At 43.1% G+C, this 72,089-nt stretch overlaps 1 protein-coding gene and 4 pseudogenes across 1 annotated transcript; 2 read left to right on the plus strand and 3 right to left on the minus strand.

Annotated features, from left to right (window-relative positions):
• The window catches only part of LOC120363153 (C2 domain-containing protein 2 pseudogene), a 7,451-nt pseudogene extending 6,903 nt beyond the window's left edge, over positions 1–548 (minus strand).
• Positions 549–633: 85 nt separating this feature from the next.
• LOC141583870 (ras-related protein Rap-1A-like) lies at positions 634–4,189 on the plus strand (annotated as a pseudogene).
• Positions 4,190–8,830: 4,641 nt separating this feature from the next.
• On the minus strand, positions 8,831–20,100 carry LOC141583871 (tripartite motif-containing protein 60-like). The gene is given in 3 exon segments (XM_074395683.1): positions 8,831–8,880; positions 8,883–10,146; positions 19,741–20,100. Coding segments are annotated over 3 exon segments (1,674 nt in total).
• A 17,584-nt stretch (positions 20,101–37,684) lies between these two features.
• On the minus strand, positions 37,685–42,833 carry LOC141583872 (C2 domain-containing protein 2 pseudogene; annotated as a pseudogene).
• Positions 42,834–42,918: 85 nt separating this feature from the next.
• On the plus strand, positions 42,919–46,561 carry LOC120363043 (ras-related protein Rap-1A-like; annotated as a pseudogene).
• The last annotated feature ends 25,528 nt before the right edge of the window (positions 46,562–72,089 follow it).

Consider the following 72,089-nt stretch of genomic DNA (forward strand, 5'->3'; position numbering starts at 1 on the left):
GAGAGCAGCGCGACCGACCCAGCGCGCGGCCCCTCGCCAGGCTCCAGCGCCCCCCGCCGGGGCTGGGGTCGCGCCCTGGCCAGCGCTCACTGCGCCAGATACAGGCCCACCTTGGCCAGGGCCGCGACGAAAAGGGACACCAGCGCGAGCCACTGCACCTCCTCGAACCACGAGGCCAGCCAGGCCGAGGCTTTGGCGCATCCCCGGCCTGCCTCGCCCCAACTTCCCCGGCAGCGCCGGGCGCAGGCAGCTAGCTTAGGATAGGCGCTGGCTGCGACCCGGCGCGCGGGGCACGTGGAAGGGGAGCGGCTGGGCCAGAGCCCCGCGAGGAGCGCGCCACGGGACTTCGGGCTGGGCGGAAACGCGCGGCGGCCGGGGCTGGGCGCAAGCCCCCGCACACCTGCGGAACAGCGGCGCGAACGGACCCCGCGGCCGGCGCTCCCGACTCGGAGTCTGGGAAGTTCCGGGGCTGCGGCCGGGCGCCCTACCTCCTGTGCGCGCCGCCCTGGGAGTCTGGCCTGTGGCCCAGCGGTGGCCTGAGGAGGCATGGGCCGGGGGACAGGCCATTGGTGTTTATCTTTACACAAAACTTAAAGAGAAATTGAGGTTGATTTTTCTTGGTTTCATGTGACCATGAAAGAGTGGGGGGCGGGGGGATCAAGGAACCAGCCCCAGACGACTCAGGTAATCTGAGAGCAGGCCTGGGATCCACACACAGGTCACACACCCAGACGGAACCACAATGCCTGGCCTTCCTCTTTCCTCAATCCCTATTTAAATTAATCTGGAAGATTTATGAGATTAAAAAAAGTGGTGACAGGAAAGGAGAGAGTATTGGTAGAGGAAGGAAAGTCCATTAAGATTAGGGACAGTTGTAAGGGAGAAGAGAAAAAAGAGACAGAATCTGAGAGCCCTGAGATGGATTGAAAGGGGAGCAGTAGCTCAAAGAAAAGAGAAGGGATCATCAGTATTTAAACAGAACACATCCTGTGTGAGTACAAGCTAGTGATCCTTAGTTCAGGAGAAATTGGGAAGTCTGCTCTGACAGTTCAGTTTGTTCAGGGCATTTTTTAAAAAATATGACCCAATGATAGAAATTTCCTAAAGAATGTAAGTTGGCCCTGTAGCCGCAGCTCCGGATCTCGTTTCCACTGCTCTGTGTCCTGTTCGCCTAGACGCCTGGCTTGTGTGGCCCTGTGACCTGCAGGTATTGGAGATCTACAGCTACGACGCCAGGATCCCCTAGAAGCCTAGAAATGGAACCATTGACATTTAGGGATGTGGCCATAGAATTCTCTCTGGGGGAGTGGCAATGCCTGGACCCTGCACAGTGGAATTTATCTAGGAATGTGATGTTAGAGAACTACAGAAACCTGGCCTTCCTGGGCAGACAAGCAACCTCATCAAGCAGCTCCCTGACACCACAGCCAGGTAAATCCACAAAGATGGGGAAAAAACCAGCACAAAAAAGATGAAACCGTCATCAAAGACCAGAACACCTCTTCTCCTTCAAGGCATCACAACTCCTCAACAGCGCAGAACCACAACTTGACCGAGGAGTGTGACAAATTGACAGAAAAAGGCTTCAGAAGGTGGCTAGTGAGAAACATTTCTGAGCTAAAGGAACATGTTCTAACTCAAAGCAAAGCAATCAAAAACCTTGAAAAAAGTTAGACAAAATGCTAATTGGAATAACCAGCATAGAGAAGAACATAGACGACTTGATGGAGTTGAAAAACACAGCACAAGAACTATCTGAAGTAAACACAAGTTCTAATAGCCAGATCGATCAAGGGGAAGAAAGGATATCAGAGATTGAAGATCAACTCAATGAAATAAAAAGAGAAGGCAAGACAAGAGAAAAAGGAGTGAAAAGAAATGAACAAAGCCTCCAAGTAATATGGGATTATGTGAAAAGACCTAATCTACGCTCGATCGGTATACCTGAATATGATGGGGAGAATGAATCCAAGCTGGAAAACATGTTCCAGGATATTATCCAGGAGAACTTCCCAAGTCTAGCAAGGCAGTCCAAATTTCAAATTCAAGAAATACAGAGAACTCCCCAAAGATATTCCTCAAGAAGAGCAACCCCAAGGCACATAATCGTCAGATTCACCGGGGTTGAAATGAAGGAAAAAATGCTAAGGGCAGCCAGAGAGAAAGGCCAGGTCACCCACAGAGGGAAGCCCATCAGACTCACAGCAGATCTCTCTGCAGAAACCCTACAAGCCAGAAGAGAGTGGAGGCCAATATTCAACATCCTAAAAGAAAAGAACTTTCAACCCAGAATCTCATATCCAGCCAAACTAAGCTTTGTAAGTGAAGGAGAAATAAAATCCTTTATGGACAAGGAATTATTGAGAGATTTTGTCACCACCAGACCTGCCCTACGAGAGCTCCTGAGAGAAACACTAAGCATGGAAAGGAACAAGTGCCAGTCACTGCAAAAGCAAACCAGTTGGTAAAGACCAAAAATGCAATGAATGAAATGAGGCAACTAATGGGAAAGAAAACCAGTCAGTAACAAAATGGCAGCATCAAATCACATATAGCAATATTAACATTGAAAGTAAATGGCCTAAATGCTCCAATCAAAAGACACAGACTGGCAAACTGGATAAAAAGTCAGAACCCATGGGTGTGCTGTATTCAGGAAACTCATCTCACATACAAAGACACACATCGACTCAAAATAAAGGGATAGAAGAAGATTTACGAAGCAAATGGAGAACAAAAAAAGAGCAGGGGTTGTAATCCTAGTCTCTGATAAAATGGACTTCAACAAAGATCAAAAGAGACAAAGAAGGACACTACATTATGGTCAAAGAATCAATCCAACAGGAAGAGTTAAGTACCCTAAATACATACATCCCCAGCACAGGAGCACCCAGATACATGAAGCAAGTTCTTAATGACCTAAAACAAGATTTAGACTCCCACACAATAATAGTGGGAGACTTCAACACTCCACTGTCAATATTCGATAAATGAGCAGAAAATTAGCAAGGATATCCAGGACTTGAATGCAGAGCTGGACCAAGTGGACCTAATACACATATATAGAACACTCCACCCCAAATCCACAGAATATACATTTTTCTCAGCACCAAATTGCACATACTCTAAAATTGACCATATCATTGGAAGCAAATCACCCCTCAGCAAATGCAAAAGAACAGAAATCATAACAAACAGTCTATCAGACCACAGCGCAGTCAGAATAGGACTCAGGATCAAGAAACACACACAAACCCGCATAACCACTTGGAAACTGAATAACCTGTTTCTGAGTGTCAAGTGGAAACTGTCTCAAAAAAAAAAAAAAAAAAAGAAAAATACTAGACTGCCATAGAATCAACCCAAACGTCCATAAATGATAGATTGGACAAAGAAAATGTGGTACATGTACACCATGGAATACTACGCAGCCATAAAAAACAGGTTTGTGTCCTTTGTAGGGACTTGGATGAATCTGGAAACCATCATTCTCAGCGAACTAATATAAGAACAGAAAGCCAAACACCGTATGTTCTCATTCATAGGTAGGTGTTGAACAACGAGAACATGTGGACTCAGGGAGAGGAGCATCATACACTGGGGCAGTTGAGGGGGGTAGGGAGAGACAGCAGGGGATGGGAAGGGAGAGGAGGATGGTGAGGGCTAACATGGGGAGAAATACCAGATATAGTGTGCACCTAAAGTAAATAAATTAATTTTAAAAAATAGCCCGAAGGAAAAAAAAAAAAAAGAAAGAAAGCAAGTTGAAGTGGATTAACAACAGTGTATGCTAGAAATCTTGGATACTGCAGGGACAGAGCAATTTACAGCGATTAGGAATTTGTATATGAAGAATGGACAAGGTTTAACGCTAGTATATTCTATTATAGCTCAATCCACATTTAATGACTTACAGGACCTGAGGGAACAGATTTTATGGGTTAAGGGCACAGAAGACGTTCCAATGATTTTGGTTGACAATAAATGTGACCCGGAAGATGAGCGAGTAGTTGGCAAAGAACAGGGCCGGAATTAGGCAAGACAGTGGTGTAACTGTGCCTTTGTAGAAACTTCTGCAAAGTGAAAGATCAATGCTAATGAGATGTTTCATGACCTGGTCAGACAGATAAATAGAACACTACCAGTGGAAAAGAAGAATCCTAAAAAGAAATTAGGTCTGCTACTCTAAGCCTGTAGTCAACAGCAGCTCTGAGCTAGATTACAGGAATGAAGAACTGTTGCCTGATTCGAAAGTGCCAGCATTTCAGACTTCAAAAAATAAATCTGAAGAGGCTTCTCGCACTGTATACATTATGTGAAGAATTTAGATCTTATATTAGTTTGCACAAGTTCCCTGGAGAAAAAAAATTGCTGTGTATGTATATCTCTTGGAAAATAAGACAATAGTGTTTCTCCTTTGCAATAGCAGTTATAACAGGTGCAAAAATATACTTGACTCTCTTATGATTATACAAAAGAGCATGGATACATTTCAAATGTAAGATATTGGTACTATGATCAAATGATTTTGTATTGACCTTTTGATCATGATTCCTCCCTATCAAGCCCTAAACAGTTGAACCGTTCTATTTCATATGTGTAATATTATGAAATGCCCCCCAACCTCATTGCAGTAGATAATGTTCTTGAGTCATTGACTTCATTTTATATTTTTAAAAATATGGAATATCATTTATCATTATATTCTGATTAAAATCCTTGTGCAGCCAGGCGCGGTGGCTCACGCCTGTAATCCCAGCACTTTGGGAGGCTGAGGCGGGTGGATCATGAGGTCAAGAGATCGAGACCATCCTGGTCAACGTGGTGAAACCCCTTCTTTACTAATAATACAAAAAACTAGCTGGGAATGGTAGTGCATGCCTGTAATCTCAGCTACTCAGGAGGCTGAGGCAGGAGAATTGCCTGAACCCAGGAGGCGGAGGTTGCGGTGAGCTGAGATCGCGCCATTGCACTCCAGCCTGGGTAACAAGAGCGAAATTCCGTCTCAAAAAAAAAGAACCAGCTATATGTAATTTATGCTAACCACACATGTATAGATACAAAAATATCTCTGGATGAGGGAACTGTGAATGATTTAATTTTATTCATGACTAATTTATATATTTTAAAGTGTTTGCCTAACGGTCATGTAACAAAAAAAATTTGTAGTATTTATTTGGTGCAAAAGTAATCACGGTTCTTTTCATTAAATTAATGGCAGAAACTTCCATTACCTTTGCACTCACCTAATAATATTAACAAATATTTGTGTGTTTAGGAAACACTTTCCTTGCATTCTGAGTTAAAGGTTGTTATAGCTCGTGTTATACATGAAACCAGTATTCAAGGATGTAGGTTTTTCAGTGTTGCTGAGCTGGTACATAAAATCTGTTGGGATTAAATATAAAATCTATTGGCATTAAACAAAAGCCACACGTACAAGTCTCTGCAAGACAAGCTCTTCTCTACTTTAGAATTTTTTGGGGCCAGGTGTGGTGGCTCATGCCTGCAATCCCAGCACTTTGGGAGGCCAAAATGGGTGGATTGCCTGAGATCACGAATTCAAGACCAGCCCAGACAACATGGTGAAACCAGGTTAGTATTAAAAATAAAAAAATTCGGCCGGGTGTGGTGGCGCACGCCTGTAGTCCCAGCTACTCGGGAGGCTGAGGCAGGAGAATAGCTTGTAAACGCAGCACTTTGGGAGGCCAAGGCGGATGGATCATGAGGTCAAGAGATCGAGACCATTCTGGTCAATATGGTGAAACCCCATCTCTACTAAAAATACAAAAATTAGCTGGGCATGGTGGCGCATGCCTGTAGTCCCACCTACTCGGGAGGCTGAGGCAGGAGAATAGCTTGAACCAGGAGGCAGAAGTTGCAGTGAGCGGAGATCGTGCTATTGCACTCCAGCCTGGGTAACAAGAGCAAAACTCCGTCTCAAAAAAAAGAGATATTTGTAATTTAAATAAATGTTGTAAATAATAATTGAAACTTTAAATCCAGATTTTAAAAAATTGTCGTTTTGGGCTGGGCACAGTGGCTCGTCTGTAATCCCAGCACTTTGGTCAGGCAGGCAGAACACTTGAGGTCAGGAGTTTGAGACCACACTGGCCAACATGGTGAAACTCCATCTCTACTAAGAACACAAAAATTAGCCAGGTGTAGTGGTGAGTACCTGTAATCCCAGGTACACGGGAGACTGAGGCCAGATAATCCTTTGAACCCGAGAAGTGGAGGCTGCAATGATCCAAGATTGCACCATTAAACTCCAACCTGGGTGACAGAGTGGAATGGAGACAGAGACATTTAAAAAAGAGAGAGAGAGAGAGAGAGAAGGAAAGAAAGAAGGAAGGAAGAAGGAAGGAAGGACGACCAAGGTTACACAAGAAGTACAGATGTCTTTCCTTACTCATGACATGATTACCTATCTAGAAAATCCAATGGAATCTACATAGGAGCTCCTAGAAATGCGTTTAACAAGCTTATAGGAAATAACACACAAAAATCAGTTTTCTATATACTAGTAGTAAACAATTAGAATTGAAATAATCGACATAAAAATATCAAATACTTGCCAGGCGCGGTGGTTCAACCCTGTAATCCCAGCACTTTGGGAGGCTCAGGCAGGTGGATCACAAGGTCAAGAGATCAAGACTATCCTGGTGAACAGGGTGACACCCCGTCTCTATTAAAAATATAAAAAATTAGCTGGGCATGGTAGTGCGTGCCTGTAATCCCAGCTACTCAGGAGGCTTAGGCAGGAGAATTGCCTGAACCCAGGACACGGAGGTTGCGGTGAGCCGAGATCGTGCCACTGCACTCCAGCCTGGGTAACAAGAGCGAAACTCTGTCTCAAAAAAAATAATAATAAAATTAAAAAAATAAAAAAAATAAATACTTAAGGACAAATTTGACAAAAGATGTTAAACACATGTACACTAAAAGTTACAAATTTTAGACAATTAGATAAAAATTCATGGAATAGACTAGACTCACTCTCAGTTATGTCTACTAGCTGATACGTTAAGATGTTAATTTTCTCCATACTAATATAAAAAGATATAACACATAATCCCATCAAAATCACACCATCTTTTTTTTTAACACAAGTTTTTCCAAAAGTTACCTATTTTTCATCAATTGAAAGATATTAATCCCTGAATTAACCGAATAAACCTAAGGAGGAAAATATGGAACTAAGTTAATACAGATTCTGAGCCTAGAGATCAGTTCCCAAAGAGAAGTGAAGGACAGTAGCTGACTACACTAGAGAGTACTCTGTCCAGTGGAACAGAACAGATGTTCTACTGATTGTGTGTGTACAGTAAGTAAGTGTGTGTGTGGCAGAGGAGGATGTAAGAGTGCCATCTCTTTATTTTTTTTTTTTCAGACGGAGTTTCACTCGTTTCCCAGGCTGGATTGCAAATCATGGCACAATTCAGCTCACTGCAATCTCTGCCTTCTGGGTTCAAGCAATTCTCCTGCCTCAGCCCAATGAATAGCTGGGATCACAGGCATGTGCCACCATGCACGGCTAATGTGTTTGTATTTTTAGTAGAGATGGGGTTTTACCATTTTGGCCAGTCTGGTTTCAACCTCCTGATCTCAGGTGATCCGCCCACTTCACCCTCCCAAGTGCTAGGATTAAGGGCATGAGCTACCATTTCATTTTCTAGAAAACTAAGGTAGTCCTGACAAAGACATACTGAATAAAAAATAGGTACTTAGAAATATTGAGGTAGACAGATGAAAGGGAAAAGTGGCATTGGGCATTGAGGTTCATGCTGGTAATCCCAGTGCTTTAGGAGGCTGAGGCATGAGAAATGCTTGAGGTCACACGTTCAAGACCAGCCTGGGCAAAATAGAAATTAAAAAAAAAATTAATTAGCCAGGCTCGGTGGCTAAAGCCTGTAATCCCAGCACTTTGGGAGGCTGAGGAGGGTGTATCACGAAGTCAAGAGATCGAGACCAACGTGGTCAACATGGTGAAACCCCATCTCTACTAAAAATACAAAAAATCAGCTGGGCATGGTGGCGCATGCCTGTAATCCCAGCTACTCAGGAGGCTGAAGCAGGAGAATTGCCTGAACCCAGGAGGCGGAGGTTGCGGTGAGCCGAGATCGTGCCATTGCACTCCAGCCTGGGTAACAAGAGCAAAACTCCAGCTCAAAAAAAAAAAAAAAAATTATTTAAAAAAAAAAGTTGGTCAGGTGCAGTGGCTTACACCTCTAATCCCAGCACTTTGGGAGGCTGAGGCAGGCATATCACAATGTCAGGAGTTGAAGACCAGCCTGATCAACATGGTGAAACCACAACTCTACTAAAAATACAAAAATTAGCCAGGTGTGGTGGTGCGTGCCTGTAATCCCAGCTACTCAGGAGGCTGAGACAGGAGACTCGCTGGAACCCAGGAGGCAGAGGTTGCAGTGAGCTGAGATTGCGCCATTGCACTACAGCCTGGACGACACAATCATTAATAAAGACTTAATCATTCTTAAAGGAAAAAAAATAAGCAATACTGAAGAAACATTATAGGGCTTCTATTGGCAATAACTGGAGTAATAATTTTTTTTACATAATACATTTCTTTAGTATATATTTTTAGTATTTTATTTCAGGATTTCTAAAGTAGTTTGTCTTTGACCCATAATTTGTTATTAAGTAGGTCCTATCATCACATTTTTTTAGTGCTGAAACTGACATATAAACAATTCTGCGGTTTCTTTGGTGGGAAAAATAGCAGAAAATACAGAATTAGCAAAACTAGATTCACTGGCTCTATCATGTTTGCTAGGTGTAAAAAAAATGACAGTTTTCAAACAGCTATTTATTCACAATCTTTTACTCTAGAAATTTTAAGAGGTTTTGAGTCCATTCATAAAAATAAGGCCAAAGTGGCCCTGTAAAATCATCATTAAAAGTATACAGTAGAGAGCTATCATTCACATTATAAAAGGAAATCTCACTCATTTCATAGTCTAAAAAAATGCCAATCTTACTAGGTGCTACTTTTGGCAGCGGATTAATTTCCTCATGACCCAATACAATATAATTATCCCGACCAGATCGCCGAATTCCCCACAATCCATTCTGTACTAATGTTGGTGAGCGCTTCCTCCTTCTGGGAAGAGAGTCATCACAGACACCAAGGATCCATTCAGGCTTGTCTTTCACTTCTACTTCCCAGTACTGCCGGCCACTACTATAGCCCTTAGAACCCACAACAGCTGGGAGGCGATAAAATCTTCTTGGGTTTGAAGGTAAGATTTGCACTGTATTTCCATAGCGCACAGTTTTCCTATCTGCTGAGACTATAAGTTTATGATGTGCTGTTTCAGGATCTAGAATTACATCTACTTGAAATCGCTTGATAATTTTGTATAGGCCAGAATATTGTGGAGGCAGACGGTAACCGTATTCTTTTAATCTGAATGGAAAAGGTTCAGGGAATTTGAAATTTTTGTACCTGTGATAGATATCCTTAACATTTGCCAGTAATTCCAGTCCTGGCTTTACATATGTGCTCTCTATCTCCTTTAGTAGATATTTTAATGAGGAGGTATGATCTGAGAATTTTCTTAGGCTTTCATTTAGTTGTGCTAAAATATCCGTCTCTTCAGCTTGTAATTGCCCAAGAACAGTCTCTTGCTCCTTTTGGAGAAATAACCTAAGTTGCTCAAATTCAGACCTGACTTCTTCTTCCTTATGTTTTACCTTTTTCTTCAGTTCTAACGATTTTCTGGTTTGTACAGTTATGATTTTTTCAGTTAGTTCCACTCCCTCCTTCCATGGAGCATTGTATTCCTCCAATTTTTTCCTGTGATGGGAGGCAGCCTTCTTTCTGGGCCGAACACAGTGAAGCTGGTGATCAGTGGAGAAACGGCACCTTGGACATAAAAGCTCTAGGTCTTCCCGACAGAAAAAGGTCAAAACCTGATTATGCTTCTTACATACATGCTTCTCTTCCTGCCGCTTTCTCTTGCTTCTTATCTGGAGTTGCTTAGCAATTTCAGTCAAATGACCCAGTTGAGGATTGCTTGTCAATTTCCTTTCGGGACAGCAAAAGTGGCAAAAAGGGCAGGGAAAGCAAGTAATCCAGACAGACGGGACAGCTAGCCACTGCTTGAAGGTCAGCCATTGAGCCTTGAACAAAGATGGTAGGTAAAGTAATTATTTTAATAAGGCCTAGCTCTCTAGACTTAAGTCCCAGTAAGCAGTACATATCTTCCCCCAGACTTTGAAATTTGAATTGGCTTTCAGTTTTACTGCTTTGGCATGTAGATGGCAGCTTCTAGAAACTTCTCAGCTCCTTAGCTTCAGAGTCTACGGCCATGAATACTTCACAGCCTGCGGCCTATTGTACATTTCAACGTATTAGCTGGGTTGCTGCTCTTCCCTCTTAATGAAATAAAGTCAAGTTTTCCTCAAGAAAGTAGACTCAGGTCTAAGATAAGGAATCCTCCCTATGAGTGAGAAAAGACAAAACATTACAAATCTGATTACATAATCACAAATGTATTAAACATTCACACAGGAATCATCAAAGAATGCTGAAATCACTGGGTGGATGTTCTTGGAAAAACAAGATATTAATATCGCAGAGATTCGCACCATACATTACTTACACACACACACACACACACACACACACACACACACAATGTTAAAAATGTGGAACAAACTTACGTGCTTCTTGGTAGAATGCAATGGCAACTTTACAGCATTGCTCATATCATAGTCTTTCCAAAAATATTGACTTTCAAGCTAACCATGAGAAAATTAATTCAGATTGTGGAGCAATCCTACTAGACAACTGGTATGTATTCTATAAAATTGTCAATTATACGAAAAACAATCATAAAAAAGATTTCCAGATTTAAGGAGAGGAAAGAAACGTGAAAAATACAACATGTGATATCTGATTGGATCTGAAATCTTGAAATTTAACAGCAACAACAACAAAGAACTAAAAAAATGCTGGAAACAGGCCCGGAATGGTGGCTAACACCTGGAATCACAACACTGAGGGGCCAAGATGTATGACTCCCTTGCAGCCAGGGGTTCAAGACCAGCTTGATCAACATGGTGAAACTCCATCTCTACTAAAAATACAAAACATTAGCTGGGCAAGGTGGCATGTGCATGTAATCCCAGCTGCCTGAGAGGCTGAGACAGGAGAATCACTTCGCTGGACCCTCGGAGATACAGGTTGCAGTGAGCCGAGATTGTAGGACAACACTAAACCGTGGGCACTAGAATGAAACCATATATTAAAAAAAAGAAAGAAAGAAAGAAGAGAAAGAAAGAAATAAAGAAAGAAGGAAGGAAAGAAAGATAAAGAGAGAATTGGGAAGAAATAAATGTAAGAATCTTAGTATGGACTCCATCTCACATAATGTTCTACCAGTGTTAAATTAGGTACAATAAAATTATAGTAAAAAATAAATGGCTTCGCCGGGCGCGGTGGCTCAAGCCTGTAATCCCAGCACTTTGGGAGGCCGAGGCGGGTGGATCATGAGGTCAAGAGATCGAGACCATCCTGGTCAACATGGTGAAACCCCGTCTCTACTAAAAATATAAAAAATTAGCTGGGCATGGTGGTGCGTGCCTGTAATCCCAGCTACTCAGGAGGCTGAGGCAGGAGAATTGCCTGAACCCAGGAGGCAGAGGTTGCGGTGAGCCGAGATCGCGCCGTTGCACTCCAGCCTGGGTAACAAGAGCGACTCTCCATCTCAAAAAATAAATAAATAAATAAATGGCTTCATTGTTAGGAGATACATATTAATACACAGCAGGAAGCCATCTGGAAATCTGAAACTTTCAGAAATTTCCACAATTTAACAAAATATATAGCCAAGCATGGTAGCTCACACCTTTAATCCCAGCACTTTTTAAGGCCAAGGTGGGCAGATCACCTGAGGTCGGGTGTTTGAGATCAGCCTGACAAACAGAGATACCCCGTCTCCACTAAAAATAAAAAGTTAGCCAGGTGTGGTGGTGCATGCCTGTAATTCCAGCTACCCAGGAGGCTGAGGCAGGAGAATTGCTTGAACCTGGGAGGTGGAGGTTGCAGTGGGCTGAGATGACACCATTGCACTCCAGCCTGGGTGACACAGAGAGACTATGTCTCAAACAAACAAAAACATAAATAAGCAGAGAAAACATGAATGTAACAAACAGTTAACAATGGGGTGAATCCAGGGAAAATGTATAAGGATACCCACCCTTTCAAACTTTCTTTAGGTCTGACGCTTTCAAAATAAAAGTGAGGGATCAAGACTTCCTGGTTTGCTTTCAAGACACCTACAGGTACTTGATTTTAAGCAAGTCAGATTCCTCCATCAAACCTTGCAAGCTACCTAACCCAGCCTGACTAACATGGAGAAACTCCATCTCCACTAAAAATACAAAATTAGCCCAGTGTGGTGGTGCATGCCTGTAATCCCAGCTACCCGAGACACTGAGGCAGGAGAATCACTTGAACCTAGGAGTCAGAGGTTTAGTGAGCTAAGATCATGCCATTGCACTCTAGCCTGGGCAACAAGGGTGAAACTCTGCTCTCTCTCTGTCTCTCTGTCTCTCTGTCTCTCTCTGTCTCTCTCTCTCTCTCTCTCTCTAGATATATATATATATATATATATATATATATATATATATATATATATAGCCAGGCTGGTCTTGAACTCCTGACCTCAGGTGATCCACCCACCTCGGCCTCCCAAAGTGCTAGGATTACAGGCATGAGCCACCGTGCCCGGCCGGCCAAAGGAACTTTCTGCTAGATCTCTTGTCATCTGAAACCAAACAAGAGCCGTGAATTGCATTTGCTTATTAGTTCTTTTAAATCTTTTTCAATCTAGAAAAATGTTCTCTGTCTCCACCTATGTCCTAGACTACCCCACATTCAAGATTTGCCAATGGCTTTACTGGTTCTTTTTTTCTTTTCATGAGGTAGAGCCTTGTTCTGTTGCCCAGTTGCAGGATCTTGGTTCACTGCAGTCTCTACCTCCTGGGTTCAAGTGATTCTCCTGCTTCAGCCTCCTGAGTAGCTGGGACAACAGGTATACACCACCACACCCAATTAATTTTTGTATATTTTGTGGAGATGGGTTTTCGCCATGTTGTCCAGGCTGGTCTTGAACTCTGGACTGCAGGTGATCTGCCTGCCTCGGCCTCCTAAAGTGCTGGGATTACAGACATGAGCCACTGCTCCCAACATGCCTATTGCTTGTTGACGTCAATGAATTTGTACCTCAGTCCTTCACTCTTTAACCATTCTGCCAATCTGCCTTTGGAGAAAGAATGTAAGCCATTTACATTTAAAATAATAACTGATAAGAGGGGATTTACTTTTGTCATTTTACTGTTTGTTTTCTAAAGGCTGTGTAGCGTTTTTTTTTTTTTTTTCTCATTATTTCCATGCATAGCTGATGCTAAGATAAAAGCTAAAATTGACTGACTTTAATGGCAATTTATCCTCCAAGACTTCCCCTGGAATTTGCAAGCCTTAAAAAGACTGCAAAGACCAGGCGTGGAGTCTCATGCCTGTAATCCCAGCACTTCGGGAGGCTGAAGCTGGAGGATCACAAGGTCAGGTGTTCAAGACAGTCTGGTCAACATGATGAAATCATGTTTCTACTGAAAATACAAACAAAAATTAGTTGGGTGTGGTGGTGCATGCCTGTAAAACCAGCTACTCTGCAGGCTGAGGCAGGAGAATTGCTTGAACCTGGTAAGTGGAGGTAGCAATTAGCTGAGATAGGGTCACTGCACTCAATCTGGGTGACAGAGGGAGCCCCCGTCTCACACACACACACACACACACACACACACACACACACACACAATACTCCGGAGTTCCAAAACAGTTTTATCAGTGAGATTTTGTTAGTGCAACTGATGTCTAAGTAGGGAAAAATGATTCTTGGTTTTCCTATTTCTGTATCTTCCAAGAATTCTTCCCTGTTGCTTATTTCAATGTGTTCTTTTCTTCTATTAAACTGTATTCATGAGTTGTTATGGTGAAATCCCATCTCTACTAAAAATACAAAAATTAGCCAGGCATGGTGACAGGCACCAAATAATGTGTCACCCCAAAATAATGTATTTTTGAAAATTCATACGTTTAAGGCCTCATTCTTAGGGCTTACATTCTTACATTTAAAAAAATTTTTTTTCATTCTATATTTTCTTAAATTCAAATTATCTTTACATTCTTAAATACAAAATTCATGTGTTTAAGCCCTAATCTGAACTTAATGACTTCTCAATGGTGCCACCTTTATATTTTGCACAGTGAAAAAATATGAAGGTGGTGCCTTTGTGGAGGTTGTTAGGTTTAGATGAGTTCATGAGGGTGGGGTCCCCATGATGGGATTAGTGGCCTTATCAGAAGAGGAAGAGAGACCTGAGCTCTTTCTGTGCACACAAGTAAGAGAGAAAAGGCATCAGAGTGAAACCTATCTTGCTGGCACATTGATCTTGGACTTCCTAGTGTCCATAATATGGAGAAACAAATGTCTGTTTTTAGGCCACCCAATGATGGTGTCTTGTTATGGTAGCCAAAACAACTTAAATCATGATATATCAAGTTTGCAGAATTTTGTAAGCTTTTATCGTGAATTATTAAACTGAAGGTGGTCTTGAGGACCTCCTGAACTTGTAGTGGTGATTAGAAAGATTTTGCTTCAGTTGGGTGTGGAGGCTCAGGCCTATAATCCCAGCACTTTGGGAAGTCAAGGCAGATGGATCACCTGAGGGCAGGAGTTTGAGAGCAGCCTGACCAACATGGTGAGACCCTGTCTCTAATAAAAATACAAAAATTAGCCAGTCGTGGTGGCAAGCACCTGTAATTCCAGCTACTCAGGAGGCTGAGGTGGGAGAATTGCTTGAACCTGAGAGGCAGAGGTTGCAGTGAGCCAAGATCACACCACTTCACTCCAGCCAGGGCAACAGAGGGAGATTCTGTCTCAAAAAAAAAAAAAAGAAAGATTTTGTTCTCTACAATGCTAGTCTGAGAGTGTGCAGAAGAGATTATACAGTTTGTGTAATATTCTAAGTGTGGATGTACAGTGAATTACTTCAGTTGTTGGACTGTTAAAAAAATTTACAAGTTTTTTACTATTGTATGTAATATTATGGTGAAATGTGACACATACGCATTTTTAAATTACATTTTTCATAACAACACTTATCATGAGACCTACCCACTCAACTAGGCTTCAAGTGTATAATATCCTATACTTGCTCATAAGTACAATGTTCTACAGCAGGTCTGTAGAGATTACTTATCTTGTTTATCTAAAATGGAATGCTTCTTGATTCGTAACTTTCCATTTCTACTACTCCCAACCCTTGGCAAACACCATTCCCCTCAGATTTTATGAATTTAACTCTTTTAGACATCCCATACGAGTGGAAACGTACAGTATTTCTTTTTTCTGTGACTGCCTTTATTGCTCTTATTGTAATGACCTTAAGGTTCCTCCATGTTCTCACATATTTCACAGTTTTCTTCTATTTTAAGGCTGGATCTGTCACATTTTCTTTATCCATTCATCTTCAATGGAAAATTAGATTGTTCGTACATCTTAGGTACTGTGCCGTGTTGCAATACACATGAGAGTCCTAATATCTCTTCAAGATCATACATTTAGCCGGGTACGGTGGCTCAAGCCTGTAATCGCAGCACTTTGGGAGGCTGAGGCGGGTGGATCACGAGGTCAGGAGATTGATACCATCCTGGTCAACACGGTGAAACCCCATCTCTACTAAAAATACAAAAAATTAGCTGGGCATGGTGGCGCGTGCCTATAATCCCAGCTACTCAGGAGGCTGAGGCAGGAGAATTGCCTGAACCCAGGAGGCGGAGGTTGCGGTGAGCCGAGATCGTGCCATTGCACTCCAGCCTGGGTAACAAGAAGTTTCGAAACTCCGTCTCAAAAAAAAAAAAAAAAAAAAAAATCATAAATTTAATTCCTTTGAATACATATTCAGAAATGAGATTGCTAGATTATATGGTAATTGATAGCAGCTGGACCATTTTTCTTCCCCATTGAAAGTGTGCAAGGATTAAAATGTTTTCATATTATTACCAACACTTGTTGTTTTATGTTTTTTATTTGATAGTAGCCATCCTGACAAGTGTGAGGTATTATCTGACATTGTTTTGATACGCCTGTTCCTGATGATTAGTGATTTTTAGCTTCTTTCATATGCCTGTTGGTCATGCGTATATTTTCGTTTGGTCAAAATGTCTATTAAAATATTTTGCTCATTTGCAATTGTGATTTTAGGTTGTTGTTTTACTTAAACTACCAAGTTTTAGAAATGTGTTTATACATATTTTGGATATTACACGCTTTTTAAGACATATGGTTTTCAAGTATTTTCTTTGAATTCATAGATTGAATTTTCGCTGTGCTGTTTTTTCCTTTGTTGTGTAGAAATGATTTAGTTTCAGGTAGTCCCAGTTGTTTATTTGTGTTTTCATTGCCTGTGTTTCTCCCTCGCCCCCGGAGATGGAGTTTCGCTCTTGTTACCCAGGCAGGAGTGCAATGGCGCCATCTCGGCTCACCGCAACCTCCACCTCCTGGGTTCAGGCAATTCTCCTGCCTCAGCCTCCTGAGTAGCTGGGATTACAGGCATGTGCCACCATGCCCAGCTAATTTTTTGTATTTTTAGTAGAGACGGGGTTTCCCCATGTTGACCGGGATGGTCTCAATCTCTTGACCTCGTGATCCACCCACCTCGGCCTCCCAAAGTGCTGGGATTACAGGCGTGAGCCACTGCGCCCGGCTCATTACCTGTGCTTTTATCATTAAAATTATTGTCGAAACCAATATCATGAAGCTTTTCACCTTTGCCTTCTCTGGAGGACTGGAGTTTTACAGTCTTAGGTCTTATATTTAAAGTGTTTAATCCATTGTGAGTAAATGTGTATGTAGTATAAGACAAGGGCTCAATTTCAAGCTTTTGCATGCGGATATCCTGTTTTCTCAACACCATTTATTGAAGACACAAACCTTTCCCAATTATGTAGTCACCACACCCTTGTCAAAAATCAGTTGAGTATATGTGCATGAACTTATTTCTTCTAGGTTGACTATAATGTTTTATTGATCAACATGTCTGCCTGTATTCCAGTCCCATAATGTTTTGATTACTGTGGTTTTGTCTTATATTGTCATATCTGGGATTGTGATACTTCCAGCTTTGTTTTTTTCTGTTTCAAGACTGACTTGGTTATTTACAGTTTTTGTGGTTAGTTCTATGTAAATTTTGAGGGTTTTTTCTATTTTTGTAAAACTGCTATTAGGATTTTGATAGAAATTGCACTGAATCTGTAGATTATTTTGGGTAGTATGGACATTTTTTTTTTTTTTTCTTTTTTTTGAGACTGAGTTTCGCTCTCGTTACCCAGGCTGGAGTGCAATGGCGCGATCTCGGCTCACCGCAACCTCCGCCTCCTGGGTTCAGGCAATTCTCCTGCCTAAGCCTCCTGAGTAGCTGGGATTACAGGCACGCACCACCATGCCCAGCTAATTTTTTGTATTTTTAGTAGAGACGGGGTTTCACCATGTTGACCAGGATGGTCTCGATCTCTTGACCTTGTGATCCACCCGTCTCGGCCTCCCGAAGTGCTGGGATTACAGGCTTGAGCCACCGCGCCCGGCCTAGTATGGACATTTTAACAAGAGTATTTCTTCCAATCCATCAAGATGGAATGTCTTCCCACTTTTTTGTGTTCCTTGTGTAAATTTTTTAATCAATATTTTGTAGTTTTCATTTTACAAATGTTTCACCTCCTTAAGTTTATTTCTAAATATTTTATTTGTTTTTATACTTATATAAATGGAATTGTTTTTCTAATTTTCTTTTCAGATAGTTGGTTGTATATAGAAATGCTACTAATTTTTGTATGTTGATAATGTGCCCTCAACATGACTGAATTTATTTATTAGTTCTAATAGACTTCTTAAAATATCTTCAGAGTTCTTTAATATATAATATAATCATCAAATGAGGACAATTTTTCTACTTTCTTTCTGATTTGCATGCCTTTTGCTACTTTTGTCTTGCTTAATTGTACTGATTAGACCTTCCAGTACTATACTGAACAGCAGTGGTAAATGGGCATTCTTGTCTTCCTTGGAGTCTTAGAGAAAAGTTTTCAATTTCCCATGAAAAGTGTGTTGAATTTTGTCAGATGGTGATTCTTCATTCATTGAGATGATCTTTTTTTTTTTTTTCTTCAGTTTTTTACTCTATGAAAACAATGTATCACACGAGTTGTCATATGTTGAATTACCTTGGGAATAAATCCCACTAAATCACAGCAGATGGTCCTTTGAATACGGTGTTAGATTTGGTTCCATAGTAATTTGTTGAGGATTTTTGCATGTGTATGTTTCAGGAATATTGGCCTGTTTTTTGATGCCTTTGTCTTGATTTGTTATAAAGGCAGCACTGACTTCATAAAAGGAGTTTGAATGCGTTGCCCTCTCTTCAATTTAAAAAAAAAAAAATTTTTTTTTTTTTTGTTATGGAGCCTGGCTCTGTCTCACAGGCTGGAGTGCAAAGGCACAATCTTTGCTCACTGCAACCTCCGCCTCCCGGGTTCAAGCAATTCTCCTGCCTCAGCCTCCCTTGTACCTGGGACTAAAGGCACCTGCCACCGCACCCAGCTAATTTTTTTAAATTTGTAGTAGAGAAGCATGTTACCATCCTGGCCAGACTGGTCTCAAACTCCTGACCTGATGAGCCACCTGCCTCGGCCTCCCAAAGTGCTGGGAGTACAGGTGTGAGCCACTGTGCCTGACTTCTCTTAAATTTTTTAAAAGATTGAGAAGGTTCCTGCTGACAAGTGGAGGTTAAAAAAAAAAGTTAAAAAATAAAACCATGTTTCAGGGGACTCCTTCATAACAATGAAAAAAAGAAAAAAGAAAAAAGAAAAATTAGAAAAGATTGAGAAAGATTGCAATTAATGATTCTTTAAATGTTAGGCAAAATTCATCAGTGAAGACTTGTTTCTGTCTTTGTGGGGTGGTAATTTTGAGTACGGATTTCATTTCTGTCCTAGTTTTAGAACTGTTCAGACCTTCTATTTCTTTATGATTTTGTCTCAGTAAGGTGTATGTTTGTAGGACCTTACCTATTTCCTCTTGCTTGTCCAGTTTCCTTGGAGTATAATTTTATACGAGTTTCTTATAATCCATTTTATTTATAGTTTATAAGAAACTCGTATAAAATTATGTGAGTAATCGACATCAGCTGTAATATCGTCTATTATTTCTTATTATATTTATTTGCATGCTTTCTTTTTTCTTCGTTAGTCAAGGGTTTTCATCAATTTTATCTTTTCAAAAAACCAAATCTTAGTTTCTTTTTTCTCTATTCCTTTTCTATTTCCTATTTTATTTGTTTCTCTTGTAATCTGTTATTTTCTCCCTTCTGCTAACTTTGAGCTTAGTTGCTTTTTTCTAGTTCCTTACCATATATAGTAGATGCTTACTTAAAACCTTTGTGGTTTGTTGTTGTTGTTGTTGTTGTTGTTTGGAGACCGGGTTTCGCCCTGTTGGCCAGGATGGTTCCAGTCTCTTGACGTCTTGATTCACCCGCCTCCGTTTCGCAAAGTGTTGGGATTACAGGCGTGAGCCACCGCGCCAGGCCTGTCGTTGTTGTTTTTAATGTAGATGTTATCGCTGTCAACATCCCTCTTATAATCCCACAGGTCACCTGTGCGGAGCAATCCCAGCTCCCCGTGGAGGACTCAAAGGCAGCTTCTCGGCCACCGCGACTCTGACTGCATTCCCATTTTCCGGGGTACTCGGAGGACTCCATCCCGAGCCCGTGGGGATGGAGGCCCCCTCGCCAGGTTCCCCCAATCCCAGCCGGGGCTGGAGCTGTCGCCTTTTGGAGTCCACCTGCGCTCCCCTTCTCCCGGGCGCTCAGGAGCCTCGCTGGGCCCCAGGAAGGTCTGCTCCCGGCGGGGAGCGGCGCTCCTGTCTGCGTGGCGGGGGCGCTCCTGTCCGCGAGGCGGCTCCTGGGGCGGACGGCCCCTCCCTCCCCTGGGAACAGAGGCGTTTTCTCAGCCATCTCAGAAGACTGGACACAGTTCACTGTTTGGGTCCCTACCTGGCCAGGGTCACCGTGAAACCCTGTAGGGAGTTTCCCTTTCAGCTGTCACCCAGGTGGTAACAGCTGCTGAATGTTGACCTTCAGCCCTGATCTTCTGGGATGTTCTCATTAATCGATCCAATCACGGCTGGGCGCCATGGCTCCCACCTGTAATCCCAGCACTTTGGGAGGCCGAGGCGGGGCAGGGGAAGCCGGGGAGGGAGAAGGGGAGAGGGCGGGACGACGGATCACCTGAGATCAGGAGTATGAGACCAGCTTGACCAAAATGGAGAAACCTCATCTCTACCAAAAATATAAGAACTAACTGGGCTTGGTGACCGAAGCCGGTAGTCCCAGGTACTCTCGAGGCTGAGGCAGGAGAATCCCCTGAACCCGGGAGGCGGACATCGCTGTAAGCGGAGATGTGCCATTGCAGTCAAGCCTGGGCGACAGAGACACTCTGTCTAAAAATTAATTAATTAATTAATTAATTAAATTCATTCACCTTTTAAAAACTCTTTCCTCTAGTCAGCCACTCAAGCAATTTGAAGTATTCACTTAATCAATCATTAGAATCCTACAGCACAGAGAAAATAGACGCAATATCTAAAACTGGGCATCTGGCAGGCCAGGGCAAAGAGACAGAAATAAAGAATGCTTCCGTGTGGAAGCGGTCTGTTCACTTGAGATGAGGCTTTTCTGTTCATCAAGAACGCAAATGCCTCTCTCCAGAACTGAGCCACCGAATAGTGCCTAGCACCATCTGCGGGAACCTTTGGAAAAATCAAAATGACAGAGTTAGAAAACCTCATGTTCATGAAAAATAATCTAGTGGCATCCAGTCTAGTCACCTCCAGTCCCCACGTGTCAAAGGTCAAAAACTGTGACGTTCCCAGCTGATGATATGGCGTGGAGGTGGCCTGTGTCCATTCCCTCTTTAAGCTACAAATGAGAGCACAGTTGTTCTACAGCTGTCCCTCCTCCTTGTGTTCATTTATCATGCGGTTTTTAAAATCTTCCTTTATCAGCAGAAATATTTCACTTTTTGTGGTCAACATTCAGACTATTGTTATTTTTCTTTTTTGAGACAGAGTTTCACTCTTGTTACCCAGGCTGGAGTGCAATGGCGCAATCTCGGCTCACCACAACCTCCGCCTCCTGGGTTCAGGCAATTCTCCTGCCTCAGCCTCCTGAGTAGCTGGGATTACAGGCACCCGCCACCATGCCCAGCTAATTTTTTGTATTTTTAGTAGAGACGGGGTTTCGCCATGTTGACCGGGATGTTCTCGATCTCTTGACCTTGTGATCCACCCGCCTCGGCCTCCCAAAGTGCTGGGATTACAGGCTTGAGCCACCGTGCCCGGCCTAACATTCAGACTAAATAGTAAATGTCTATTTGTGATAAAAAAAAATAATAATAATAATATTTTTGAAGGACAAGGAGCATAACCTTGCTTCCAGTGAACTTAATTTCCAGCATTTTTTAATCCTGTCATTTTACATTAAAAACTACCACTTTCTGAGTACTTTATTAAAAACCCTGTATTTTTCGACTTAGTCAAACATTCCATTGAATCTGAAGAATTCTGTTTTGTAAAAAGAATTGTCTTCGATACACAAAAGTGAAAAGGAAGGCTTAGCAGGGCAGCTCAGCCAGGTCCACAGGGTTGCAACGTCCCTTCTCTGTGCTGCTACAACATCCTATCTCTTTCAGTGACTACACAGGGAAATCACAGTATAACCCCCTCTCATCAGGAAGCTTTTTAGAACAGTCTTATACAATATATCATTCTGCTTTCTAAGAATTTTTACAGCCCGGCACAGTGGCTCAGGCCTGTAGTTCCAGCACTTTAAGAGGCTGAGGCAGAAGGACCCCTTGATCCCAGCGATGGCTGTTCATTTCCTGTGCTGTTGAAGGACACACAATCAAAAGAGAATATCCGGAGTGTTTTGAGACAGAATTGTTTCTTTTTTCTTTTCTTTCTTTTTTTCTGAGACAGTTTAACTCTTGTCATCCGTGCTAGACCTCCATCTCCCGGGTTCAAGCAATTCTCCTGCATCAGCCTCCCAAATAGGTGTGACTACAGGTTCATGCCACCACACCCAGCTAAATTTTTTGTATTTTTAGAGAGACGTATTTCCACCATGTTGGCCAGGATGGTCTTGATCCCTTAAACTTGTGATCCGTCAGCCGTGTCCTCCCAAAGTGCTTGGATTACTGGTGTGAGCTACTGTGCTTGGCCAGATTCAAGTTCTTTCAACAGTTCCCATCCTCTTTCTAAAGCTCTTCCACAGTCTGTTACTCAAATTGCTCTTTCTCTGACTACCTCTTAAACGTGGGTGTTTTCCAGGGTCCTGTCCTTGACTATCTATTTCTGCCAGTGGTTCTCACTGTGTTTTCTGATACCACAAGGCTGCTATGCAACTGAACAGGCTCCTGAAATAAACTCTCATTCCTCTGTTGTAATTCTTTTTTTTTTTTTTTTTTTTTTTTTTTTACGACGAGATTTCACAATGTTGGTCAGGCTGGTCTTGAAATCCTGAACTCAGGTCATCTACCCGCTTTGGCCTCCAAAGTGCTTAGATTACAGGCCTGAGCCAGCAAGCCCGGCCCCTCCGTTGTAATTGTAAACTGTGCTTTCAGATAGAGTGTTGTTGAACCAGTGCAAATTACATCACTGTAAAGAAAAATAAATCACTGTAAAAAAAATGAAAAAGAAAAAACAGAGTGTTGGAGAGAAGGATGAAGACACAGAATTCTATGAGACAAGGGAGTTGCAAGAAAATATGGGACTCATGGAACCTGGACCTGAAGATTTGTAACAGCTCTTCTGGAGATTTGACTATGTTGAGAATCCCTCAGAAGCTTCCTTTGTGTGTGGCCCATGGGTTTTCCTAATCCTATGTGCTCATGAGTGATCCCAAATCTCCCTCTATTTTGGTTTATCCTATGAGCTCATTTAATCGTACATTGGGTCAGTGTTTATTGAATACTCACTCTTTGTGAGCTATTGTACTAGCAGCTGAGGATACAAAAATAATGTGACATTGTCTACCACAAGGCAGCTGACAGTCAAAGGGAAGAGACTTTAGTACAGTTGGCACTCTGTATCTGCAGGTTCCACATTCTTGGACTCAACCAACTGCAAATCAAAAATTTTCAGGAAAAGAAACAAACAAACAAATACAATAATGAAATAAAGAAACAAAATAAAGCTGGGCATGATGGCTCACGTCTCTGATCCCAGCACTTTGGGAGGCTGAGTTGGGAGGATCACAAGGTTAGGAGTTCGAGACCAGCCTAGCCATCATGGTGAATCCCCATCTTCACTAAAAATACACAAATTAGCTGGTCATGGTGACCGGCACCTGTAGTCTCAGCTACATGGGAGGCTGAGGCAGGAGAATCCCTTGAATCCAGGAGGTGGAGGTTGTAGTCAGCTGAGATCCCGCCACTGCACTCCAGACTGGGTGACAGAGTGAGACTCCACCAGAAAAATTAAAAATAAAAATCAAAAACATAACACAACAACCATTTACACAGCATTTAAATTGTATTATGTATTCTAAGTAATCGAGGGATGATACAAACTATACAGAAAGGGGCGGGCACGGTGGCTCATGCCTGTCATCTCAGCACTTTGGGAGGCTGAGACTGGTGATCATCTAAGGTCAAGAGTTTGAGATCATCCTGGTCGACATGGTGAAACCTTGTCTCTACTAAAAATATCAAAAATTAGCTGGTGGCACATGCCTGTATTCCCAGCTACTCAGGAGGCTGAGGCAGGAGAATCGCTTGAACCTGGGAGGTGGAGGTTACAGTGAACTGGTATTGTGCCACTGCACTCCAGCCTGGGCAACAGGGTGAGACTCCATCTTAAAAAACAAACAAACAAACAAACAAACAAACCCAAAAGCAAAACAACAACAACAAAAACACAAAAAACAACTCTACAGAAAGATATGTATAGGTTATTTGCAAATATAGCATTATTTCATACGTATAAAGGACTTGAGCACCACCCACCTGGTATCTTGAGAGTCCTGGGACCCATTCCTCTCAGATACCAAGGGTATCTGAGGCAGAATTCTATGGAGGAATGGAGTTTCAAGGGAATGTAGAGTTTGTGGAGCCTGGGGCTGTAGATTTTCAGACTTTGTGGAGATTTGACTGTGCTGAGAATCCCTCCGAAGACTCGTCCGTGGTCCACGGCTTTACTCGTAGGCTTGTGAATCTATAATTTTGGCCTTCCTCTATATAAATGGTAGTTCATTAAGGGGAGAGAGTAAAAATGATCTTTAATCAGCAGCACACAACTGTATTTTATGCGTTTACAATGAAGAGCAAGTCTCTCTTTCACTCCGGACCCTATTTTTTCATGAAATCTTCTGTACAGAATTAGTATTTTCTGTTATTTGTATATAATTCCAGAAATATTTAATGCACAAGTAAAAAAATGTGTGTGTGTGTGTGTGTGTGTGTGTGTGTGTGTTGTATGTTTGGAGAAATGACAGCATACTGTGTGTACCACAGCATTTTTTTTTTTCTTTTCATACGGAGTTTCGCTCTTGTTACCCAGGCTGGAGTGCAATGGTGCGATCTCGGCTCACTGCAACCTCCGCCTCCTGGGTTCAAGCAATTCTCCTGCCTCAGCCTCCTGAGTAGCTGGGATTACAGGCACGAGCCACCATGCCCAGCTAATGTTTTGTATTATTTTTTTTTTTTTTTTTTTTTTTTAGTAGAGACCGGGTTTCACCATGTTGACCAGGATGGTCTCTATCTCTTGACCTTGTGATCCACCCGCCTCGGCCTCCCAAAGTGCTGGGATTACAGGCTTGAGCCACCGCGCCCGGCCCCACGGCATTTTTTAACCTAGTGCTTTATCTTGGGGATTATTATATGTCAGTATACATGCATCTCATTCATTGCTTTTAAGAAGGAATGACCAAATTTAATTGAAAGCTTTAAAATCATCTCAATGATGTTTGTTTTACAATTAGTGGAGTTTGCATTCCTATAGATTCATTATTTCTAAGCTTGTCAGAGGCAACAGGCACTATAGACAACAAATATCTATTTTGTTAGGCCTTATTTCTATTTTGAAATGAAATTCATCAAAATAAAACTTATGTGCATACATATTAAAATATTAGTATTTTACCTCAAAAGGACATAAACGACAATAATAAAAATAGTGTGTAACAAAATAAGCCTCATTGTAACATGCCAAGAGAGACTACAGATTTTCAAAATATCAAAAATGAGGAAGTATGATAGTCTGGGAAATGCACTCATTCTTTTTATTTACTCTCAAAATTATTTCCAGAGTTATGACATAGACTAGAATGTTATGAAGTATCAGGAAAGATATTGCTTCTATCTTGAACTTCACCATCTATGAATGCACAATTTTAGTCTCTAGAACTTGAAAAGAACATGCAGACCAATGCCTTTCATAGGAAATAAAGACTTGAGAATAAGTTAGATTTGAAAAATAATAATAATAATAATAATAATAATAATAATAATAGACAATAGCAATGTTGGATGTAGATTTCCAGAGACAGAATCCGGGTAAGACTGAACAACAATAGATTACACCAAAGTGAATTATTAATTCCCATATATATTCACAGTAGATATGCTGCTATTTATGTAGAAATACTTTAAATATGTAGGATTGAAAGGATACTAAATATTTTCAGAACAACCTTTACTCATTTCATTAAATAACTATGTTATTCCTCACCACAAAATGTGCGTGCGTGTGTGTGTGTGTGTGTGTGTGTGTGTGTGTGTATGTACTTGATAATTTAATATTTGTTTCTAGGTCTCATAATGCTTCAAATCCCCTCTCTTAAATATTTCCAATCGATAATGTTTTCACAGCAACTTCATTATGGAAACCAATTTCTTTTCAATTTATTATGCAGTTGTAAATGTCATAAGAACTAATTTTACTTATTTCAAAAACAGAGGATATGGCCAGGTGTGGTGATTCATACCGGTAATTCCAGCACTTCAGGAGGTCAACAAGGCAGAATCACTTGGGCACAGGAGTTCCAGATCTGCCTGGGCAATATAGTGAGATTCTGTCTCTATTAAAAATAAAATAAATATTAACTATTAACTATAATATGTTAAAGTAGATGCTCGCTCTCACCCTAGGTTGGTGGAGAAGCAGGACTTTCCGTGTTTTGTTGCCTTGGGTTCAGCCAGGGTTTAAACAGAAAAGCACATTCAAATATGGTGATTTCAGTATCATTTAATAAAGGGACTATGTGCAAAACGAGGCAGACTTTAAGGTAACTCACTGTGGAGCTAAGGTTCCCTCTGAGACCCTGTTCCTATAAGGGGCCTTTTCCAGCCCCAACCCCTATGGCATTACTACTGATTTAAACAGCATCCACTGGGTCAGGAGCAGTGGCTTATGCCTGTCATCCCAGCACTTTGGGAGGTTGAGATGGGTGGACCACGTGAGGTCAGAAATTCGAGACCAGACTAGCCAACATGGTGAAACCCATTCTCTACTAAAAATACAAAAATTAGCCAGCCACCACGGTCAGTCACCTGTAATCACAGCTACTCAGGAGGCCGAGGATGGAGAATCACTTGAACCTGGGAGGCAGAGGTTGAAGTGAGCCGAGATTGCACCTTTGCACTCCACCCTGGGTGACGAGAGTGAAACTCTGTCTCAAAAAAAAATTGAAGACATAGATGGAGATGGGGCATTCTGGGAACCTGGTGAAAAAGAATGTGGCTCTGAACCTCAGACATGTTGCTCAACAATTCACAGTCCAGATGGGTGACTCATGCCTGTAATCTCAACACTTTGGCTGTATAATAAAGAAAATAAAGATTTTAAATTTTAGAAAAAGAAACATTCACAGCCTGTTTTCCTGTTTGCATAGTGGGGATAATAATTGCCATTTCAAGGGGTGGTCATAATCTAATAAGTGTTTGCATAAAGCACGTATCTTAGCGTCCATCATGTGGAAAAGTAAGAGCAGCTGGCAGTAGCAGGCCAAGCACCTAACAAGTTAGTCCACATTACATACTGTAACGTAAGAACCTTATTCCCACTTTGTAGGTAATAAACCCAACATCGCATATATAGCAAAAGGAACAACTGAGACTCCTACCCAATCAGGCTGTTAAGAATATTTCCAGTCACTTTTTTGTACTCAATTATTTGTGATCACTCTTATCTAAGAAAATAAGGAGGTAGCAGTTTTCAGAATCCAATTCCAGAATCATAATACATGGTTGAATGTTTAAAATTGGGTCCTAAAAATTTCATCCAGAATTTTGAATGTTTATTTATTTGCTTATGTATGTATTTATTTATTGAGACCGAGTCTTGCTCTGCGCCCATGTTGTAGTGCAGTGGTGCCATCTCGGCTCACCGCTTCCTCCACAGGAGGATCATGAGGTCCAAAAACGGAGAACATCCAGGCCAATATGGTGAAATACCATCTCTACTGAAAATAAAAATATTAGCTGGGCACAGTAGCACATGCCTATAGTCCCAGCTACTCGGAGGCTGATGAAGGAAAATTGCCTGAATCCAGGAGGTGGAGGTTGCGGTTAGCGAAGATCATGCCATTGCATTCCGGCCTTGCAACAGAGCAAGACTCCGTCTCAACAAATAAATAAATAAGAATAGGTATTTCCGCCAGCAGTCTGTCTTCCATGTCTGAGCCTGTGGATGCGGAAAACTCTGGAATGAGTTTGGGAATCCAGAAAACAAAGGCAAGGACTGACTCTGGAAGCACAGCCTTCAAGGAACAAAAAAATTAAAACTGGCTGAGAAGGAAAAGGTCAACGCTAGCCAACAAATATTACCAATATTTAATTAACCCAGAACCTAATCACTGATTAAGTTAGAGGAGTTTCTTTTTTTTTTTTTGAGACGGAGTTTCGCTCTTGTTACCCAGGCTGGAGTGCAATGGCACGATCTCGGCTCACCGCAACCCCCGCCTCCTGGGTTCAGGCAATTCTCCTGCCTCAGCCTCCTCAGTAGCTGGGATTACAGGCACGAGCCACCATGCCCAGCTAATTTTTTGTATTTTTAGTAGAGACGGGGTTTCACTATGTTGACCAGGATGGTCTCGATCTCTCGACCTCGTGATCCACCCGCCTCGGCCTCCCAAAGTGCTGGGATTACAGGCTGAGCCACCACGCCCGGCCAAGTGAGAGGAGTTTCAACGGACCAGTGAGAGACAGATAAATCCAATCTTCCACTTTTAATGTCCTCCTGTTCTCCCCACCCACCCCACGTTCCAGGCTTAAAATGCAATCAGAGAAGAAGGTGGAAAATGTCCATCGGAGCATGTCATTGGCCAAAGGCTAATTTCATCCGCATTCTGTCCAATAAGGAAACAGAAAGAAAACTCTCCACAGGTTTATAAGCCCTGAAGGCGCCAGATTCAGAACTCTCAGGTGAACAGAGAGGCTGTGCTGTGTTGCCTGTTCTGACCTGGACCAAGAAGGACACGACTGACCTGCGAAGACAGGAGCAGCCATTCTTAGTCGGCAGTGGTGCTGAGGGAACCACCCCACCCATCTGGACATTTAAAGGCAGCTCCGGAGCGCTCACAGAGCCTGGACCCAAGTGGAGATTTGGCGTCAGGAGAGCACCCCTCGAACAACAAGTGCAGGTGAGCAGGGACTCAGGGAAGGAGCAGACACCTTGGGTGGGCTTAGGGTTTGGGAGAGACGTCGGAGGCTCAGGCTGCAAATGGAGTGACACTGGGAGGACTTCCCATCACAGTCTATGAGGATGAAAATTGGAGAACTCCCCTAACTGGGGTGGGAAAGGACGCTGCATTGAGGAAGTGCTTAGGAAATTTCCTTTGCAGACACCTGGCCAGTGGAGCGGATAATATAGGTGAGGTCGGAGGAGAATACAGTAGTTGGCAGTGAGGGGGAAGGGCCAGCTGTGCTTCTGATCAGTGACCCCAAATATGAGAACCGGAAACCAAAATGCCTGGCCTTGTTCTTGCCACTAATAGATTTCAACTGAACTTGAGAGATTTGTGTGGCCCCAGAGGAGTCAGACCTGAAAGTCAGATGAAATGGGATTAAAAAGACTGTGGAGGGCAGGGCGCTGTGGCTCACGCCTGTTATCCCAGCACTTTGGGAGGCCGAGGCGGGTGGATGATGAGGTCGAGAGATCGAGACCAGCCTGGTCAACAGGGTGAAACCCCGTCTCTACTAAAAATACAAAAAATTAGCTGGGCATGGTGGTGCCTGCCTGCAGCCCCAGCTACTCAGGAGGCTGAGGCAGGAGAATTGCTTGAACTCAGGTGGCGGAGGATGCGGTGAGCCGAGATTGTGCCATTGCACTCCAGCCTGGGTAACAAGAGTGAAACTCTGTCTCAAAAAACAAAAACAAAACAAAACAAAACAAAACAAAAAGAAGAAGAAGACTGTGGAGAGACTTTTGTGAAGGATGAAGAAGGGAGAGGAAGACACAGGGCATTTATTTATTTATTTATTTATTTATTTATTTATTTATTTATTTTGCGATAGAGTCTCACTTTGCTGCTTTGCTGAGTACAGTGGCACAGTCTCAGCTCACTGCAGCCTCCCTCTCTTGGGCTTAAGCGATTCTCCTGCCTCAGCCTCCCAAATAGCTGGGACTATAGGCTCCCACCACAACACCCAGCTAACTTCTGTATTTTATTTATTTATTTATTTATTTTTAAAGAAGAGGAAGAAAGACAAAGAGGAAGAGGGAGAGAGAATGGGGGTATTGCTTTGTTGCCCGGGCTAGAATGCAGCCTAAATATGGGTATGCCTATCATTGTCCTTAATAATGGAGACATGAAAGAAAATGAGGGAAGAGAGTAACAAACAAGAAGCCAACCAACATTTCGTTTAAACTTCTAAGTTGATATGATGTGGTACTGATAAGAGTGTATATTTTGTGTAAAGTGGAGAGTTCTATAAATGTTAATTACGTTTACTTGTTCCAGATCTGAGTTCCAGTCCTGGATATCATTGTTAATTTTCTGTCTCATTGATCTGTGTAATATTAATGTTGAAGTCTCCCACTATTATTGTGTGGGAGTCTAAATCTCTTTATAAGTCTTGTATGTCTGGGTATTCCTGTATTGGGTGCGTGTATATTTAGGACCTTTAACTCTTCTTGTTGTTGCATTGATTCTTTTATCATTATATAATGTCCCTCTTTGCTTCTTTTGATCTTTGTTGCTTTAAATACTATTTTATCAGAGGCAAAAATGGTAACTTCTGCTTTTTATTTATTTGTTTTTGCTCTCTGGTTGGTTGGTAAGTCTCTCTCCATCCCTTGTTTTGAGTCTTTGTGTATCCTTGAATGTGAGATGGGTCTGGATGCAGCATACAGTTTTAGTTTTTTGTCCAAATTGCCTGTCTTTGAATTGAGGAATTTAGTCAATTTAAATTTAGAATTCATAATGATATATGTGCGTTTAATACTGTCATTTAATATTAGCTGGCTATTTTGCCCATTAGTTGATGTAAATTCTTCATTATATTAATGTTCTTTACTTTTTGGTATTTTTTAGAAAGGCTGATACTGTTTGTTCCTTTCTATGTGTAGTGGTTCTTTCAGAAGCTCTTGTAAAGCAGGCCTGGTGGTGATGAATCCTCTGAGTGCTTGCTTGTTCACAAAAAACTTTATTTTTCCTTCACTTATGAAGCTTAGTTTGGCTGGATGTGAAATTCTTGGTTGAAAGTTCTATTCTTTAAGGATGTTGAATATTGGTCCCCACTCTCTTCTGGCTTGTAGGGTTTCTGCTGAGAGATCTGCTGTAAGTCTGATAGGCTTCCCTTTGTGGGTAACCTGACCTTTCTCTCTGGCTGCCCTTAGTATTTTCTCCTTCATTTCAACCCTGGTGAATCTGACGATTATGTGCCTTGGAGTTGCTCTTCTTGAGGACTATCTTTGCGGTGTTCTCTGTATTACCTGGAGTTGAATATTATCCTGCCTTACTAGGCTGGGAAAATTTTCCTGAATAATATCCTGAAGCATATTATCCAGCTTGGATTCATTCTCTTCGTCACATTCAGGTACACCTATCAAGCGTAGATTAGGTCTTTTCACATAGTCCCATATTTCTTGGAGACTTTGCTCATTCCTTTTTATCCTTTATTCTCTAATCTTGTCTTCTTGTTTTATTTCATTGAGTTGGTCTTCGACCTCTGATATCCTTTCTTCTGCTTGATCAATTCGGCTGTTAAAACTTGTGCATACTTCACATAGTTCTCGTATTGTGTTTTTCAGTTCCATCAATTCACTTATTTTCCTCTCTAAATTTTGTAATCTTGTTGACATTTTGTCAAACCTTTTTTCAAAGTTCTTAGTTTCTTTAGCTTGTGTTAGAACAAGTTCTTTTAATTCACAGAAGTTTCTTATTATCCACGTTTTGAAGCCTGCTTCTGTAATTGGAACACACACGTTCTCCATCAAGCCTTGTTCCGTTGCTGATGAGGAACTACGATCCCCCGCTGAGGAAGAGGCGTTTTGATATTGGGTATTCTCAGCCTGTTTTGACTGTTTTCTTCCCTTCGTTGTAGATTTATCCATCTGTGGTCTTTATAATTACCGTCTTTGTAATTGGGTTTCTGTGTGGACGTCCAACTTATTGATTCTCAGCGCCAAAATCTGAGCAACCCACTGCGCCGACCAAATCAGCGGCGTTAAGAATGATGGTGCTTTTCTGACTCTGCACCAAGAACCGAAGCTCCGAGGCGCCGGCAAAACCGCCTCGCCGGTCACAAGAGTCGCGCTGGCGACCCGTGGGGCTCCTCCGCTGGGAATCTCCTGGTGGGTGAGCAACAAGAATTCATGTGAAGGTGTGGCGTCCTCTCGTTCTTTGCGTTTTCAGTGGGAGCTACAATCCCGAGCTGCTAGTGATCAGCCATCTTGGATCTGTCTCTGTATTTTTAATAGACCGTCTGTTTCCCCATGTTGACCAAGGTGGTCTCGAACTCTTGACCTTGTGTTCTGCCCGCATCTACCTCTGAAAGTGTTGGAATTACAGGAGAGAGCCACTGCACCTGGCTACAATTTATTTATTTTTGTTTATTTATTTATTTTTTATTGAGATAGAGTTTCATTCTTGTTGCCCGGGCTGGAACACAATAGCACTCTCTCAGCTCATTACAACCCCTGCTCCCTGGATTTAAGTGATCCTCCTGCCTCAGACTTCCAAGTAGCTGGGATTACAGGTGCCTGCCACCACTCCTGGTGAAGTTTTGTTTTTTTTTTTTTTGTTTTTTTTTTTTTTTGAGATGGAGTTTCGCTCTTGTTACCCAGGCTGGAGGGCAATGGCGCGATCTCAGCTCACTGCAACCTCCGCCTCCTGGGTTCAGGTAATTCTCCTGCCTCAGCCTCCTGAGTAGCTGGGATTACAGGCATGCCCCACCATGCCCAGCTAATTTTTTGTATTTTTTTTAGTAGAGACAGGGTTTTACCATGTTGGCCAGGATGGTCTCGATCTCTTTGACCTCGTGATCCACCCGCCTCGGCCTCCCAAAGTGCTGGGATTACAGGCTTGAGCCACCGCGCCCAGCAAAGTTTTGTATTTTTAGTAGAGAGTGGGTTTCACCATGTTGACCAGGCTGGTCTCAAACTTCTGACCTCAGGTGATCTGCCTACCTCTGCTTGCCAGTGTGATAGGATTACAGGGGTGAGCCACCATGCTCAACTCACAAGGGATTTTACAGCTTTGAGATGTAGCAGAAGTGGAAGATGGGCTTCAAAAAAGAGTAAGGGAGAAGCTGGTCTAGCTTGGAGACAGTGACACAGAGACAAGAAAGCTCAGCTCTTCATTTAATTTTCTTTTATCTAAGACACAATCTTGCTCTGTTGCCTAGGCTCCAGTTTGTTGGTACACTAAACATCACTGCAACCTCAGTCTCACAGGCTCAATTTATCCTCTTATCTGAGCCGCCCTAGGAGTTTGGACTGCAGGTATGAGCCACTAGGCCTGGCTCACTTTTGTATTTTTTTCATAGAACTCGGTGTGGTCATGTTGTCCAGACTGTCAGCCTTTTCAATAATGTTTTCTACTGGAGAACATCTAAAGTGTATAATGTCGTAGCAAAATTACCACAACAAACACTGCGTATCCACTAAAAATTGATATCCCAATTTCTATACTTTGCAATGCTGCGTGGCAAACCCAGGATCACATGTAATCTTAAGGGTAAATATTGCACTATGAATGTCTAAAATATAGAGCCTGTTTTAAATATTAAGATTGTAATAGCCTTATCAGAAATCGTAACTAAAGAATACATATGAGATTTCCTCTATCTCAATAGATTTTATTGTTAGAGGGGTTTATACAGAAATAATAAAAATTATTTAGGCATTTGTTTTCATGGATATACATGTTCTTCATTGCCTTAATAGATCTTCTTTTTTCTCCTTTTGTTGAAGACAGCTGCCTTCTGTTCTGTTGAAAGTCCCACACTCTGGAGTATTTTACGTGGTCATTAGTTTCCGCTGTCTCTTGGAACTGTGGCTTTTTCTGAGAAAGACCACGAGAGAGCCCAGCTTGAATCTGAGTAAAGGAGGATCTGGTGTCAAGAGATCAGCCGGTGCCCTGGGCCCTCCCTCCCGTGGGAGCTGCTTCTAGAGCCAAAGGGAAAGAAACAGACTCAGGCCTGTGAAGTGCTTGCGGGAGAGAACTCAGGAGGCGCCAGCTTCTCACCTTCCCTCCTTCCCGGAGGATCACACCTTCTGAAGGGAGTCTCCCCACGCAGATCCCTCCCTGCACCATGGCCTTCCAAGGGATCCTTGCTGAGCTCCAAGCAGACGCCAGCTGCCCCATCTGCCTGGGTTACCTCAAGGACCCAGTCACCACTCATTGTGGGCACAACTTCTGCCGCTCCTGCATCCACCAGCGCTGGGAAGACCTACGGGACATCTTCCCCTGCCCCGTGTGCCTCCACCACTGCCCCGAAGGGACCCTCGGGAGAAACACCCAATTTGGCCGCATGACTGATGCGGTTCAGCAGCTTCCCGACATGAGGAGGAAGAGCAAACGGCAGGAGGAGGAGCCCCTGTGTGGGAAGCACTGCCAGCGTCTGTCCCTGTTCTGTGAGAAGGACCTGGAGCTGTTGTGTCCCCAGTGCAGGGTCTCCTCTGACCACCAGCACCACCCCCTGCTGCCCATTGAGCAAGCAGCAGCCAAATACAGGAGAAGGCTCAAAAGCTACATTCAGCCACTAAAGGAGGAAATTGAAGACGCCAAGATGCGACATGAAGCGACGATTTTGAAATATTTGAATGAGAAAAGAAAAATAGAAATAAGGAGGAAGGAATTACACTCTGAATTTGAAGAAATTAAGGTTTCCTTGGTAAAGGAACTGTCTGCAATTTGTGACTCTTTATTTGTTGAAAAGAGTTATCCTTTGTCTTAACCATGAGAATCACTGGTTTCCCTAAATGTTCCAAGATGAGAGCACACACTGGAATGATATATACAGAGAAAATAAACAGATACAGTAAGTAATGTGCAATTAAATTCAGTCTTTTGCATTTTTAATAGCTTCACAAAACGGGATTCAATGGATGTTCCTGACCCCAGTGAAAAAAGATAATATGACTAAATATTAGTTAAAATAGGATATTCAAATATTGAAACCCATGATGCAAGACCTAGGAGTGATTATCCCACTGTTTCTGGATTCAGCTGCAATTTTCTCTGCTCTTCTATTTTGAAAGAAGTATGACATCTCAGAGTGAATTGATGCCAGCTTTAATGGGGTGATCTCTCGCAATGTTACTGACGTGGCTTACTCCATCCAGTCAGCAAATGGTAAATATCAGGCTACTACAGATTTGGCTAGGTTTTTTCAGGCTTATTTCAACAGCTTCCTGGCCATGCTTTCCCTTTACCTCAAAGGAATTTTATGCACCTCAACCCACCAACCGTGGGCACCTCGGCAGTCTTGCCTTTGCACACAAACTTTGCAGGGAAGATCTCAACTTCCTTCAATGTCTTCCAGAACTGCAGGTATGATTTACGCTGATGACATTCTCCTCCGTGGTAATCCATTTGAAACACTCATTCAGGCAGGCCACGAAAATACTCACAAAGTAGTTTGCACAAAGGGAATGGGTCATTACCCCTACACGGTGCAAGTCCCTTATTTGATTAAATGACTGAAAATTATTTTTTAAATGAAAGCCACTCCATCTCTGACACTGTGGGGAAACCGCTATTAAACCTCTCAATGCCCGCAATGTAAAAGTAAGCCAAAACCTTTAACCCTTTTGGATTTTGGAGGAAACACATTGATCATTTATAAATTTTGCTTAAGGTCACTTACGCTGTTAGTTCCAAATCCACCCATCTTCAGTGGTGCCCCCTCCACAAAAGGCTCACGGGCTATAACTTGCAGTACATCAGGCTCTCACAGGCACTGACCCTGTGACTGTCCATACTCAGTTGCCCAGCATGCCTTGGATTCTAGAAGCAGCACCCCGCTAGCTCAGCACAGGTGTAGGAGGAATCCTTGTGACATCATGGAGCCAGATGCAGGCCCTCTGCTGTATTTGTTCTGCAGGAATGTGTAGCCTGCCTGTCTCGTTCTTAGTCTCTGTTTTATGTCACAGGTTTAGGAGATCACTGCCCTCTTAGCCCGTCAGCTACCGAGAGAACCTCCTTCCTACCCCCTACCCCAGGATCAAATGAGAAACAGCAGAGGAAGGCTATACACTGTAAGGATGACATAACCATTGTCATGTGTGATGAGCTCAGTAGGGATTTACGAGTTTTTATTAACTAATCAGGACATCCGTAATAAGCAACAGGACTCCAGGGTCAGTCAAAGGATGAAACTTCTCAGAACTGGAGCCCCTGACCAACACTGCCCAATATGCACAGTTTTACTAACTATGGGGCCATGACCTCAGTTACCTGCTTCAGAGTGAATACTTCTTGCCTCACAAATATCCAAAATCTAACTCAAAGTCATTTATATCTTCATATACACTAAGGCCACAATACAAAGCTGCAGCAGAATTTGGAATTCGTTTGTAGTTCCAGCCATTATTGAGAGGGACCAAGGACTCGTTTCACTTCACAGAACACGCAATGCTGGGTTCCTAAAGAAGGCATTCAATGGAGCTATACTTCCCTTACTAGATTAAGCTGTCGGCTTCATTGAGCACCATAAAGCCTTACTCAAACAAGTTCAAATTTCAGAAAATAAAACATGGTGCATCTAATTAACTGTTAAACATTGGGGTGGGGAGGATCAAAAAACATAGTTGAAATCTGTTTGTATAGTTTTTCACACTTGATAACTTTTAATCCTCACTCCTTCATTCTTTTCCTTGGCCTCACATCGGGGCAATCTGCTGAGAAAGCCCAGGTACTCCCTCCTGCAGTGCAGGACAGATATTCAAACCACACAATGTCATCCTGAGCAAGTGATCCTTCACCCTGACCAGATCTTAACCTCAAGAAAACATCCAGCCTGTCTTCTTTCTCTGCTCTCATAGCCCATTTCTACATCACATACAGGCCTCTGTGCTCTCTTGCAACACCCCGGCATGTGAGAAACACACCTGTCTCTATCATTCTAGTGTGTGTATGGGTGTGCGGCATCATTAGGCTTTATATCTGGACTAAATTTGATCAGTGTTCAACTTTTCCCATGCAGGATTGACACAATAATTCATAGGATGCTATATAATCTCAGTTTAATTTTTGAGATATTATGGAAAAGTCCCAACATGCACAAAGAGAGCCATAATTGTGTAATAGATTCCTGTAACCCCCATAGATCCATTACACAGTTTCAATAATTATTATGGTCAATTTTATTTTATCAAGATCATGCTCTTTCTACTTTCCCCAAATCATTTTAAGGCAGTAATCATACATCTTATCATTGTATCTATATCTTAAACTAAATCACTAAAGGAACCATTTAAAAGTATACATACAGGGTAATTATCACCTTAAATAGATAAATATAGGTCCATTCCCTCTCTGGGTTGTCCATCTCCTGGCACTTCAAAGTGTTCACGAATCTCCACTCCTGCTATGACATTCTTCAAGAGTTTGTATAAAGTTTATTTTCCAGGTGCTCCCACCATTCTGCTGCAAGTACTAATCACTTGGTCTTCTGCTGAGCAGCCCTATCCTCAGGCTACCCCAGGGCCCCAACTTAACCCACCTCATTAACATACATCCAGTGGATCCAAAGGGGCTCATTATGAATAACAAAAGACTGGCTGGGAGCCATGGCTGCCATCCCAGCACTTTGGGAGGTCAAAGAAGGAGAATAAAACCAGGAGTTTCAAACAAGCCTGGACTCTATAGTGAGACACAAGACACCATTTCTACAAAAAGAATAATTTAAAAAATTAACTGGGCCTGGTGACGTGTGTCTGCAGTCCTAGATATTTGGAAGGCTGAGGCTGGAGGATCTCTTGAGCCCAGGACTTCCAGGTTACAGAGAATCATGATTGTACCATTGTACTACAGGGTGACAGAGCAACATCCTGTGCCCCCCACCAAAAAAAATGTTAAAACCCAGCATTTGCCCTCATGCTCCACTCAGTGCATGATGGGTTACTGCTGCAGCTCTCACCCCATCATGACCAATCCTCAGGTCCGTATCGCTGTCCCCTTCACCAAAGCGGACCCTGGAAGATCAATCAGAGAACAAGATACAATTGTCCTCTGAGACCTGTCACTTCCCTTACGCTGACTGTATAAAGAAAGAAAACTCCCTGCAGGGTGTAAGAGTGAATTGTTCTGAGGTCATCGTATTGGTGAACAAGAAGTGGGAACCACATATATACATATATATGCGCATATATATGTATATGTACACACACGTTTATATGTATATATATGGTTCACTCTTTACTGTGACATCTTACACGAAAAAGTTCTTTTGTATGTTGTGTGAGAATCACAGATTTGGACTTCTCATAAGGGGGTTCACACTGGTTTTGCCCTAATTACATCGAAATATGTCTGAGGTGTTCTGCATAATCAGCCTATCTACCATTAAACAGTCAACAGAAGTGCGAGAAACACAAACCATTCTTGGAATATCTTGAGTTCTGTGCCACATCAAATTCTGTATTTTAAAAAATGTTTTCCAGGCTGAACTCCAGGGCTCAAGACTGTCATCCCAGCAGTGTGAGAGGTCCAGGCAGGAAGATTGCTTGAGGTCCGGAGATTGAGGCTGCGGTGAGCTATGATCTTGCCACTGCACTCAAGCCTGGGTCACAGAGTGAGACTCAGTCTCAAAGAAAAAAAAAAAAAGTTTTCCAGAAGATATGTCTTTATTGGTGTTTATCTTTTATTTTTTTCCAAGTGCACATTTATTTATTTCAAAGATTGTTTGTGTTCCAGCTTCATCTTCTCCAAAGGAACCCACCCAGCCTGTGCACAGGTGAGGTGCGGAGCTGTCTTAGGTGTCTAAAGTGCTACTGAGGAATACAATCATTGGCATGAAAGTTCATCACTGCACTCCAGTGTCAGGCCAAACCTTTCTGCAGACCTGGAAAGCTTGCCATTTCCTTCTTTTTAAAATGCAGTTTTGACATAACATTGTTAGAGTAAACAACAAACCAGAAGCCTAATGATGAGTGTTGGCATTACTGCCCAGCTGCTCGCTGAGGGAACAGGGCAGTGGACTGTGTTTCGAATGCAGACAGTCATGGGCCCAAGGTAACCTGAGTTTGCCCTGCAGGATTCCGCAGAGGCCTTGCCCTGTGCAGGATGCTTTGGTCATCGTGTCTGGGTCCGTTCGGGGCAGTGGGGAGAGGGCCTGGCAGCAGGGTTTATGCCAGTCCAGAGGTCTGTTTCCATCTGACAGAGAGAAATGTCCTGATTTCCACCATCCACCAATTTGTACTTGGAAGTTTCCAGATTAAGAGTCGTGAGACTATTTACCCAGCAAACACCCACCTTTGGTGGCCAGCAATGTAAATTGATCTTTCTCTCTCTGCCCAAAGAAACTTTGCAACTCTCATCTATAGATGTGGCAAGCAAAACCCAAGAAAAATTCTAAATGGGCACCAATTTGTCATTGAGTGGCAGTTGGTAGAGTAGCTGTCATAAGGGATCAGGGCTGGTTTTGAACTCAGACTTGAAACCTGGTTAAAATAAAATGCTCTGTCAAAACTCTCACAGAAGATTTTCACCTGGAACAAGGAGATGGCTGATTTTGTTATGGCTACAATAACGCATATGTGTGTGCAGACACACACACCACACACAGATACTTAAAGCTCCATTTCATTCCTCCACAAAGAACAGAGACACCTCCTTAAACAAAGCAAACTGGGAAGGCTTGCTAGCACATTAAAACCAACATGAGCACCCAGGTCCAGGGATACAGACGCAATTAATCTTAGTGTTCACAAGGAATCACTTTTAAAACCCCACTCGACAAAACTTTCATACAAACACCAAAAACAAAAGCCCCCAAGATACAGAAGCTGGTAGAAGAGGTGAGGCGATAAAGGTGATTTACACGTCAGCATTTTTAGTATTTGGTGGATCATCTTAAGTGATCTTTAACCTTCACAACATTTTCTTTATCATAAATACCCTACACTGTGGAAAAACAAACCTGTATAAAATAGCTTGAAAGGCCGGGAGCGGTGGCTCAAGCCTGTAATCCCAGCACTTTGGGAGGCCGAGGCGAGTGGATCACTAGGTCGAGAGATCGAGACCATTCTGGTCAACATGGTGAAACCCCGTCTCTACCAAAAATACAAAAAATTAGCTGGACATGGTGACATGTGCCTGTAATCCCAGCTACTCAGGAGGCTGAGACAGGAGAATTGCCTGAACCCAGGAGGCGGAGGTTGCGGTGAGCCGAGATCGCGCCATTGCACTCCAGCCTGGGTAACAAGAGCGAAACTCCGTCTCAAAAAAATAAAAATAAATAAAAAATTAAAAATAAAAGACTAGATGGTTCGAAGAAACCCAGCAAGACAAGCGGGGCATCTGGACATCTGGTGGAGACTCTTGCTGTGTCCTGGTGAGGGTGGTAACACGGGTGCAGGTCTCCTGGCTTGGCGGTGGTGACCTCAGCCCCTACCTGCAAGGCTCCACGGTGTTCTTGTTTCTGTGCCTGGAGAGCAGCTTCTTGTTCAGGATCTTGGTGATGGTGACCCCTTTCCTCCGGGAACCCTCTGGCTGCTCCAGGAACACGAGGTCATTGTGTGACTGACTCATGCCCGGGTCTTTCTGTTGATGCCGCTGGCGGAAGAACAGCTTTGCACCTTTCCTTAGAATTCCTCCTTTATGCTTTTTGGCGGCACCCGGCTCCGAGACACTTACGGAGCTCTCTGACAGCTCATCAGGGTCCGGCAGGACCGGCCGCTCCAGGCCATGGCCTGGGGCTCCTTTTCTAAGTCCCAGGAGTCTAGCTCGTCCTCCACGGGATTAGGGGCAGAGGGTTCCTGGGCTGACTCGGCTTCCTCCGGTGGGGCAGAGGCTGCAACCACCTCTGGATGAGACAGGGCATCCTCCTGGTGGGCACTGTTCGTGAGGCTGCATAGTCCTGCATCAGGGCAGCATCGTGGTCCTGGGCTAGTGAGGTCTTGGAGATCCCTGACATGATAATGGTGCTTTTCTTCCGTGGCGACTTGAGTTTCAGCTTTGAAGATTCGCTGGGTTGTCGAATGGCAACTTCAGCCACTGGATCTAAACCATGCAACACCAACAATTCTGTGTCTGAAGAAGAGAGTGTTTTGTTGACGGGCGCACTGCTGCAGGAGATGGCCTCGACAGAGATGTCCTTCTTGATCACCTTCACCTTGACGGAAGTCTTCACCGGAGGCTCAGAGCTCAGCGGGGACACCTCCCCATGTCGACTCTAGGCTTGGTCTTCACAGCGGTGACAGTAGTGACCACAGTCCCACAGGGCATCACCGTGCGATCCTTTTCTATTTTTGCAGCAGGAACAGAGGGAGGGATGGGCGAAGACTTCAATTCACCAGGTTCCACCTAAGTATAAACTCTGCCGTGGCGGAACTCAGCACCGAGCAGCAGCAGGCAGACCCGCTGGTCAGCATGAAACTCTGTGGTCCAGAAGGCTGCTTCTTTTTGTTGTTGCTATTGTTGTTGCTGTTTGTTTGTTTGTTTGTTTTGAGACCGAGTTTTGCTCTTGTTACCCAGGCTGGAGTGCAATGGCGCGATCTCGGCTTGCCGCAACCTCCGCCTCCTGGGTTCAGGCAATTCTCCTGCCTCAGCCTCCTGAGTATAGCTGGGATTACAGGCACGCGCCACCATGCCCAGCTAATTTTTTGTATTTTTAGTAGAGATGGGTTTTCGCTATGTTGACCAGGATGGTCTTGATCTCTTGACCGCATGATCCACCCGCCTCGGCCTCCCAAAGTGCTGGGATTACAGGCGTGAGCCACCGCGCCCTGCCTGAAGGGCAGGATTAATAAATCCAAAAGGACTGTCGCAGTTGCCAGCAGACCTTCTGAGAATCGCCCAGCCTCTGAAATCTGCAGGAGTGACTCCTTTGACTTGGCATTCAACTTGAATGTGAGTTCCTCTTCCACGTGAGGTTCGTAGTGTTTTTGGATAGGGTGATGGAGAACCTCTGAAGAGGATCGTTCAGCTGCACGGCGCACACTGTGTTAATGTGGCCTGAAGCATCGGGCTCGCTGAGCAGGAAGGCGCGGATACTCCTCACCCGCAGCTTTAGCTCGTGAGCCCTCGGAGGTTTGGGAGGACAGGATTCCTGAGCAGTAGACGGAGCACACTCTAAGTTCTGAGCTTCCTGTACATTCGTGGGCTTGGTGATCAGAAGCACGGATGGAGAGGCAGAACCAACCAAATGCTTCAAGAGCTCCTTCGGAGTGTCCGACACTGTGAGCGTCTCGGCCACCTGGTCCTCACCCAGTGCTTTGGGCTGGACAGTAATGGCCATTTCCGGCACACGTATGAAGGACCAGCTGATCTGGAGGATCTCTCTCTTCTCTTTCAGGTGGAACTCCGGCTGAGCACACTGGAGACCGCCTCCACCGCCAGCTCCAGGGGCTACTGCCGTGGGTCCTCCTCAAAGGACAGGAAAGGCGGGCCCCCTTTCCTCTGGCTTCGTCGTTCAGGGCGGTCACCCAGGCCGCCTACCACTGGCTCCTGCAGCTGCCCAGCGTCAGGATCCAGGAGAGCAGCGCGACGGACCCAGCGCGCGGCCCCTCGCCAGGCTCCAGCGCCCCCCGCCGGGGCTGGGGTCGCGCCCTGGCCAGCGCTCACTGCGCCAGATACAGGCCCACCTTGGCCAGGGCCGCGACGAAGAGGGACACCAGCGCGAGCCACTGCACCTCCTCGAACCACGAGGTCAGCCAGGCCGAGGCTTTGGCGCATCCCCGGCCCGCCTCGCCCCAACTTCCCCGACAGCGCCGGTCGCGGGCAGCTAGCTTAGGGTACGCGCTGGCTGCGGCCCGGCGCGCGGGGCACGTGGAAGGGGAGCGGCTGGGCCAGAGCCCCGCGAGGAGCGCGCCACGGGACTTCGGGCTGGGCGGAAACGCGCGGCGGCCGGGGCTGGGCGCAAGCCCCCGCACACCTGCGGAACAGGGGCGCGAACGGACCCCGCGGCCGGCGCTCCCGACTCGGAGTCTGGGAAGTTCCGGGGCTGCGGCCGGGCGCCCTACCTCCTGTGCGCGCCGCCCTGGGAGTCTGGCCTGTGGCCCAGCGGTGGCCTGAGGAGGCATGGGCCGGGGGACAGGCCATTGGTGTTTATCTTTACACAAAACTTAAAGAGAAATTGAGGTTGATTTTTCTTGTTTTCATGTGACCATGAAAGAGTGCGGGGCGGGGGGATCAAGGAACCAGCCCCAGACGACTCAGGTAATCTGAGAGCAGGCCTGGGATCCACACACAGGTCACACACCCAGACGGAACCACAATGCCTGGCCTTCCTCTTTCCTCAATCCCTATTTAAATTAATCTGGAAGATTTATGAGATTAAAAAGAGTGGTGACAGGAAAGGAGAGAGTATTGGTAGAGGAAGGAAAGTCCATTAAGATTAGGGACAGTCGTAAGGGAGAAGAGAAAAAAGAGACAGAATCTGAGAGCCCTGAGATGCATTGAAAGGGGAGCAGCAGCTCAAAGAAAAGAGAAGGGATCATCAGTATTTAAACAGAACACATCCTGTGTGAGTACAAGCTAGTGATCCTTAGTTCAGGAGGCATTGGGCAGTCTGCTCTGACAGTTCAGTTTGTTCAGGGCATTTTTTAAAAAATATGACCCAATGATAGAAATTTCCTAAAGAATGAAAGTTGGCCCTGTAGCCGCAGCTCCGGGTCTCGTTTCCACTGCTCTGTGTCCTGTTCGCCTAGACGCCTGGCTTGTGTGGCCCTGTGACCTGCAGGTATTGGAGATCTACAGCTACGACGCCAGGATCCCCTGGAAGCCTAGAAATGGAACCATTGACATTTAGGGATGTGGCCATAGAATTCTCTCTGGAGGAGTGGCAATGCCTGGACCCTGCACAGTGGAATTTATCTAGGAATGTGATGTTAGAGAACTACAGAAACCTGGCCTTCCTGGGCAGACAAGCAACCTCATCAAGCAGCTCCCTGACACCACAGCCAGGTAAATCCACAAAGACGGGGAAAAAACCAGCACAAAAAAGATGAAACCGTCATCAAAGACCAGAACACCTCTTCTCCTTCAAGGCATCACAACTCCTCAACAGCGCAGAACCACAACTTGACCGAGGAGTGCGACAAATTGACAGAAAAAGGCTTCAGAAGGTGGCTAGTGAGAAACATTTCTGAGCTAAAGGAACATGTTCTAACTCAAAGCAAAGCAATCAAAAACCTTGAAAAAAAGTTAGACAAAATACTAATTGGAATAACCAGCATAGAGAAGAACAGAGACGACTTGATGGAGTTGAAAAACACAGCACAAGAACTACGTGAAGTAAACACAAGTTCTAATAGCCAGATCGATCAAGGGGAAGAAAGGATATCAGAGATTGAAGATCAACTCAATGAAATAAAAAGAGAAGGCAGGACAAGAGAAAAAAGAGTGAAAAGAAATGAACAAAGCCTCCAGGTAATATGGGATTATGTGAAAAGACCTAATCTACGCTCGATCGGTATACCTGAATATGACGGGGAGAATGAATCCAAGCTGGAAAACATGTTCCAGGATATTATCCAGGAGAACTTCCCAAGTCTAGCAAGGCAGTCCAAATTTCAAATTCAAGAAATACAGAGAACTCCCCAAAGATATTCCTCAAGAAGAGCAACCCCAAGGCACATAATCGTCAGATTCACCGGGGTTGAAATGAAGGAAAAAATGCTAAGGGCAGCCAGAGAGAAAGGCCAGGTCACCCACAGAGGGAAGCCCATCAGACTCACAGCAGATCTCTCTGCAGAAACCCTACAAGCCAGAAGAGAGTGGAGGCCGATATTCAACATCCTTAAAGAAAAGAACTTTCAACCCAGAATCTCATATCCAGCCAAACTAAGCTTTGTAAGTGAAGGAGAAATAAAATCCTTTACGGACAAGGAATTATTGAGAGATTTTGTCACCACCAGACCTGCTCTAGGAGAGCTCCTGAGAGAAACACTAAGCATGGAAAGGAACAAGTACCAGTCACTGCAAAAGCAAACCAGTTGGCAAAGACCAAAAATGCAATGAAGAGAATGAGGCAACTAATGGGAAAGAAAACCAATCAGTAACAAAATGGCAGAATCAAATCACATATAGCAATATTAACATTGAAAGTAAATGGCCTAAATGCTCCAATCAAAAGACACAGACTGGCAAACTGGATAAAAGTCAGAACCCATCGGTGTGCTGTATTCAGGAAACCCATCTCACATACAAAGACACACATCGACTCAAAATAAAGGGATAGAAGAAGATTTACGAAGCAAATGGAGAACAAAAAAAAAAAGCAGGGGTTGTAATCCTAGTCTCTGATAAAATGGACTTCAACAAAGATCAAAAGAGACAAAGAAGGACACTACATTATGGTCAAAGAATCAATCCAACAGGAAGAGTTAAGTACCCTAAATACATACGTCCCCAACACAGGAGCACCCAGATACATGAAGCAAGTTCTTAATGACCTAAAACAAGATTTAGACTCCCACACAATAATAGTGGGAGACTCCAACACTCCACTGTCAATATTCGATAAATGAGCAGAAAATTAGCAAGGATATCCAGGACTTGAATGCAGAGCTGGACCAAGTGGACCTAATACACATATATAGAACACTCCACCCCAAATCCACACAATATACATTTTTCTCAGCACCAAATTGCACATACTCTAAAATTGACCATATCATTGGAAGCAAATCACCCCTCAGCAAACGCAAAAGAACAGAAATCATAACAAACAGTCTATCAGACCACAGCACAGTCAGAATAGGACTCAAGATCAAGAAACACACACAAACCCACATAACCACTTGGAAACTGAATAACCTGTTTCTGAGTGTCAACTGGAAACTGTCTCAAAAAAATAAAAAAGAAAAAGAAATACTAGACTGCCATAGAATCAACCCAAATGCCCATAAATGATAGATTGGACAAAGAAAATGTGGTACATGTATACCATGGAATACTACGCAGCCATAAAAAACAAGTTTGTGTCCTTTGTAGGGACTTGGATGAATCTGGAAACCATCATTCTCAGCGAACTAATATAAGAACAGAAAGCCAAACACCGTATGTTCTTATTCATAGGTAGGTGTTGAACAACGAGAACATGTGGACTCAGGGAGAGGAGCATCACACACTGGGGGCAGTTGAGGGGGGTAGGGAGAGACAGCAGGGGATGGGAAGGGAGAGGAGGATGGTGAGGGATAACATGGGGAGAAATACCAGATATAGTGTGCATCTAAAGTAAATAAATTAATTTTAAAAAATAGCCGGAAGAAAGAAAAAGAAAGCAAGTTGAAGTGGATTAACAACAGTGTATGCTAGAAATCCTGGATACTGCAGGGACAGAGCAATTTACAGCGATTAGGAATTTGTATATGAAGAATGGACAAGGTTTAACGCTAGTATATTCTATTATAGCTCAATCCACATTTAATGACTTACAGGACCTGAGGGAACAGATTTTATGGGTTAAGGGCACAGAAGACGTTCCAATGATTTTGGTTGACAATAAATGTGACCCGGAAGATGAGCGAGTAGTTAGCAAAGAACAGGGCCGGAATTAGGCAAGACAGTGGTGTAACTGTGCCTTTGTAGAAACTTCTGCAAAGTGAAAGATCAATGCTAATGAGATGTTTCATGACCTGGTCAGACAGATAAATAGAACACCACCAGTGGAAAAGAAGAATCCTAAAAAGAAATTAGGTCTGCTACTCTAAGCCTGTAGTCAACAGCAGCTCTGAGCCAGATTACAGGAATGAAGAACTGTTGCCTGATTCGAAAGTGCCAGCATTTCAGACTTCAAAAAATAAATCTGAAGAGGCTTCTCGCACTGTATACATTATGTGAAGAATTTAGATCTTATATTAGTTTGCACAAGTTCCCTGTGTATGTATATCTCTTGGAAAATAAGACAATAGTGTTTCTCCTTTGCAATAGCAGTTATAACAGGTGCAAAAATACACTTGACTCTCTTATGATTATACAAAAGAGCATGGATGCATTTCAAATGTTAGATATTGGTACTATGATCAAATGATTTTGTATTGACCTTTTGATCATGATTCCTCCCTATCAAGCCCTAAACAGTTGAACCTTTCTATTTCATATGTGTAATATTATGAAATGCCCCCCAACCTCATTGCAGCAGATAATGTTCTTGAGTCATTGACTTCATTTTATATTTTTAAAAATATGGAATATCATTTGTCATTATATTCTAATTAAAATCCTTGTGCAGCCAGGCGCGTTGGTTCACGCCTGTAATCCCAGTACTTTGGGAGGCCGAGGCGGATGGATCACGAGGTCAAAAGATCGAGACCATCCTGGTCAACACGGTGAAACCCCGTCTCTACTAAAAATACAAAAAATTAGCTGGGCATGGTGGCGCTTGCCTGTAGTCCCAGCTACTCAGGAGGCTGAGGCAGGAGAATTGCTTGAATCCAGGAGGCGGAGGCTGCGGTGAGCCGAGATGGCGCCATTGCACTCCAGCCTGGGTAACAAGAGCGAAACTCCATCTCAAAAAAAAAAAAAAGAAAAAAAAAAGTGAGATTAAACAATTTAGAAAAGAAAAATTGTTTGTGCATAATGCTTTGGAAAATGGGTCTATTTTCCTATAGAAGAAAAAAAAACGAAAATAGCTGAATTCTATGGTTTTCAAAGTTAAAATACATAACATACTAAACCAACTCTAATATTGCTTTTTGTGTTTTACTGTTAGATTAAATTACAGCTTTTATGGATGATTAAATTTTAGTACCAAAAAAAAAACAAAAACCTAAGTGAAATGAGCTTGCCTAGAATGAAGGATTGATATACTGAAAACTGATTAACCTTTTGAAAGGAAATTTTTTTTATTTAATCTTTTTTGAGACAGGATCTCGTTCTGTCATCTAGGCTGAGGTTGCTAGTCCACAGGTTCAAGGCATTCTCCCACCTCAGCCTCTGGAGTAGCTGAGACTACCCACCATGCCCAGCTAGTTTTTGAATATTTGGTAGAGACTGGGTTTCACCATATTGGCTTAGCTGTTCTCAAACTCCAGAGCTCATGTGATCTTCCCACCTCAGCCTACTGATCAATAACAGATCAGGTGTGGTGGCTCAAGCCTGTAATCCCAGTACTTTGGGAGGCTGGCAAGTAAACCATGAAGTCAGGAGCTCGAGATCAGCCTGGCCAACATGGTGAAAACCCATCTCTACTAAAAATACAAAAATTAACTCAGTGCAGTGGCGGGTGCCAGTAACCTCAGCTACTCGGAAAGCTGAGGCAGGAGAATCGCTGGAACCTGGGAGAAGGAGGTTGCAGTGAACCAAGATTGTGCCACTGCAATCTAGCCTGGGCAACAGAGCAACATTCCATCAAAAATTACAAGATAATAAATAAATAAAAATTTCACGAGCTTTTCCATTTTAACTAAGGAATGGTAATTCTAGACTTCTGCCACAACATTATGGTTCACAAAACATTCTTAATTCAATTTAAATAGATCTGACTTTAGATCCTGAAACAGCAAGTCATAATCTTGTATCTCTGATAATAGACTGCAGTGAGATTTGGAAAGACACCCCAAAGACTCATGATCCAAAAAAGACTAATGCTGGTATTCCTAGAAGGTGTCATTACGGTGGGTAGAGTGTCAAGAGTTCTTCTGCTAAAAGTAAAACCCAGTAATAGTAGGATTTTTCTGGACAATGAAGTGGGTGAGGTTTAATCTTATAACTTGAATGCCAGGTCTCATATCTTTTCTTCAAGCGATATTTTTATGAAACTGTTTAGGCTGTGTTCCCCACTGGGTGTGATTTATAACCACATATATTTGGTATAGTGCTAGATTATGAAGGATGAAAGATTAAAAACTATTTTCTATTTTATTTAGGAGAGAAGCTCTACAATTCTGATTTCTGTATCACTTATAAGCAAAAAAAAAAAAAAAGGGCTTTTTATTGCATTATTTTACCTTTAATAAAATATTATTTAAAACGGCCTACTCTTCAGATATGTAATGGGAATAAATTGTAAAGTACTTACGATATTCTAAGACGATAGTGTATTTAGTCAATATTTAAATGGTTTCCACATAATGAATTTTATCAACATTACATAGTTATTCGGTCAGTCCAGCAACAAAACAGGCTTATATAAAAACAAAAATCTCCTGGATCATGCCATCCTTTGCCAAAATCAACATATGAAAATCAGTTGCATTTTTATACACGAACAATCAACTATCTGAAAAGTAAATTAAGAAAACAATCCCGGCCGGGCGCGGTGGCTCAAGACTGTAATACCAGCACTTTGGGAGGCCAAAGCGGGTGGATCACAAGGCCAATAGATCGAGACCATCCTGGTCAACGTGGTGAAACCCCGTCTCTACTAAAAATACAAAAAAAAAATTAGCTGGGCATGGTGGTGTGTGCCTATAATCCCAGCTACTCAGGAGGTTGAGGCAGAAGAATTGCCTGAACCCAGGAGGAGGAGGTTGCGGTGAACCGAGATCTTGCCATTGCACTCCAGCCTGGGTAACAAGAGTGAAACTACGTCTCAAAAAAAAAAAAAAAAAAGAAAAGAAAACAATCCCATTTGCAATAGTACCAAAATGAATAAAATATTTAAGAATAAACCTAATTAAGGAAGTGAAAGACTTGTAAAGTGAAAACTATAAAACATTGATTAAAAATTTAATTAAGACACAAAAATTGGAAAGACATTCCATATTTATGGATTGGAAGAATTACTATTAATAAAATGTCCAAACCACATGAAATGATTTACAGATTCAGTGCAATCCCTATCACAATTTCAATAAAACTTTTTACAAAATTAAAAAAATATTCAGAAGTTTATTGTTTATAAATACTCTTTTTTGAATAGTTTATAATTTGAATAATAGTTCAAATTATTATTTATTCTCTTTTGTGACTAGTTTATAATTTGAATAATATAATATTGAATGAGATAATTATATAATTATATATATTATATATATTTATGTATATCATATATTATATATAAAAATTCTATTATAAAGCCAGGCGCGGTGGCTCAAGCCTGTAATCCCAGCACTTTGGGAGGCCGAGACGGGTGGATCACGAGGTCAAGAGATCCAGACCATCTTGATCAACATGGTGAAACCCCGTCTCTACTAAAAATACAAAAAAAGTTAGCTGGGCATGGTGGTGCGTGCCTGTAACCCCAGCTACTCAGGAGGCTGAGGCAGGGGAATTGCCTGAACCCAGGAGGCAGAGGTTGCGGTGAGCCGAGATCGCGCCATTGCACTCCAGCCTGGGTAAGAAGAGAGCGAAACTCTGTCTCAAAAACAAAAAACAAAAAACAAAAACAAAACCAAAAAAAAAAAAAAAAAAAAAAGAGCGAAACTCCGTCTCAAAAAAAAAAATTATATTATATAATAATTATATTATTCAAGTTATAAACTATTCACAGAAGAGCATAAATAACCAAGTCAATCTGGAGAAAAATAAACAAAACCGGAAGTATCACAATTCCAGATGTGAAAACATATTACAAAACCCCAAAACAAAACATTATGGTACCAGAATAAAGACAGACACGTAGACCAGTGAAGCCACATAGTAAGCCCAGAAATAAATGCATGCATATATATGCAACTAACTTTTCACAAGGGTATAAAGAACACATAATGGTGAAAGGTTAATAGTTTATCAAATGGTGCTGGAAAAACTGGATAACTACATGCAAAAGAGTGAAACTGAGCCCTTATCTTATACCACATGCAAAACTCACTCAAAATAGATTAAACATTTAAACATAAGACCCAAGACTTTAATTTTTTTTTTCCCTACCTCTCAATACATCCCTCAAGACTTTAAATATCTATGACAGAAAACAGGTAAGAATCTTCCTGATATTGGTCTTGACAATGACTTCAAAAATAAAATCACAGTAAACAAAATCAGCAAGTGGGACTCTGTTGAACTAAAATGTTTGTACACAATCAAGCAAAAATTACAGCAAAAAACCAGCCTATGGATTGAGAGAAAATATTTGCAAACCATACATTGTAAAAAGGGGGTAATCACTAAAATAATTTTTCTTGTAAAAAACTTCTATACCTCAATAGTAAAAACAAACAAACAAAAACCCAGATATAAAACTCAATTAAAAATGAGCAAAAGAGTTTAATACACATTTTTCCCTAAGGAGGATATTCACATGGCCAACATGCATATGCAAAAATGCAAAACATTACTAATGATCGGGAAAAGGCATATGAAAACCTTGAGATATCCTCTCACACCTGTCCGGATGGCGATAGACAAATATAAAACAAAAGACTGTTGGTGACAATGTGGAGAAATTGTAACCCTTGGACACTTTTAATGGGACAGAGAAATGGTGCAGCTGCTATGAAAACACAATAAAAGTTTCTCAAAAAATAAAAAATGGGATTACCATAGAATCCAGCAATTTCATTCTTTTTTTCTTTTTTTTGAGACAGAGTCTCTCTATGTAACCCAGGCTACAGTGCAGTGGCATGACCTTGTCTCACTGCAACTTATGTCTCTTTGGTTCAAGCGATTCTCCTGCCTCAGCCTCTTGAGTAGCTGCGACAACAGGCGTGTGCCACCATGCCCAGCTATTTATTTTTATTTTATTTTTAGTAGAGACAGGGTTTCACCTTGTTAGTCAGGATGCTCTCAATCTCCTGACCTTGTGATTCACCAGCCTCAGCCTCCAAAAGAGCTAGAATTACAGGTGTGAGATGCTGCACCCAGCAGCAATCTCATTTCTGAATATTTTTTCAAAATAATTAAAATTAGGATTTTTTTTTTTTTTTTTTTCAACACGGAGTCTCGTTCTGTTGCCCAGGCTCACTGCAAACTTCACCTCTCAGGTTCAAGTGATTCCCATGCCTAAGCCTCCAGAGTAGCTGGGATTTGAAGAGGTATTAGGACTCTCATGTTTATTTCAACACTTGTCACAATACCTAAGATGAATGAACAACCTAAATTTCCATTGACAGATGACTGGATAAAGAAAATGTGACTCATGCATACAATGGAACACTTTTCAGCCTTAAAATAGGAGAAATTCTGCAATATATAAAAACTTGGATGAACTTTAAGGTCATTATGCAAAGTAAAGTAAGCCATCACTGAAAAAATCCTGCATGTCTCCACTTGTATGAGCTATCTAAAATAGCCAGATTCACAGAACCTGAAAGGAATAGTGTTTGCCAAGGGCTGGGGGAAATGGAAAGTTACTAATCATCAGGCCGTCCACTTTAGTTACACGTAACGTTGTATGTGTGCTCAACAATGGTGTGATATACACTTAAAACATGTTTGAGTCGGTAGATCTCATAAGCGCTCTTACCACTAAAAACGTTTCTTAAAAATACATACGTGCCATCTATTTCACCAAAATGTTATCTACAATAGCAAAAAATTATAAACTTGTTACTAATATAATAAATGAAGTTATTTACTGTATAACCACTTTTAGAATAACGGTATAATCTCTTCACACTCTCAAACTAGTGTCATAGAGAACAAAATCTTTCTTTTTTTTGAGACGGAGTCCTGCTCTATCGCCCAGGCTGGAGTACAGTGGCATGATATCTGCTCACTACAATCTCTGCCTCTGAGTTCAAGCAATTCTCCTGTCTCAGCCTCTAGATTTGCTGGGATTACAGGCACGCGTGACCACACCTAGTTAATTTATTTGTATTTTTAGTAGAGGCAGGGTTTATCCATGTTGCTCTGGCTGGTCTCGAACTCCTGTCCTGACCTCAGGTGACCCACCCAGCTTGGCCTCCCACAGTTCTGGGATTACAAGTGTGAGCCACTGTGCCTGGCCCAGAAATCTTTCTAATCACCACTACAAGTTCCTGAAGTCCTTGAGACTACCCTCAGGTTTAATAATTCACTAGAAAAGTTCACACAATTCAGCAAAGCTGATCTATTTAAGATTTCATCTGCTTGGGTAACCATAATTAAATATAATAAACTGTGCAGCTTAAACAATATAAATTGATTTCTTCATAGTTGTGGAAGCTGGGAAGTCTGAGATCAAATGGCCAGCAAGATAGGTTTCAATCTGAGGCCTTTTCTCTTGGCTTGTAGGCAGCCACCACATCACTGTGTTCACACGCCCTCTTACTTCTGTGCACAGTGAGACTTTTTTTTTTTTTTTTTTTTTTTTAATAGATGTAGTCTCACCCTGCTGCCCATGTAGTAGTGCAACAGTGCAATCTTGACTCACTGTAACCTCCACCTTCTGGGTTCAAGCAATTCTCCTGCCTTAGCATCCTGAGTTTAGAGGTGTGTGCCAGAACACCAGGCTAATTTTTTTTTTTTGTATTTTTAGTAGAGATGGGGTTTCCCCTTGTTGGTCAGCCTGGTCTCAAACTCCTGACCTTGTGATCTGCCCACCTCAGCCTCCCAAGGTGCTGGAATTGTAGGCGTGAGCCACCTTCCTGGCCGAAACCTCTCCTTATAAAGCCACTAATCTCATTATAGGGAAGCCACCCTCATGAACTCATCTAAAGCTAATTACCTTCCTCAGGCCTCACCTTCAAATATAGTAAACGTTGAGGATTAGGGCTTAAACTAATGAATTTGTGGGCAAAACAGGCATTCAGTACATAACAACTCAGGAGCACAGTTTAACAGAACGAAGGAACACATGTTGAATCAGTAACAGGGAAGAATTCTGGAAAGAGAAATAGGACCCAACAATTGACTAGAGAGTAATTGCAGCAAAATTTGGTGAAACTATTTTGCAATTCTGGAGGCTTGCAATTCCAGGGGAAGTCTTGCAGGGTCAACTGTCACTAATGTCAGTCAACTTTAGCTTTTAGTTTAGCATCAGATATGCATGAGAAAATGAGACAAATATGCTCCAAGGCATGTAGAAGACAAATTGCAAAATGACAAAAGTAAATCCTTCTTTATCAGTTCTCTTTATTTTTGTTTTTTATTTTTTATACAGTCTTGCTGTTTTGACCAGGCAGGAGTGTGGTGGTGGGATCTCATTGCAACCTCCACCTCCCAGTTTAAAGCAGTTCTTCTGCCTCAGCCTCGAAATAGTTGGCACTACAAGCATGCATCACCACACCTGGCTAATTTTTGTATTTTTAATAGAGATGGGGTTTTGCCCTATTGGCCAGGCTGGTCTTGAACACCCGAGCTTAAGCAATGGGCTTGACCAGGTCTCTGAACGTGCTGGGATTACAGGCGTTGAGCCACTGTTCCAGTCAATCACCTATCATTTTAATGTAAATAGATTAAGTTGTTTATTTAGATACAGATTGAAAGAATGAATTTTAAAATAATTCATATATGTGTATTCTACAGGAGGTTCACAGATTGAACTTGAATAGATGATAGATTACATACGTCTTTTCCAGAACATAAAAGAAACAAGTGAATAGATGAAAAAAGTTATTCCCTGCAAACAGTAACCAAAAGAAAGAAGGGAGTCATCATACTTTTTTTTTTTTTTTGAGACAGAGTCTCACTCTGTTGCCCAGGCTGGAGTGCAGTGGCTTGATCTCGGCTCCCTGCAAACTCTGCCTCCCAGGTTCAAATAATTCTCCTGCCTCAGCCTCCCAAGTAGCTGGAATTACAGGCGCCTGCCACCACATCCAGCTAATTTTTGTAGTTTTAGTAGAGACCAGGTTTAACCATGTTGGCCAGGAAAGTTTCTTTAAGAGAACAATTGTATGCCAAGGAAGTAACAGGTGAAATAGACAAACTTCTTGAAACAAAGCAGGAGGGTAGAGCTCAGGATGTCACCTCAGGCTCCTGCTCACAGGAAAGAGGAACTCCCAGAGAGCCCCACCACTGAGCTCTTCATTGCCTGAATGGGACTCAGGATACACTGTGGCTGCAATTTTGGGAACCGAGTAAGATTTGGGAGGGTTGCAGTCTCACTCTCCAACTCTTCATATCTCTGGCTCTCTGGCTGGGTGTGGTGGCTCACGCCTGTAATCCCTGCACTTTGGGAGCGTGAGGTGGATGGATCAACTGAGATCAAGACCAGCCTGACCAACATGGAGAAACGCCATCTCTACTAAAAATACAAAATTAACTGGGCATGGTTGGGAATGCCTGTAATCCCAGTTACTCAGGAAGCTGAGACAGGAGAATCGCTTGAACTTGGTAGGTGGATTTTGCGGTGAGCCGAGATCACACTATTGCACTCCTGCCCCAGCAATAAGAGGGAAACTCTGTCTCAGAAAAAAACAGACAAACAAACAAAAAGCCTGGCCCTTAATTTTCTCAACTCTGGATTGGAACCATAACTGCTATGAGGGTGCATCAGATGAAGCAGCATGTGTAATTCTGTGCAGGTCACAGATCTCATTAATTCGATGCACTGAATGAGCCTCCCCAGTACCATCGACTCCCAGAAAAGGTTCTTCCCCTGCATCTCACTCACTGTCCACTATGAGGAAGAACAGTCACTGTGTGGCGAAACCCCTAAGATTCCATGTACTTTAGGTTTGGCTGCTTCCATCCACCACTTGTCAAGATCTGTAACCTGAGGGACTTCTCCTCCCCAGGAATCGGCGACACAGACGTATTTCTTCTTGGCTAGGGGGTGCCAAGAAGAAGAGCTGGACCTCAGAAGGCAGCACCAGACAAAGTAAGGACGTTGTTTATTAAGTCCCTGATGCTTGACTTTGCTCATGTAGGGCTTTACAGACATGACTGAAGGGCCTGGCTCTCTGGCTGTGGCAGCACTTAGGAAGAAACCAAGTTCAGCAATGTGGGCTTCCACCTGACAGGCTCAGTCATGTGAGTGTTTCGGGAAGCTGCAGACCTGCAACCTTCTCTCTCCAGAATGCTCCATAGTCAGCCCAAAATACCTTTAAAAGTGGACAAGTGCAGTGGCTCAGGCCTGTATCCCAACACTTTGGGAGGTTGAGGCAGGAGGTTCTCTTGATGTCAAGAGTTCAAGACTAGCCTCATCAACATGGCAAAAATCTGTCTCTACTAAAGCACAAAACTTAGCCAGGTTTGGTGGTACATGCTTGTAGTCCCAGTTACTTGAGAGGCTGAGGCAGGAGAATCGCTTGAACCTGGGAGACGGAGGTTGCAGTGAGCTGAGATCATGCCACTTTACTCCAGCCTGGACAACAAGAGTGAAACTCCGTCTCAAACAAAACAAACAACCAAACAAACAAAAAGATCTTCAAAAGCATTTGCTTTTGAAGATAGGGGTCGAAAGTGGACCCCTTTATAGATTCCAGTGAGGTCATTTATTTTTTTAATAAAATTTACCTTCCATATAATTTGCAAACCATTTTCCACCTACAGTGAGAGTTCAAAGCAGAGGGTTCATGAAAACTCCATAAAACGCTGGAGACATTTACAAAGTTGTCAAACTCAACATATGTTACTCAGTCAGTTCTCATAATCTGCCCACCTTGAGGCAGGAGAATAGCAGAGGAAGTTGGGTCTGAATGGGACCCTGTTTTTTTTTTTTTCTTTTTTTTTTTCTTTCTTTTTTTTTTTTTTGAGACAGAGTTTCGTTCTTGTTACCCAGGCTGGAGTGCCATGGAGCGATCTTGGCTCACCGCAACCTCCGCCTCCTGGGTTCAGGCAATTCTCCTGCCTCAGCCTCCTTAGGAGTTGGGATTACAGGCACGTGCCACCATGCCCAGCTAATAGTTTTTGTATTTTTAGTAGAGACGGGGTTTCACCATGTTGACCAGGATGGTCTCGATCGGACGTAAACTATTTAAACAGAACATGCATGATAACTAAAGCAGAACATACAGGGTGCAAACAAAGTCAGCAATAAGGCACAAGAAGGAAAAGGCAAGGAAGAGCAATTCGCTTATGAGAGAGAAAGTTGAGTGAGTGAGAAAGAGAGGGAGAATTGCTTGAGCCTGAGAGGTGGCGACTGTGCTACTTATTATACTCCTGCCTGGGCAATAGAGCAAGACTCAGTATCAAAAAACAAAACAAAAAGCAAACAACAATGAGATTATTCTTCTAAAATAGAAATGTAGGAATTTCAGGTTGTCAATGGCTGATATTGTAAAGTCTAAGGATCTTGGTGTTGCAAATAAATAACTGGATGTGACACACACAAATAGCAAAACTGCAAAAGACTTATTAAGCGCAGTCCAATTCTGTGAAGGTTCAGGTTATTCTCCTGCGTCAGCCTCAAAAACACTTGGGAATATAGGCACCCACCACCACACCAGGCTAATTTTTATATTTTTGGTAGAGACAGGTTTCACCATTTTGGCCAGGCTGGTCTCAACTCTTGGTCCCAAATAATCTGCCTGCCTTGGCCTTCCAAAATTCTGGGATTACAGGCATGAGCCATCATGCCTGGCTCAATAATCTGTTATTGATTTGTAGTATACAACAAAATATTTTTTTTTTACAAAGGTGCATGAATGATTACTAAATCATTGCAAATGCCACCATCTATGAATTCAAAATCACTTAAGAAAAATCTGTTAGGAATAAATATAAGGTGTCACAGAATTTCAGAGTTCAGACAATACTTTCTAGGGAAAGTAAGATTAGGTAGACATCTGAAGAAAGAGTGATTGGAAATCAGGGAGTAAACAATGCGCTACAGCATGAAAATCTCGACGGACAAAAGCGATCTTTGCGAAGTTTCCCTGTCAAAGGAATTCCCTGTGCTGAGTGTGGATTAGAGGTGAAGGTTGAGAAGATTAGGTGGGACCCAGACTGGCCCTTTGGGAACATCATAAGGAGACTGCTTCTTTTCAAGAGTTGTAAAAGTGGCTCTAGTGTATGAAGGAGCATGATTAAAATTGCAATTTGGAAAAGGATCACATGCAGAGAATGTAAAGGCGTGAGGTAGAGTGAAGGGGAGCAAATCACTGAAGGGGCCATGAAGCTCAGGCTGGTGGAGACTGTCACGTGGAAAATCCACTCAGGTAGGACCTGGGATCTGCCTTTGGGTGGGGGTGGGCTGAAGCATGGGAGAAAATGGGGTTTATTCCAATGGCTGCTGCACTTAACCCGTGGGGTCTAAACAGGAAAAAGCGTCAGCAGGTGCTGAGAGGCCAGGACCCCCCACTGGGCCCTGCTGCCTCCTGGCCTTGGGGCTTCCTGTTTCACTGGGCGGGCCCAGGTTCTCTTTCCCTCCCAAGGCTTTCTTGTGCTCAGGTCATCTCTTGGACACAATGATTCCTGGAACGTGAACCATCAAACAGCTGCACAACTTCTCCTTGACTTTAGACTTTTCAGTTTTTCTTCCTGGGTTCGGGCTGGCCCGGAGTTGTTCTCTACCAACCTCAATCTGCTGGTGGGGAATTCTGCAGCCACTGAAATAGGATCCACTTGTTGTGAGGGGCAGGGAGCAGGAGGTGGACTCTATCCAGGCCTCTACAACCGAAGGGTAAAGTCCATCCTTTTCCTGCAGTGCTAGAAATGGCATCGGGGCTGGTCGGTGCGATGGTTCACTCCTGTAATCCCAGCATTTTGGGAGCCAGAGGTGGGCAGATCACGTAAGTTACGAGTTCTAGACTAGCCTGACCAACAAGGAGAATCCCTGTTTCTACTAAAAAATACAACATTAGCTGGACATGGTGCCACATTCCCATAATCCCAGTTACTTGGGTGGCTGCGGCAGAAGAAAAGCTTGAACCTGGGAGGTGGAGGTTGCAGTGAGCCAAGATTGTTCCACTGCACTCCAAGCTGGGCAACAAGAGCAAACCTCCATCTCAAAGAAAAGAAAAGAAGGAGAGAAAGAGAGAGAAGGAAGGAAGGAAGGAAAGAAGGAAGGAAAGAAGGAAGGAAAGGAGGGAGGTAAGGAGGGAGGGAGGGAGGGAAGAAAGAAAGAAAGGAAGAAAGAAAGAGAAAGAAAGAAAGAACAAACAGAAAAAAAGAAAGAGAGAAAGAAAGAAAATTGCATAGGAAAAGAGAGTGAAACTGGTGGGCTCCAGAACACACACAGCTGGGTGAGACCTGAAGAGGCACGATGGAGCCTTTCAGAGCTCCTGTGTCCTCATCTGCAAAGATGGGATTAAAGTGCTTTGAGAAAATCAAGAATTAACAAGATGTAAATTAGGTTACCTAGATTCAAGTTGCCTGGCTCACTGTTGTTATTAAATCATGAGAGGCTCCTCCTCCCCCTCAGGACCTCTGGACACCCTCTCTCCCACAGCCTGGCCCTGCCCAGGCAACTGGAGATTGGAGCCGCGCTCCTGTGTGGGTGGGATCCTTAGCCCCACCCTCCTGCTGGTGTATATAAGCCCTGGTCTCAGCGGCGACCTCCCAGTCTGGTGCGGAAGTGGCTCTAAGGACACTCAGATACCCGTCTGCAAGACGCTTCACTCAAGGAAGTGGAAAGTGGAACCCTGTGCCTGCAGGAAGCTGGAGCATAGGGAAGCCCCTGGCCTCCTAGGCATCTGATCTGGCTGGCAGAAATCAGCATTTCTAGAAGGAATCCAAACTCTAGATCCAGTTATTTTATTTTATTTTTTGAGACGGAAATTCGCTCTGTCACCCAGGCTGGAGTGCAGTGGTGCAATTTTGGGTCACTGCAAACTTTGCCTCCTGGGTTCAAGCGATTCTCTCTCTCAGCCCCCTGAGTAGCTGGGATTTCAGGCGTGTGCCACCACACCTGGCTAATTTTTGCATTTTCAGTAGAGATGGGGTTTCACCATGTTGGCCAGGCTAGTCTCAAACTCCTGACCTCAAGTGATCCACTTGCCTCAGCCTCCCAAAGTGCTGGGATTACAGGTGTGATTCACCGCACCCAGCTGGCATCTGGTTATTTTAAAACACATGCCATTTATTACGGTTCCCAGGGACTGATGGGACAGAATCCTGGTGGGAAGAAGGTAGAAGTCACAGTTACTGGGACTGCAGATATTCAAACAGGGGCAGGTTTACAACAGTCGTAAGGTTAGAAAGAGAGCTCATGGCACTGTCCGTGCTCCTCTGTGGCACTGTCAGAGAGGTGAGTTCTCATGGAGGCCAGGGGATGCTTGGTCAGGAGTAGGTGACACAGGAGCGGACTGTTAGTGACAGCACAGGAGAGCACTAAGGGATCTGCTTGTACAAAGGTGCTGGGAGAACGTGAGGGAAGGTGGGAGCTGCAGAGAGCTGGGGCCAGGAGACCTGGGTGCGGGCACAGTGTCATCGGAAGGGAGCAGCAGGCCTGTGGGTGAGCGGCATGAGTAAAGCCTTGAGCCTGACAGGGGATCAGAGGTGGCCACAGTGGGGGCTGGCGGGGTGGGCAGCCAGGGGCAGGGGCAGGGGCAGGGGCCCTGAGGGACAAGCTGTTAGTTTGTGGAGGGTAGTATTGGGGATGACCAGTGGTGGGCTCCATGACAATGGGATTCCGAGTGTGGACACCCTGGGGTATGATACTACACACCACTGAGTATCTTCCTGCTGCTAGGAACATCTCTTGAATTAGTCCTTCCTGGCTGGTCACGTGTCACCAGGCCATAAACAGAGGAGCCAGGATTTTGGCCCAGGAAGCCAAGCTCAGCCCCTGCTCTCAACCCATCAGGCTTCCTCACCTTCCTGCTTCCCTGCCCTGTGTCTTCAATCACTTTAACCTTGCCAGTCAGGTGAGGCACAGAGAATCGTTTCTGCTGTTCTCCACTCTGATGTGTCTGCATTGTGTAAATCAGGCATCCCAAAACTACAGCCCGCGGGACGCATGTGGCCCCTGAGGGCATTTATCCGGCCCCCCGCCGCACTTCAGGAAGGAGCACCTCTTTCATTGGTGGTCAGCGAGAGGAGCACAGTATGTGGCGGCCCTCCAACGGTCTGATGGACAGTGAACTGGCCCCCTGTGTAAAAAGTCTGGGGACGCCTGGTGTAAATGGTCTGCTTTGCTTTCCTAATTGTCTGTTGGTTTCTAGAATTTACATTCTCAGAAACTACGTATAACGCTTTCCGTGACACCACTGATCACCAACACTCTTTACATTTTAACACTTGCAGTGTCAGCTTTTGGCCTCTAATCTTCAAACCCAGAATGTCTTATGCCCCCAAGGACATGGAGATAATTGAATCATCAGACTCTTTAAGGACTGGCATCATTTTGATTTATTCTTTCTTTTAGTGGGTAGCTGTTTGCCGATACTAATTTAAACATCAGGGTTGCAACCATGACACACCCTCTGTAGAGTGCTCTGAATTTTCCCCAACACTTGGAAGGCCACTGAAAGCTGTCAGCCTCTCGGCCTCTCATCTTCCATTTCACAATCACTACCTGTTTCTAACAGTAAGCTCCAGTCCTACTCAAAATCTTGCTCCTACAAATCCTTTACTACATGGTAGCTCCCAGATGACCTCAAAGACGAGTCGTGTGTCTGTAAGTGTGTGTTTCCCAGCTTTATTCCACACTGGAATCCTAATCTCCAGTTTCATTCTGAGCATCACGTGAAAACTGTTTTCTTACTTGACAGGGTCTTCATGGTCAATCAAATCTCATTAAACCTCCAGCCATCTATGTGCACAGTTGGCATGTGCAGCAGGTGAGAAGCTCAGATGACGAGTACACATTGGGTTATTATGAATCCAGCACCATCAGAAATATCTGTGGTTTAACCCTGAAAGTGCCAGATGCTATTGTAGGTTTTTCACAGAATTGCAATGACTGAAGTTTCCATTTTTGTCCTTCTGTAGTTGATTCTCCTAGAGTCCAGTAGGTTAAGTAACTTTCCCCAGAACCCACACAGAGCATGTGATTAAGTCTGGAATCGAACTCAGACACAGGGCATTTGGCCTCAAAGACCTTGTCCTTTCCTCAGAACCACAGAGGCCCATGTGGTTGATTTGGATGTGGGGGCTGGGGGCGGAGAGAAGAATCGTTGGTTGCTTCAAACATGGGAGTGAGCAGAGTATTGGAGGAAGGAAGGTCTGCTCCAAGGTGGGCTTCCTGCAGCAGGTTGGGCTCTGCGGGTACCAGGAGAACGTCAGCCTTTTCTAAATGAAGGAATTCCTTCTTGTCCCCAGGACCTCACAGGCACTTTAGAGTCGTGTCGTCTTTCTGACCAAGACAATTGCCAAGCTTGGCTTCGAATTCTCTCTCCTTCACAGCTACTCGCCCCACTACTCTGTGACCTGCCACAGAGCTGCTCTCAGCTGCTGAGGCTGGTGGCCCCAGAGGACATCAAGGACAATCTTCAACTGACAGGGACACCTTCAGGACAGAAAGGTCAGGGAGATCTGAAAGCAGAGCAGCTTCTCCGTCCAGACATTCATCCACAGCCCAATGGCGGAGGCAGCAGCCCTGGCAAGACTCCAGGAAGAGGCCAAGTGCTCCATCTGTTTGGATGGCCTGAATGATCCCGTCACCATCGAATGTGGGCACAACTTCTGTCGTTCCTGCATCCAGCAGTCCTGGATGGATCTGCAGGAATTGTTCCCTTGCCCTGTCTGTGGTCACCGATGCCCAGAGGGGCACTTCAGGAACAACACCCAGATGGGATGGATGATGGACATTGCCAAGCTGCTCCAGAAAGCCAGGGCCAGTGAGGCCAGGCAGGAAGAGACGCCCCTTTGCGAGAAGCACAACCAGCCCCTGAGCATTTTCTGCGAGGTGGACCTGGTGGTGCTGTGTCCCCTGTGCACTCAGCCCCCTGACCACCAGGGCCACCACGTGAGGCCCATAGAGGAGGCTGCCTCTCATCACAGGGAAAGGCTCCGCAGTTACATCCAGCCCCTGAAGAGGCGGGTGGCTGAAGTTAGGAAGCTGCCAGCCACCCAGGGCAGAAAATTGCTGGAGCTGAGACGGAAGATGGAAAACCAAAGGGAGGAATTATGCTCAGAATCGAATCTCTTGATAAAGTTTGTAGACCGTGAGCAAAAGGCAGCCCTCTCCAGGATAGATGAAGAAGCAGAGGATATTGAGCTGAAACTCGATGCAAACATGAGGGCATTTTCAGAACACATTTCCACTATGGAAAGTGTACTCACGCAGGTGGCAGAGACGAGTGTGATGGCAGACGTGAACCTGCTGATGGATGTCAGGAGCGTCCTGCCTAGGTGTGACAGCCTGCAGTCCCCAGCTGTCCTCTCTGTGCAGCCTCGGAAGGAAGAATTCAGGCTTTCCCCGCCATACTCAGCTTTCCAGAAAATCTTACAGAAGTTGAGAAGACGTTACTCTGGATCCCGAAACTGCACATCGTCGTCTGCGTGTCTCTGAGGATAAGAAATGTGTGATATTTGTTAAGAAAAGTCAGAGAGTTCGCTGGAATCCAAAGAGATTTTTGTGTTATCCCGTGGTCCTGGGTTCTGAGGGATTCATTCGCCTGTGGCCGGCATTACTGGGAGGTGCAAGTGGATGACAAGCCCACGTAGGCCGTGGGGGTGTGTAAGGACTCCGTGCCCAGGAAGAAAAAGGGAGAGTGGCCCCTGTCAGGACAGAGCATCCGCTGGGCTATCCTGCTGTGGAAGGCTGAGTATGTGGCCCGAGGTGCTGCCACTGTCTACCTGCCCCTGAAGGAGAAGCCCAGAGGAATTGGCATTTATCTGGACTATGAGTTGGGTGAGATCTCCTGTTTTAATTTGAATGACAGATCTCACATCCATACCTTCACTGATACATTTTCAGAAGTACTAAAGCCTTATTTCTATATGGGGCGTGACTCAAAACCTCTTAGAATCTGCTCAGTGACTGATTATGATGAATGAACTGTGACAATGCTTCATTTTCTTCCATCTGTCCTATGAACAAAGGGTGAATTTTATATAACCGTTAGCAAATGTAGCACCCACACATTTTATAAAATACATTTATAGGTTTAGTTCTTTTTTTCTTTTCTTTACTTTTCTTTTCAAAAATTATATTGTTTCAGCCGGGTGCAGTAGTTCACACCTGTAATTTTAGCACTTTGGGAGGTTGAGACAGGTGAATCATCTGAGGTTCAACGTTTGAGACCAACCTGGCCAACATGGTGAAACCCCGTCTCTACTAAAAATACAAAAATTAGCCAGGCATGGTGGCTCATGCCTGTAATCCCAGCTACTTGGGAGGCTGAGACAGGAGAATCACCTGAACTCAGGAGCTTGAGGATGCAGTGAACCCAGATTGCGCCACTGCACTCCAGCCTGGGGGAAAGGGTGACAGAGTGAGACCTTTTCTAAAAAAAAAATTATGTTGTTTCAAGATCAAGGGATGTGGAAACTAATAGGTGTGGGGATCAACTGTAAAGTGTTTCTGTAATTTGAAATTTGGAGCTTATGAAATTGTAATCCCAGAAGACATGACTGTGGAGACAGTTCTCTAAAGGTCTCTCCCATTTCTGCATGCGCTGAGAGCAAGGCGCTGATTGCTCCAGACTATGAATTCAAAGAGGTTCTTGTGGGAACATGGTATGAAAAGGCTCCTATTGTATGATTCCAACCATGTGACATTCTGTAAAAGGGGAAGCTATGAAGACAGTAAAAGAGTCAGTGGGGTCCAAGGGTTGGGGAGAGGGAGGGACGAGTAGGTGGAGCACAGAGATATGTTCAGTTCCGGGAGCCACTCTGTGTGGTGCTGTGGTGGCAGATACATGTCATTATGCATTTGTCGTCACAGATAGACTGTCCGCCACCAAAGCTGAACTCTAGTGTGAACTGTGGATGCCAGTGATAATAATGTCGGTATAGGTTCATCAATTGTAACTCACGTGCCACTCTGGATGGGATGCTGATAGTGGCAGAGGCTGTGCTTATTTAGAGGGAGGGCATATGTGGGGCATCTCTGTACCTTCTGCCCAATCCTGCTGTGAATGTAAAAATTATTTTGAAAATAAAACTCATAAAAATAAAGGAAAAGGTGTACTTCTTGCCCCTGCAAAAGTGCAAAGGATTTTACTCTGATATTCACTGTGAGAACATGATAGAGTTTCTGAGGTGAAACTCACGGGAATGTAGGGCTGGCTCACCAATGCCGAGGGCCCCTGGAGGGCAGGTGAGCCTGGACTCAGTAAAGGGACAGGAATCTTGGGTGAGGTTCCTCACTGGACCAGTCAGCCTGTGGGATGATCCTGCAAAGGTGACTCACAACAATCCATGAGGATGAAATTGGGTTGGTTTGGGACGCAGATTGGAGGTAGTGCCGTTTAGATTCATTTTGAAGCAGCCTGGCCAACATAGTGAAATCCTATCTTTTCCTTTCTTTCTTTTTTTTTTGAGACGGAGTTTCGCTCTTGTTGTCCAGGCTGAAGTGCAATGGCTCGATCTGGGCTCACCGCATCCTCCGCCTCCTGGGTTCAGGCAATTCTCCTGCCTCAGCCTCCTGAGTAACTGGGATTACAGGGACACGCCACCATGCCCAGCTAATTTTTTGTATTTTTTTAGTAGAGACAGGGGTTTCACCATGTTGATCAGGATGGTCTCGATCTCTTGACCTCGTGATCCACCCGCCTAAGCCTCCCAAAGTGCTGGGATTACAGGCGTGAGCCACCGCACCCGGCGTGAAATCCTATCTTTAAAATATAAATAAATATGGCTGGGCACGGTGGCTCACGCCTGTAATCTCAGCATTTTGGGAGGATGAAACTGGCAGATCAGGTCAACAGATCGAGACCATCATGGCCAACATGGTGAAAACCCATCTCTACTAAAAGTACAAAAATTAGCTGGGCGTGGTGGTACGTGTCTGTTGTCTGAGCTACTCAGGAGGCTGAGGCAGGAGAATTGCTTGAAACCAGAAAACAGAAGTTGCAGTGAGCCAGGATTATGCCACTGCACTCCAGCCTGGTGATAAGGAGAGACCCTGTCTCAAAAAGTAAAAATAAAAATAATAATAAATAAATAAAAATATAAATTTTTTAAAAAAGAATTGAAGATTTTCTCCTAAGGTGAAGAACAACAAAACAAAAATGCCTACTTTTGACCCTACTGTTCAACAATGTAGTGGGATTTTTTGACAGAGAAACTGGTCAAGAAAAACAAATAAAAGAAATCCCAAATTGGAAAGGAATACATAAAACCATCTCTGTTGAAAGACGAGTGTTCCCATGATCCTAAAGGAGACACACACACACACACACACACACACAGACTCTCAAGTTAATAAGTGAATTCAGCAAAGTTCTAGAAGGCAAGAATAAATTCAATAATTATTTGTACGTTTTTAATTAATTTATTTATATGTTAATTTATTTATTTTCAGAGACGGGTTCTCTCTGTTGCCCAGGCTGGAGTGCAGTGGCTATTCACAGGCGCAGTCCCACTGTTGATCAGCACGGGGGTTTTGACCTTCTCCGTTTCTGACCAGGACCGGTTCACCCGTACTTAGGCAACCTACTGGTCCCCTGCTCCCGGGAGTTCACCATATTGATGCTGAACTTAGTGTGGACACCCGATCGACATAGCGCACTACAGCCCAGAACTCCTGGGATTAAGCAATCCTCCCACCTCAGCCTCCCAAGTAGCTGGGACTACAGGCACGCACCACCGAGCCCTGCCATTTGTATTTTTTATATACTAGCAACAAAGAATCCTAAGAAGAAAATCAGAAAACGATTCCAGTTACAATAACACTAACAGTAATGAAATATTTAGAAACCAAATTTAACCGAGGAGGCATGTTGAAAAACCACAAAACATTGGTAAAATAAGTATCAGACTTAAATACATAAAAACATATTCTGCCTTTATACATTAGAAGCTATTGTCAAGATGACAGCAATACACAAAACAACCTACAGGTTCAGTGCAATCCTTACTAACACCTTACTGGCTTATTTTTTTTTCTTCATAAATAGAGAAGCTTATCTTTAAAAATATATGGAATAATATTAGATCCTTAATAAACAAATAGTGTTGAAAAAGAAAAACAAAATAGGAAGACTCACAGTTTGTAATTTCAAAATTCACTACAAATCTGCAATAAGATGTACAATACCCATTTATGCACTCTTTAAAAAAATGATAATTTCTCCAAAATGCTCATGTCTCTTATAATACTGCACACTGGTTTAAAGTTATATTTTTAAGGGCTGGGCGTGGTGGCTTACGCCTGTATTCCAAGCACTTTGGAGGCCAAGGCAGGTGGATCACCTGAGGTCAGGAGTTCAAGAGCAGCTTGACCAGCATGGTGAAACCCTGTCTAAATAAATAAATGAATAAATAATAAAGTTATATTTTTAAATTGAGAACTGTGATACTGAAAGGATCTCACCTCTACTCTCTAGAACAACCACAGTTAATAACTTGTTCTGTGCTTTTCACCATAGCATACTGAACATAACACATACTAAATGTATTTTCATGTATATTTCTATATAAAAATAAAATGGTATGTATATGTAATTTGCATTTCAGTCAAATGCCAACTGGTTTAATTTTATGGTTCATATTTGGTTGAAGTTGAGAACAAAACCAAGTATCAGCATAATAGAAGAAACTTGTGGCTACAAGAATACATCTCGGATTTTAACAAAAAAATAGATTATAATTTTTTTTAAAATAGTCATCAGATTTTATAAGACTGACATGCTACTGCAGCAACAATATTTTCTCAGCACCATCATCTGCTAGACTCCTCCTGTGGTCACTTGATTATTTACAAAATATATACTATTTATTTATTTATTTATTTATTTTTAAAGATGGGGGTTCACCATGTTGGTCAGGCTAGTCTTGAACTCCTGACCTCGAGTGATCCTCCTGCCTTGGCCTCCAAAGTGCTTGGATTACAGGGGTGAGCCACTATGCCCAGCCTATTTACAAAATATTAAAGCAGATGCTCACTCTAACCCTACGTTGGTCAAACAACAGGACTTTCTGTGATTCATTGTATTGAGTTGAGCCAGGGTCTAAACAGAGAAGCACGGTCAAATATGGATTTAAGGAAAGTTTAATAAAGGAACTATTTGCAAAACTGTAGGTAGACTTCAGGGAATCCCAGTAAGGAGCTAAGATTCCCTCTGAGGCCCTGTTCCCATGTGGGGCCTTTCCTAGCCCCAACCCCTACGTCATTACTAGTCCTTGAAACCACAACCATTAATTACTCCACCATTAATGGAGTTCAGGTGGTGGTTTAGGTGACAGCCCATGTCTTGAGTAGGCTGACGGGGCCGTCCCTCATCACAGAGCATGGTTCTGAAATCCCATTCTAGTTTTTTACAGAAAGAGAAAGAGGTTACATATTTATTTCATCTACCAATTGGCTTTTAATAGAACTAGAAACTTATGACTGTCTTGCACCTTTGAAAAAGAGAAAAACTTCCAAATGTCATCACAAACTTTCCATTAAGTCACAGACCAGCAGTTGAGAAATCCCAGCTTCTCCATGTTGGCTGTTGTGTATGGTGCAATGAGATTAGGAGTCAGCTCTTACTGAGTGGCACCACAAGTTTTCTTGAGCTGGACTTTCATTTTTTTGCATTTTTGCATTTTATTTTTTTATGAAATAATTTACACATTTTCTCTATCGGTCTGCAAAATAACAAAGAGACAGATCAGGCGTGGTGTTTCACACATGTAATCCCAGCACTTTGAGGTACTGAGGCAAGAGGATTCGTTAAGGCCAGGTGTCCAAGATCACCAAGATCAACCTGGGCAACAAAGGGAGAACCTCACTCACCTCTACAAATTGTTTTTTTTTTTTTTTTTTAAATTTGAGATGGAGTCTTGTACTGTCGTCCGGCCTGGGATGTAGTGGCGTGATCTCTGCTTATGCAACCTCTGCCTCTCGGGTTCAAGCAATTCTCCTGCCACAACTTTTCAGGTAGTTGGGATTACAGGTACCTGCCACCATGCCCAGCTAAAATTTTGTATTATTTTAAGTAGAGACAGGCTTTTGACCAGGACAGTCTCAAACTCCTGACCTCATGATCTGTCCCCGTCGGCCTCCCAAAGTGCTGAAATTACAGGTGTGAGCCACTGCACCCGGCCTACAAATTTGTTTTTCTTAGTTTAGCCAGCTGTGGTCACAGAAGCTTGTATTCCTAGCTGCTAGAAAGGCTGAGGCCACAGATTTGCTTGAACCCCGGAATGTAAGGTTGCTGTGAGCTATGATCATGCCACTGTACTCTAGTCTGGGTAACAGAACAAGACTCTGTCTCAGAAAAAAAAAAAAAAAAACTTTTAACATGATACATTACAGCAAAAAGTAAATCCATGTATTTTTTGATTGAGTAATTTAATCTAGGTGGCAGAGTACTATGGAAAAGAAATCCAAATGAAAGGCCGGGCGCGGTGTCTCATGCCTGTGATCCAAGCACTTTGGAGGTCAAGGCAGGCAGATCGCCTGAGGTCGGGAGTTCAAGACCAGCCTGACCAACATGGCGAAACTCCATCTTTATATATATATGAAAAAAGAAATCCAGATGAATACAAAGCACATTTCCAACAGTTCACTTTGGGGAAGTAGCTGATGGGGTAAGTGAAAAGCGAGTGGCAAGATATATGAAAGCTGAATGCTGATGCTGATGTTTCTGTTTCTTCTTCTTTTTCTTCGTCTTCTTTTTTTTTTTTCTTTTTTTGAGACAGGGTTTGTCACCCAGGCTAGTGTACAGTGATGGAACCACAGCTTACTTAAACTTCAACCTCTGGTTCTCTTATACATACATATATATATATATATATATATATATATATATATATATATATATATTTTTTTTTCTGGGATTCACACATGTAATCGCAGCACTTTGAGGTACTGAGGCAAGAGGATTCGTTAAGGCCAGGTGTCTTGTTACCCAGGCTGGAGTGCAATGGTGCGATCTCGGCTCACCGCAACCTCCGCCTCCTGGGTTCAGGTAATTCTCCTGCCTCAGCCTCCTGAGTAGCTGGGATTATAGGCACGCGCCACCATGCCAAGCTAATTTTTTGTATTTTTAGTAGAGACGGGGTTTCACCATGTTAAGCAGGTTGGTCTCGATTCTCGACCTTGTGATCCACCCGCCTCGGCCTCCCAGAGTGCTGGGATTACAGGCTTGAGCCACCGCACCTGGCCCAACCTCTGGTTCTCAAGAGATCTTTCCACCTAAGCCTCCTGAGTAGGTGGGTTTACAGCCATACACACCACTACACTCGGCTGTTAATTTGTTACTGAAGCTTTTTTGCATTACACATTGCCATAATATATGCAATTATTACTGTTTTATTGTATTACTTCTGTAGCACATATTGTGCAGAGATTTTTAAATTATGAAGAACAAGACTTAACTAAAATTTGTGTGTTGAAAGTTTACACCACAGCGTGACTATAATCCACGTAATACAAAACATATTTTTTTCTTTTTTTTTTTTTTACTTTTTCTTTTTGTTGTTGTTGTTTTTTATTTTTTCAAAAATAAAGTCCCAAGATTGAGCCAACAAAACATATTTTCTAATCTCTGCCTACATTTTAGTATAGATGACAGCAAATAAGATTAGTATTATGAGTTTTTAGTTAGTGGGCACATTTCTAAAGTACATAATTCCTGCACTCACTTGTTACTCTGAAGATTTTAGTCTCATCCATTAATTTTATTTGCTTATTGTAGGACTATTAATAATGTTATTTACAGAGTAACTGTTATGTAGCAATCACTATTCGACCAAGATACATGTTGAATAGACTTGTTTTGTTTCATTTTTTGTTTTTGATTTTACAGAAAAGGTCTTACTCTGCTACTTAGGCCAGAGTGCAGTGGGGTGATCTACACTCTGCAGCATCGACCTGCTGGGATCAAGTGATCTTCTCACCCCAGCCTCCCAAGTAGCTGTGACTACAGGAGAGTGACCCCAAACCTAGCTCTTTTTTTTTTTTTTTTTTTTTTTTTTTTTTTTTTTTTTTTGTGGAGACATGGTCTTGCTACACTGTCAGGGTGGTCTTTTACTGGCCTTAAGAAATCTTCCTACCTCAGCCTCCTAAAGTATTTGGATTAAGGGATGAGCCACCATGACCAGTCTTTGATAGACCTTTATCTCACCTAATACAACTCTGTGAGTTTCATATTACTATCTTTATTTTGTAGAAAAGGCAATTGAAACCTACAAAAACAAACTTAAGTTTTTCATAGACAACTGAGAAAGTGGTAGAGTTGAACCACAGGTTTATTGACACCAAAACTTATACTCATGGCAGCATTCCTGTCTCAATCTGTGTCTCTTTTACCTTGATTATAAGACTGACATGAATTTCTTTAGATAAATTGCCATTCTGTCCCTTTTAGGTTATTTACATGGGTGTGTTGTCAATGTGGATTTAAAAGGTTAAATGCATAAGCAATTCAGCTCCAGAAGTGCTTTGATAGAGACACAAATGGACACAGGGCACTCTGGGAACATGGGGAAGGAGCAGCGTGGCTCTGGGTCTTAAATATGTTGCTTAACAATTTTCAGTCCAGGCAGGCATGGTGTCTCTTACCTCTAATCCCAGCACTTTCGGAGGCCAAGGTGGGTGAATTGCTTGACGTCAGGTGTTTGAGACCAGCCTGGATAAAAGAGCAAAACCCTGTCTCTACAAAACATAAAAAAAATAGCAGTGTTTGGTGGCGTGCGCCTGTAGTCCCAGCTACTGGGGAGGCTGAGGTGGGAGGATCACTTGAGTCCGGGAGGTGAAGGTTGCAGTGAGACAAGATCCGCCACTGCACTTTAGTGACAGAGAGAGACTCCATCTCAAACAAAACAAAAGAAAGCAAGCAACAGCAACCACCTCCACCCATCAAACAATTCTCAGTCTAGAAGGGGCACAGGGACTCACACCTGTAACCCCAGCACTTAGAGAGTGAAAACTGGAGAATTGCTTGAGCCCAGGAGTTCAAGGCCAGCCTGGAAAACATGGTGAGACCTATGAATCTGTAATAAATAAAATAAAATAAATTTATTTTAAAAAGAACAAAGCACACCGTGACTGCCTATTTGCATAGGAGATAACGGCAGCTATTTCACAGGGTTGTTATGATAATTCAATGTGTGCTTTACCTTCTTGCCCAAAATGTAGAAAAGTAAGAGCAACTAGTAGAATTAGGCCAGTCACACTGAGGGCACCTGACCAATTAATCTGCATTACATTTGCAAAAGGAGAACTCTTCTACCTGCTGTGTAGATAATAAACCCAGTATCACATGCATAGCACATGGAACAGTTGGAATTCAAACCCGGTCATGCTCTCAAGAATATCTCTAATAATCTTTGTACTCAATTATTTGTCATAACTATTATTTAAGAAAATAAGGTGATCACAGTTTTCAGACTCCAAAACCAGATAGATAACACAGAGCTGAATATTTAAAATTGTGTCCTAAAATTTTATCCACAATGTGAAAGTAACCTATATAGGCTGGTCACGGTGGCTCACACTTGTAATCTCAGCAGTTTAAGACCAAGGCTGGCAGACTGCTCAAGCTCAGGAGTTGGAGACCAATCTGGGCAACATGGCAAAACTCCATCTTCACAAAAAATACAAAACT

This window comes from Saimiri boliviensis, chromosome 3 (genome assembly GCF_048565385.1).
Source record: "Saimiri boliviensis isolate mSaiBol1 chromosome 3, mSaiBol1.pri, whole genome shotgun sequence".
Taxonomy (NCBI): Eukaryota; Metazoa; Chordata; class Mammalia; order Primates; family Cebidae; genus Saimiri; species Saimiri boliviensis.